Raw genomic sequence first — 72,089 nt, 5'->3', positions numbered from 1 at the left:
GCCAGGCGGCTTGGACTCTACGACGGCCACTATCCATCCTCTTCCACCCTGCTTCACCGACATCTTATCCCACTACCGCCACGCTCGCCGAAAATATCCTCCGCCCCACCCTACCCTGTCCGTCGAAGAATCACGAATCTGGCGCAGACTACAAATTGGCACATACTATAACTCCACCATCCTCTCCCACATCTCCCCCTCACGCTTCGAGTACAACTGCCCGGGCTGTCAAGTTCCAGCCACCACTGCCCACCTCGTCTTCCTGTGCCCTCAACACCCTGTTCCTCTCCCTTCCCCTACCCCCGAGCAGTGGGAATGCGCGTTGACCAGCTCGGACCTGCAGGAGCAGCTCAGCCTGATCCAGCGGGCCACGCGAGCAGCGGCGGTGCGCGGCCTCCTGAACTGAGGACGCCACCCACCGTTTTTTTTTTTTCAATAAACGTTTTGCCTCCTCCTCCTCCTCATCTGGAGGAGGAGAATGAGTTCCAACTATTTTGGTTTCAAACATCAGGAAATGACGTATTCTTAGCGGCTGGATGCGCTGCCATTATTCAGTATAAAGGTAAACGATAATGCAGCTTTTTGCAGTGTTTCAGCTTGGACGCAATTCTTGTATGTATAGGGCGCATGGAAACCTTGCAGTTCTTGTTAGGGACGCGAGATATCGAAATTATCGGGGGAAACTTTTTGGTCCACCAGAAAACAGGGATCATTAGGTAATTGTACAGAGCCAGCGCAATCTTCGGGCATTGGTCGATGCTCAAAATGAGGCAGCGTTTCGTCCCCGCTGTGCACAAAGAAAACTTGCATGGCCCAGCATACCTAAATGCTACAAACTACAGTATTTCAGCAGGTTAGATTTGTTTTACAGCGACCGTGATGTTCAAACTGAAGGGTATAGTTTCAGGCTACTATACTATAGACATGCGAGGTTGGCTAAACGTTGGAAAGTTGTTTGCGGTGATAATTCCTCGGTCATTTTCGTTGCTGAGGTAATGCTGACGATCGGTCAGATTCCTTCATGTGACACAGAAAACATTTTAGACGAAACCCGCCGACTCGCATGACAGCAGCGAAGGGCATTCTCGAACAGGTGACGCAGCTGGGCCGCGTCACCAATATCTGTCGTCTGCTGTTATTTTGTTTCAGCTTAGGCTGTCCATGACTGTACCACCAATTTCTGTACCAGATAAGCGCGGTCGGCCACGCAAATGTGCCGACAAGGCCGAAGCACAAAAGACGACAATGTAATGAAGTTTGCATAAGTCAATATCGCACGTTTAATGAAGCTGTGGTGTGGTAACCAAAAAAGGCGAATAAAGGAACGCAAACAAGATGTTCTTTGATAAGTACCGCCAGCGGGAGCTATACTGATATTGCATTCCAGCCAGGTAAGCAGACTTAAGTGCCCCGAGGAATTTTGTTTACGTTTGCTCTCCAGGATCGACTACAAGCCGCTCTTCCATATCTTGCCGGATCCAACTTTCTTCAGTCCCGCTGGCTCAAAAGAAAACCCATCAGGCTACTTCGATGAAAGCTCCACGGGACGGATCATCCTATCACCAAAGTTTCCAAGCTGTTGCCAACTGGCCTATGTGACGAATGGGCCGGCATAATCCAATGAAAATGGTAGTGATATCTGGAGTGCAATGGCCCGTACGTACTCAGGGGGATTGGCAAGAAAGAGGGCACCCAACGAGAGGAGCGTGAATTTTGAAAATAAAATGATATGATTGAAAGTAGACTGATGGAAACAAAATCAAGGGTAAAAAAAAATTAGTAATCAAACTGCAAGGCAAATATGAGATACGACAGGAGAAAGAGACGCCTCTTTTTGTTCTCTTCCAAGGTAATGTTTGAATAATGCGCTACCAGCACAAGGGCTCGAGCTCGCGACCTGTCCTGTAACGAGTTGTGACGGACCAGGTGCTCGGCAGCGGACAGCACGATGGAGCAGGCGCCGCAGCATCCGTCAAAAGCCGGTCCGGCCGGCATCCCTGGAGCGTCCAGTGCAGCGTCCGCTGTGTCTCAGCTAAAGCAAGCAGGAGCTGCCGTCACCAAGGAGCGAAGTCGAAGACGAGTGCGCGTGCGAAGGGCCCCCAGAGCAAAACCTGACCTCAAGCGGATAGGTTCGAGTAACAATCGACTATCATTCAGCTGGCACCGCCGTAGAGGGCCCGCAAGCCACTACCACGCGAGGCCCGCGTACCCTAATCTGGACCTTCTCTAGCCTGCCAACCATGCAAAACCCAAGAGACCCAAGGGCGCACATGATGCTCCAAGGGCGCACATGATGCTCGGCACCGAGGCCATCAAGCGTGGCAAAATTAAGAACCCTTCGAAGCTTATGAACAACCGCGGCCTCACTTTGAACACTTTGGAGTAAAAAGGTTCTCCGCCCTCACTAGAACTCTAGAACTTTCGCAAATGGCCGCCCCTCACGGACTGTGGGACCCGACCAGTTTTCCAATTATGTCGACGTGCACCACACGGCTAAGATACCGGCTCGTGGCCGAGCCTTCCTGCTGTCGCCTCGAGAGCCACAATTACAGCACAATGAGATGAAGATGAAGTGATTAAAAGAGCCTCCAAGTTCGTTTGGCGAATAGATGATAACCGTCGGCGCGAAATGAAAAACTCGTATATCATACGCAGAGATAGAGCTGAGGGGCCAATCCAAGCCGAAAAAAATTCTTTTGGCAGTCCGACTGGACCCGTCCAAAATAACATTGGGCCATTTGGAACGAACTGCACTGCCAATTCTTTCTCCCACTCTGCTATACACTCAACGCCTGTGAAGTCGGCTTCACTATCAATTGCACGAAAATGCATTGCTGGGAAGACCTGGACAATGTGAACACTCTTATTCAAAGTATGGCGGCCGTATTTGAAGTCGGCTTCACCACTATACAGGAATGAGTTCCTAGAGGATCGTGCCACGCAACCAAGAACTTAAACAGCTGTTTAAGCTCTTGGTTGCGCCGTCCATAAGCAGAAGAAAATACCAAGAAACTACCGAGCGCACGTGAGCTTGTGTCTTGTGAGGAGCGCCCGGCGTCGTCCAGGCTTGTGCGTGGGCTTGCGCCACATGAGGGGCTCTCAAAAATATATCGAGCGCACGTGCCAGTCAGCGTTTGAGCAAACAGCGTCACCGACGCGACTGTCGTGCGTCCGCTCCTGACGCCACTCTCTCCGCGTTGCTAGGGGCAACCACATATCTATCTATCTATCTATCTATCTATCTATCTATCTATCTATCTATCTATCTATCTATCTATCTATCTATCTATCTATCTATCTATCTATCTATCTGTCTGTCTGTCTGTCTGTCTGTCTGCCTGCCTATACTGTTGATTATCCGACCGTCCGTAATCCTTCTGTCCAGCTACCCATCCATCCATCCTTCCATCCATCCATTCATCCATCAATCCCCGCTGCTAAATGAGTCGGTCGTCTCTCGCGTGAGTACAGAACAGTGGGGCTCTTCGATTTACAGTCTCGGACTCACCGCGGATAGTCCGCGGGTAGTCCGAGGATTCCCCGAAGCCTTAGGGATACATGGGAAAATCGAATGCCGGACTGCTTCTCGGGGAGTCCGCGGTGAGTCCGAGAGTGTAAATCGAAGAGCCCCAGTTTCTGCATTTCCTACATTGAAAATTTTTCGTCCATATAAATGTTTCGTTAACATTTCAAGGAACACAGACAGACAGACAGACATGCGGGCAGGCAGGCAGACCAAGTTTCGCGTTTTGTTTCGTCACACCCGCACAGAGTCGTAACGTTCAACGGGCGGGTAAAGCAGGGATAACAAAAGCCTCGCTGAAGCTGCTGAGAAATTTAGACATCCTTACGCTCCTCGCCCCTAACCCTCAGAATTTGGAATATGTATTCAAAACAACCGTGTGTAATAAATACCTTTAGCAAAGCTGTCGGTGTACACAGACACCTCCCAGCATCGATGGCAGCAATACGTACCATCATCGTGGCTACCACCAAAACCAACCTCCTTGTGTTTGCCTCACTCAAGACACAAGACATGACGGCAGCACAAGAGGCAGCCATCACCTTAGCTCTACTCAACCAAAGGTTCGAAAGGCAGTCACCGATTCCCAAGAAGCCTATTGTAATCGCCAGACGTGGTGGGTGTCCCGAGCTGCACTGCGTGTGTTAAAAGGTCACTCACTAATCGGTTCCATCCAAGCAGCTCATCTGGACTCCCGCTACGCTTCCATGGAGGGCAACGAATACGCCTTAGGTCCCTCGATCGGTAAAGCAGATGAAGGGACTTTAAATACGCCCACCAACAAGCCTGCGCTTTTACCTCCCAGGATTTGGAGCTTCACGAGGACCCGCTTGTCGCGTTCAGGGACATAGCCCAGCATTATCGCCTTCAGACGGACCCTACCCTTGCCTCACCCTTATTTATCTAGGCAGTGAACAACGAACTATCCTACGGCACACACAATCCGGCTCCTTCCCACACCCGACGCGTCTTCACTTAATGCACCCGAATCGCTACGACGCTCATAGGCGTGCGCAGGGTTCTCGATTAGGGGGGGGGGGGAGTCTTACCGCTGCGCCCCCCACCCGCCGCCTTCGAGACACTCCCGACCTCTTCCCACTGAAGGCCTAGTGGTCCGAACGCAGTGCAAAGAGGGGTGGTTATAAAATTTTTATTTCAGTGCGATGGAATTACAACACCTACAAAATATTTCTGAGCACGAGTTTCTACTTTCATGTGTTACATCGGCAAGGTATGGGGCAAATTTGGCGCCCCCCTTCAGATTGTGGGATACGTGTGAGGTTCCTCGGGGGCCTTGCCAGCACTCAGGGGTAGGCCCCCACGCTAGCTCCCGGCGTGTCAACCACGTGGGCTCCCATGCCTACGGCAGCCCAGCGAGGTTCGCCGATACGAGAACACAGTAGACAGTAGTGCCGAAGCACAGCCGTTTATTTGAGGAATCCCAAAGCATGCGAGCACAAGGCTCGACGGCGTTCACGAATCACGTCGTCCGGGTCGTGACCGCGAACGGGAGGCAGGCACTCACGGCGCGCGACGAACAAAGCTCCCACCTGAGATGCATGTATCCATCACCGCCGCGTTCCGCCGATCTCGCCCCAACCGGGTCCCCGACGAGACTCTCCCGACTCCCGTGCGCGCACGCTCGCGCCGCCCGCGCCCGCGCGCCTATCCCCGCACACATCGGTGGCGCCATCTCTCGGGGGACGCCGACGAACCAGCGGAGCGCCGGACCGGTTGCAGCGCACAAGCGTCTCTCCCGAAGCGCGCGCTGGCTCGGGATCGCAGGTCGCGGTTCCCCCACCCCGTGCGCACGGCTATGACGACGCTGAATGTACATTTTGCTCAGAACTAGGAACACTCCGCCACATAATCGGGGTGTGCGACTTCATCCCTGAGCACCCTCCTCTCTTCCCGTCAACTATATACCCAGCAAGAGCAATGGGAGGTCCTCCTGTCCAGCCCTTCTCTGCCTACCCAACTTCAGCTGGTGGACAGAGCTCGGGTGGCGCGGACTGCATATGGGCTCCGGCGAAGAAGGAACCACTCCCCTGGGCCGCCCTCTGGACCGTTCAGAATCCTCAATAAAAGTATTTTCTCCTCCCATTACGACAATTTCATCAGGAGCCCGTATTTGTCATTTTCTTCGTCCTTTCCAGCAGCTCTTTCCGCAAATTTATGCTTATCCAGCAGCTTTTTCCGCAAAGTGACAAAAGGCCTGTATTGTCGCGTAGCACCAATATAGCGATGCAATGCCGTTGGAATTATTGATCTACATTCAGTATTAGCTGCGCCAGAAGCAATGAAATGCACCTCTCCCCACTTGCCGATCGACTCCTCCTCCCTCTCTGCTTCCTTCAAAGCAGCTGGAAACACTGGGAATAGCCATGTGATATCGCGACGCTTCCGTTCTGCGCTAGCTACATTCCTGCGCCTAGGCACGCGTCAATCGCTGCGGACCCGCCTTTGCCGCCTTTGCCTCGGGATCGCGCAGGAAGGAGGAAGAGCAGCCGGAAGCCAATGGCAGTGACGCCGCAGGCGGCCGACCTCGCCGGCGATTGGGCGAATCAGGGGGAACCTTCGCCGTTGCGTCAGCCGCGATCGCCGTTGCGTCAGCCGCGGTCGGCTCGCTGCGGCGTCGCGCTCATCGGCTGAGAAAGGCGATCTTAAAAAATTGTTTACAAATTATCCGTACAACACATGGGGCTCACACTTGGCTCGAAAATCTCCCGTTATGTGTTCTACCACCACCTTCACAAAGCTTTTCGGAGTCCCTTTAAATTTTAAGTTTTACTCAACCCTATTTTATTTTTTGCAAAGAGACGCTGGCCTCAATATTTTGTAAATGTCGCCATACCATTATTGCAGTGAATTAGAACTTTCGCGTGGTTCAAACGGGCCCGATAAAGTGAGGCGAAAATGGTGTCAAACCATTTAGGGGCGCTGCGATCGTTACCCCTGCTTGCTGTGGAGGGACATGGACTGAACTCTCGCTCCCCAAATAAAGACCTGGTTTCGAAACACGGTGACAGTACAATTTTTTACTTTCTTTTTATTCTTTTATGATGTTTAGCACTTTTAACCATATTATTTTATAGCGGTCTACGCAAACAACACGACAAGGGGCGCTCCAAGGGCGCAGTGCACGCCTCGCGCGCGCAGTCGCTGGTCGTGCCACGAGCACCCAGCGCGAGATGGAACCAGCTGCTAGTTTCAGCCGCCATCAAGACAGAATCTTGCGTGATTCTGCGCCGATTTAGAGGCTTTATCATTGTCGATGCACTAATATCCTACCGGTCCACGACGTGCCACCCATGTCGAAGCGGAGCGGCTGCTCGAGCAACTCTGCGGTGAAATTTGTGAAGGGGCGAGTGCAGTCGAACCAGGGCATCTCGCTCCAGGAGCTGAACGACCACTTGTCCCGTCTGCCGTCTCGCATGATGACAAAGTGCGGCAACCCCGCCGAGTCCCTCAGGAAGTTCCTGCGGCAGTTCCCCAAAGTGTTCGTCGTAGGCAAACAGGGCAAGGTGTACGTGCGGCGCAGAAAACGCAGGGCGACTTCGACGCTCAACGACACAGGCTTCGTGGCCACCACGTCGCACAGCTGCACGGACGAGGATGACGTCCCCTGCCTGACCGACGTCACGGGCAAGGTATATTGCATATTCAGCGTCTACGGTTTCATCTCCGTCAAGTATCCGATCAGTACGAGCGTTTACTTCGACGTGAAGGTCTTTGAGAGGCGACTGCGTAACCCTCGGTGCCAAGGTGGGGCCCAAGGAGTGCGAAGCCCGCTTCCGAGCCAGCCAGGTCACCCGGGCCACCGTGACCACGCCCTCGTCGGCACCTTGTCCCTCACTCCACGGCGACAATAACGGAGGACAGCGCAACATCATAACACGCACTGTCGACCAGTACAGTGTGGTAGAAATGGTCAAGCCCAGATATGGCTTCATAAAATTCGGCCGCAGTCACAGGGAGCGGGCCATCTTCCACGCGGGCACCGTGGACACGCTACTCGGCTCTCGTCGAGCAACAATCTCGAAAACGTGTTCACCGTTGGAGATAAGGTCCCCTTTAACGCCAAGCGCATCAAGACGACGTCCGGCAAGGTCAGGTGGGAGGCCACAACAGTGCACTTCTGCCGCAGCGACGACCGTAGTTGTGCCGGCGACTCTGAAGGTCAGCCGAGCGGCAACGAGGTTTTCAAGTCCGGTGAAGAATGCGACATACAGGACGTCCTTCAGGCCAAGCTCGATGGATATGAGAGCCGAGAAGCATACCTTGAGGAGCCTCCTGCTGGATGCGCAGAATGGGATGCAAACTCAGTTAACGCGGACTCTAGCATCTCCTCGGTAAAGGGAAAAAGGATCGAGTGCGAGGCACACGTTGTCTGAGGGGGAAGGCAGGAAGCTGGCCGGGGAGCGCGGATTCTTCTACCCCGTGTCCGATTCTGTCGGTACGGTAAAGTTCGGACCCAGGCGTGGCTTAAAGGCGACCGCGGCCGTCGAGGTCACGTACCGCGGCATGAAGGTAATCGACAACCTTCTCTGGGAAGTGGCGGATGGCCAGGAAGTACGCTTCGATGGCGTACAAGCGGAAGACGAGAAATGGATCGCTACGCTCGTGCGGATCGGGCAGAGGCCCCAGAAACCACTTGCCGGCGATTGCGAGGGCATTTTTAACAGAATGCCAAACAAGATCTTTGGAAGTGAGAAATCATTGTCAAGAGCCGAACCGGGACCAAGCGGTGTTAAGCGGAGAAAAAACCACCCAAAATGTGGTTCCGGGATCTCCACCTGCCCAGCTTTCTATCTCCATTTACAAAGGTACGAAGGGGACCATCGTTAAGACCAGGGAGTGCTCCAGGACTTGCGAGGTTCGGGAGCGCACAGCCACGAGAAAGATCGAGTTCACAAGCGGGTGTTTCTACAAGAACGGCACCATGTTCAAGGACGACCTCAACAAAGGGATTCGTGCGGGCGACACGGTGTGCCTCGACTACATGGTTGGCCTCACAAGAATGAGGGAAGAAATGCCCTGCGGCCTCGTCTGGCATGGCAGGAGACCAAGAGGTGTATGGCGGATGAGTGCTGCAGAATTTGGGCTCCGGCTTCAGATTGACACGCAGGATGCGGAGAACTTGCTCTCCTTTGAAGACCTCGAGACAGAGATAGAAAGAACTGGTGAGGCGTCCCGTGGTCCGTTCCGTGTACCCTCGGACATTGAACAACCAGTGGACACGTTGCCCAGTATGGGAATTGTGAAGCGAGCAGCTCGGCCTCTGTGGCTGGCCTACTTGCCACTCTGCCAGCGCCAGCGTGCACTCTTGCCCACAGGCGGTCCCCTGAAGCTCACAAAGGGCCGCCAGCATGTGGCAGGACTCCGGAGCTGTCCTTCTTTTCTTCTGGTGCAGACGGCCATGTGTTCCTTCAACTGGCCAGAATGGAGGCGGTGGAGTTCGTAGCGCAGAAAGAGAGTCTGCGAGTCGCCCTCCGCGACGGTGTCCAGAACGCTCACGAAGGGCCATCTTCCAGGCAAGACAGCAAGCTTCTTGTATATGCCTTCGTGAACGCCAGCACACAGACCGTCTCGACAGTAGAAATCAAGTCGAAAGAACTGTTCATCAACTGATGGCCATCGAGGCTTCTGCTTGGACAACTTACTTGGCGCTATTTCAGATTGCTCCTGTCATTTCTTTTTTTCACTGTGCCTGACAGAAATTCTATTCAGAAAACGGTTATAAGGATGGGGCTGGTCTTAAAAAGCGAAGTGTCTCATCCTGCAGTCATTTGAATGCCGTGCACGTGGCAGCATTTTTTTTAGAAATCTCGCTTTCCAACTGCGCTCCCCGAACTTAGGCTGCAATCTTTCTGGGTGTTCACTCTCTCTTCAATCAGCTCTGCGCTCGCGCAAAGTACTTTGTAACGAGAAGCATGTCGATCGCCTCTGCTTTAATTATATAAAGGCCAGGGGCTGATCCGTAATAAAGTATGGGCGGTGTTCACAAAGCCTGAAAAATGCAGTGCTTTGGTGCTTGGAGACCGCCCAGCACTACGGTAGTCCAGAAGCAGCTTGCCACTTTTCTCCTTAACAGACACTGAAGTCGATATACAAGTTGCTCTAAATATATGCCCTGCGGCGGCCACTTTTCTGATGGAGGCGAAAAGCAAAAACGCCCATGTGTTCGAGATTTCGGCGCACGTTAAAGATCTCGAGGTGGTCAAAATTAATCCGGAGCCCTCCACTACGGCGCGCCTCATCGACTGCGTTGCGTCCATACTTAATCACAGCGCGAAGGACGGGACAGACAGAAGACTAACCACTGGACAGGCGCTGACTCTCAACTAAATTTATTGAAAACCCGCCACAAACATTTATACTGAAGGCAAACAACGCCGCACGTGTCAAAGTAGTATACAAAAACAAACAAAACCAGATAAAATGACAAAAGGGAACATGACTTTTGTCGTTATCCATGAACTGGACCTCTTTATCAGTAAGCACCACTGAAGGGTGGCTCACACATTTTTCGCCCCTCTTGCTAATGTGATAGGCTTCAACTATCTCGCGGTGTAGCTGCTTCGGGTGCTTGGTAACAATATCAGTTTCCTGAAACACCGGGTGGCAGCCGCACGTGTGGCAGTGTGAGGGCAAAGGCGGTCGCGGACGTTTGTCAAAGGAGAGCGCATGTTCTCGCAATCTAACATTAGCACACCTACCAGTCTGCCCTGTATGACGCGCCACACGAGAGAGGGACTTGGTACACGACGCCGGTTTGGCAGTCCACATACCTGTGCTCATGGTTTCTGCCACACCGTGATTTCGCGGCCCTTTGTGAAGCACACCCTGATTTCGCGGCCCTCTGTGTGAAGCACCGAGCTTCACACAGAGTTGCAACCGTCGATGTGCATTTAGGTAGACCCAGGCAGGTGCGCATAGCTTTGTCCAGCACTGAGTCTTACCTTCAGGCTTGTAGGCGATATCTGATGAAGGGCCGGCAGGCTGTAACGCAAAAGGCCGACAAAAAGGGCTTTATATAGGCAAAAGAGAGAGGATACAGGGCATCCCGACGAATTTCCACCGAGCATACGCAGAATGCGCACAAAAGACAAAAGCCGCTCCTTCAGTCATCGATATGTGGGGCCCATGACATTTAACGGTCAAACTTTACACCGAGAAACTTGTGGGACTTGACATAAGGTACTGGAGTACCTTCTACGGTGAGTGTATAACGTAAAACATCGCGCCGCGTGAATGCTATCGCAGCACACTTGTCAGGGAAAAATATGAGACCACAGCATCTGAGATATTTTCTCATCTTCAGAATTGCCTTCTGGAGTGTGGCGCGAATGTTTCGACGGTTCCTGCCTGAAGCTCAGATACAGATGTCGTCTGCGTAAAGTGAAATGTTGACACCTTTGGGCAGGACTGTTGGGAGGCGTATGAGACACATGCTAAAAGGCGTCGGGCTCAAGACGCCGCCTTGAGGAACTCCTTGCGTGAAGGGATGTTTGGCCGTTTCGCCATCACTGGTGGCCATGTAGACGTACCGGTCTTGCAAGTAATCACATAGCCACTGGAACATGCGTCCTCGAAGCCCTATGCATGTCATCTCTCTTCGGATGGCTTCGTGCGTGACGCTGTCGAATGCCGCTTTGATGTCAAAGAAGACAGTAATAGTGATGTTTCCGGCTGATTTCTGCCGGGTAATATCTGACACCAAGGAGAGGATTTTGTCTACGCTGCTACATCCTCTCCTGAACCCACACATTTGCAATGGATAAATGTCTCGATTCTCCAGGTCCCAAACAAGCCGTTCCAGCACCATCTTCTCTATTACCTTGCCAATACAACTTAGTAGTGCAATTGGCCGATAAGAGTCTATATCTGTTGTCGGTTTGCCTGGTTTCAGAATCGCCACGATCCTTGCAATCTTCCAGGAGGCCTGAATACGCCCGATCTGCCAGGACTGGTTGTAGAGGGACAGCAACTGCTGGAGAGCCTTAAGACCCAAGTGGAGTAAAGCTAGATACATGATTCCATCAGCGCCAGGAGAGGAAGACAAGTTGAGATTTCCCAACACCGTGGTAAGCTCTTCAATGGTGAAGGGTTCATCCATCAGCGTTGCGTTCACGGTAGAGTAGCAGAACGGGGACACCTCCGAAATTACCACGTTGCTGACCGGAGTGGTGATTTTAGTGCAGAATTTCTCGGCAACGTTCACTTCACTGACGCCCTTCTGGAGAGCCACGGCTGAGAACGGGTGAAGTGGGCTTGGTGGAGTTCTCAAGGTGCGAAACGTTTGCCAGATACGCGTGAGTGGTTTGCGTGGATCCAATCAAGAGTAGAACTGACTCCAGCGCTGTTTAGCGAGCTTGCAAATGTGTTTTTGGACGTGTTTCTGCGCCCGTCTAGCGTCTCGGATATCATCCGGAGACGCCGTTTTTCGTGCTCACCGCTCTGCTCTCCTGCGCATTGCGCGAAGTCGCTCGTACTCGATGTCTACTGCTGATGCCTCCTGGGGGAGCAAACAGTGTCTTTCAGATGCAGCTCTCGCGCTCGAAACAGCGTCAGCAAACTTCTCGTGCGTGTTAAGAGTGGCACTGCTGTCCTCCAAAAAATCTCTGAACTTCTGCCAATTTGTGCCGTGCACCGCGAGTTTTTGTGGACCTCCACAGACTCCCTTGATGATCGTATATGTGGGCAAGTGGTCACTTCCAAAGCTTTCTACGTCAGCAAACCACGACGCAGATAACAGCAAGGATGTAGATACCAGCGTCACATCCAAGACACTCGATGTTTTTCCACGAACAAATGTGGCGCTACCCGTATTTATGACGTGTAATCCAGCGTTGGTAGCGATGTTTAGAAGGCGGTTTCCTCGAGATGATGTGCTTCGGCTGCCCCAAGCCGGGTGATGCGCATTGAAGTCACCCGTCAGCACATGCGGGGATGGCGTGTTGGCAAGAATTGAATGCAGACACTTGGTGTCGAATCGCGCTCGAGGAGGTATGTAGCCATTGATGACGGTGAATTTTACGGCCTTGTGTTGCGCCGTAGCCGCGACGTACTCATTAGAAGAGTCTTGGGGTACACTGTGGACAACAAATGAGAGTTCATTGCGAATTGCTAGTAGGACCCTGCTTCGGTTCATGTCGGTTGTGGACTCCAAGAGCGAATAGCCAGAAATTCTAACCTTGGAGCGCAGGTTAGATTCCGAAATGGCGATTATAGGGAAACGGTGCTTGCTGACGAATTGCCGGAGGTCAGATAAGCGTGGGTGAAGCCCACAGGCATTCCACTGAAGTATGGTCGCCTGATTCCGGATATTTTGTAGGCGCAATGTCGTGCCGGTGCTCAATGCCAGTGATGTATGAGGGGAGCAACGACATCGAGTAATGTTATGATCGCACGGTCCACGGGAGGCGTGAAAGGAGCCAGAAACGACCGCACAGCGTCTTGTAGCACTTGCCATGAAGAGCTTGAGGTATGAGTGGGCAGCTGTTGCTGCTGGCTCGCTTGGGCTCGGCGAGGACCTCTCCACGTCATTCGTGGTGGTGTTGAGGCCGGCGAAGCAGGATCTGAACTAGAGGCAGATGATGTGATTGCGTCTCCACTGGTGTCAGGTAGCTGAAATGGAAGCGATGGGAAGTCGGAAAAGTCATCAACTGTAGCCACCTTAGGTGTTTGATCCTGTTTCTTCACCAGGGCCTTCTTGGTGCCATGGTGCGTGGAACTTTTGCTAGGAACGACAGCCGCCTTTGCCGCCTTGTAATCAACTTTGTTTAGGTTTTTGTACCTATATGTTCTTCTCTTGACGGAGAGTCGGGCAAGAGACGTAAGCAGCCTCATGCGTCTGTCAACAGTTGGGGCATCGAAGTTCTTCAGCCTTGCAATCAGCGCGATCGTGATCACCTCCGCAGCGAGCGCAGCGGACTTTCCGGTTGCATGTTCCAGCGATGTGCCCGAACCGCTGTCATCGAGAACATTGTTTTGGTTTTTCTGTGTAGTCGTACACCGTGTACCGGGTATAGCCAAGGATCACATGCTGAGGCTTTGTGTCGGTGTTGAAGACGATGAGGATGGCTTGCGATGTTTTTCCCAGACGATGTACAGTTTTCACGGGCGTTCTCTGAAGTAGGTTCTCTCTTATTTCAGCGTCGGAAATCTCCACTGGCACCCCTCTTATGACACCAACGGCGCAGTTGTCCGGACGCGGCTCATAGGCCTCAACAGGGATGCCCATAATAGTGGTGATTTTCAACAGGCATGCTGTAGCGTCAACATTTCTGGTGTCGACCGCCAGAAGATTCAGCCTATAGTTCGGCCGCAGCTGCAACACGCCATCAGGGGCTACGAGTTCAAAGGAGGCCTTTAGCGATAGTGGATTGAAGCGTGTGATGATCTTGGCGGGATCCTTGGGTTTTGGAATCACAGTAAGGCCGTGTCTCGGCACGTTCACTTGGGTGTTGTCGTCCGCGGTTGACAAAGAACCTTTCGACGCTCGTCGACGTCGCTTACCTTTCACGAGCTGAAATTTACCATCCCCGTCAGCTTCCATTGCCTCGCCTTCAGCGTATGAATAAATAATGGTCCCAGAAGTGTCAGAGCAGAGTGACTCAGAGTGAATCATAGGATCCATCCATCCATCCATCCATCCATCCATCCATCCATCCATCCATCCATCCATCCATCCATATAGACAATCAGCCATGCAGCCATCCATTCGTCCCGTCACGCCAACCATCCATCCATTCATTCAATCATCCGTCCATCCATCCATCCATCCATCCATACATCCGGCCGTCACGTCCCGCCCGGCCATCCGTCCGTCCATTCATCTATCAATCCACCTGACCGTCCATGCATCCAGCCACCCTTCCGTTTCACCCGTCCATTCATTCATCCGTTCCGTCCGTTCGTCCACTCATCCGTCCCGTCCGCCTGTCCATTCATCCGTTCATCTGTCCCACTCGTCCGTTTATCCATCCATCTCTTCATCCATCCGCCCCGTTTATCCGTCCGTCCATCCATTAATCCGTTGACCTACTTGTCCGTCCATTTATCCATCCATCGTCCCGCCCATCCATTAATACATCCAACGACCAATCTATTCACCTGTCCCATCCGCCCGTCCGCCTATTCATCTATCCATCCGTTCCGTCCCGCCATCTGTCCGTCGATTCCTCCATCCATCCATCCATCCGTCCGTTCATATATACATCCGTCCGGTCCGCCCGAACATCCTTCCCTCCACCCATCCTTCCCGTCCGGCCATCCGTCCGTCCATTCATCTATTCCATCCATTTGTCTAACCATCCGTCCCGTCCATCCACCCATACATTCCTTAATCTGTAGTGGTGGTATCCTCATTTGCTCGCAGCGTCACCATCATCATCAACTACATCCTATCATCATCATTAGTGGGGAATGGCCTCGAGATTAAGTGGTGACACGCGACACATGACACAGATGAACAGGACCGCACGCTTGGGCGGTCGCTTGTCATCGCCGCTCCCTAGTTCCATGCTCGTCGTGTCCTTTGTGCTCCCCGAAACATCGCATGTTGCCTGAAGCGGCGAGGAGGCGGGTTTCAACACCCGCCCCTGGACTATCAAAGGACTTACCCACTCACCCACCTGTTTTCCTGTGTGTGTGTGTGTGTGTGTGTGTGTGTGTGTGTGTGTGTGTGTGTGTGTGTGTGGTGTGTGTGTGTGTGTGTGCGTGTGCGCGCGTGCGTGCGTGCGTACGTGTGTGCGTGCGTGCGTACGTGCGTGCTCACGTGTGTGTGTGTGTGCGTGTGTGCATGCGTGCGCGTGTGTGCGTGTGGGTGTTTGGGTGCGTGTGTGCCTGTGGGTGTGTGTGTTTGTTTGTGTGTGTGTGCGCGCGCGTGTGCGTGTGGGTGTGTGTACGTTTGTGTGTGTGTGCGTGCGTGTGCGTGTGTGTTGGCGGGTGGGTGGGTGGGTGTGCATGTGCGCGTGCGTGTGCGTGCGTGCGGGTGTGTGTGTGTGCGTGCGTGTGTGTGGGTGTGTGTGCGCGCGTGTGTGGGTGGGTGTGTGTGTGAGTTTGTGTGTGTGCGTGTGTGTTTGTGTGTGCGTGTGTGCGTGCGTGTGCGCGTGTGCATGCGTGCGTACGTGCGTGCTCGCGCGTGTGTGCGTGTGGGTGTTTAGGTGCGTGTGTGCCTGTGGGTGTGTGTGTTTGTGTGTGTGTGCGTGCGCGTGTGTGTGTGGGTGTGTGTACGTTTGTGTGTGTGTGCGTGCGTGTGCGTGTGTGTGTTGGCGGGTGGGTTGGTGGGTGGGTGGGTGTGCATGTGCGCGTGCGTGTGCGTGCGTGCGGGTGTGTGTGTATGCGTGCGTGCGTGTGTGTGGGTGTGTGTGTGTGTGCGCGTGTGTGGGTGGGTGTGTGTGTGAGTTTGTGTGTGCGTGTGTGTTTGTGTGTGCGTGTGTGCGTATGGGTGTGTGTGCGTGTGTGCGTGCGTGCGCGTATGCGCGCGTGCGCGTGTGCATGCGTGTGTGGGTGTGTGCGTGTGTGTATGTGCGTGTGCATGTGTGTGGGTGTGTGCGTGTGCATGCGTGCGTCAGTGTGCGTGTGTGCGTGTGTGTGTGGGCGTGCGTGTGCGTGTGCGCGCGTGTGTGCGTGTGTGTGTGCGTGTGTGTGCGCGTGCGTGCATGTGCGTGTGTGTGTGTGTGTGCGTGCGTTGCGTGTGTAGCCTGTTCATCGCCTCTTATTTCATTGCCCTTTCCCTGCCCTTCCTTTCATTGCTCTTCCCTCCTCCGGCGAGACCTATCCCCTCTGTTGAGAGGCAAAACTTTGCGATGTAAATATTACTTGTTCAATAAACACTTTCTCTCACTCTCGACATGGATGACCCTTACTACTTTACCCTCCTTTTTGACGGCGACTACTTTCTAGCTTTCATCGTAATGGTTCCTCTCTTGCGCAGTGTTTCCCTTCACCACAATGTTAAAATGGGGAACTGCCGCTTTTCGCTGCCTTTCCTCAACTTGGGTTCCATTTCAAGTTCTTCTGAAGGGAGTGGATCTTGCATCCTTGCTCCCCAACACGAATCGGAAATTACGCCTCCGCTTTGGACATTGGGATGGCCCCGCAACCTGGTTCCATGCTCGCGTACCTACTAGCTCATACAAACTTGCCGCAACGATAATCCCGGATCTATCTTCAGTACAAATAAGTTTACTTCGCCGTTTTTAATGGTCCCATGCGGACATTTTAAATCGTAAGTATTTTTGGTGATTACCCACCGCAAAAACGTGGCGCCTTAACTCTACAAAATTTATACATAATTGGTCAAGTTAACAATGTCATGGTTGTAATTGTTAAAATGTAGATGACTAGTACCTTCAGATTAAGTAAGGATGAATTGAAAAATAACAAAAATCTTGTGCTTCAATCCACGCTGTGAAGGGTGCCATTGACAGAAAAGCTGTAAGCATCATGATTACATGCCTGTGGGCATTATTCAATTCACTACACCAAATGACTGCTTAAAGACAGTAAATGAAGTATGTTTACACATTAAGATGTTTTTCAGAATTTCTGTACATTTTTTTTAAATAGGTGATCGAATAAGGCATTTTTCACATAGGTTTTGTTCGGCGTTCTTCGCCCTAATTGGCCTTGCGCCACTAAATACCAAACAACATCATCGGGCTTGGGGCTAAACTCCAGCTGTGGCGCATCGCATAAATGCAGGTGGCACCAATGCCTGTTTTTATTTCTCAGTGCAGCCACGCCCGAAGAATTCGCTCACCGATGAGAGTGATCAGTTCGTCCAGGTTGAAGTGACATCCTTAAAAAAATGGCGCATGCAGCTTGCACTAGTGATGCAAGGCTGGAGAAACAGCAAAGCTGGGGTCGACATATGTCTCCCCACACTGTCAGCGGCTCCCAGGAGAGAGGGAGCGGCCGAATCCCAGCAGTGCAAAGCCGTTTTGGACGGCCCTGTAAACCAAAGACCATTAAAGTAGGTACAGTGTTTGATTCAGTAGCAATCGTCGTCACTCCTTTCGTTGTCGTCTTCCGACGGCACAGCCGCGTAGGCCAAATCCTCTTGTAGCCCGTCCTCTCCCCAGTTGGGTGGATATAAATAATAATGTCCGAGCTGCACCCTATCACGACATTCTGCGTGTTGCGGTCGTCGGCACGCCAGAAGCAGCAGCGGTGCGGGAGAGGTGGCGCGCCCCTGCGCAAAAGAATGGGCTGCGGCATAGAGAAGCCACTTCTATTAAATACAGGGTGTTACGACGATAATTGAAACAAAAATTTTTCCTGGGCGAACCGCTGCTCGCTTCACGCTCAAACTTCACATAAAGGTCGCGTTTTGTTGTCTATTTTGTTTGACACTGGGAATAACGACGGTACTTGCCTGTTTGTTTATTCTGAAAATAGATAAAAACCATTTTTGCCTATGGTAAAATAGCAGCCGGCTTGGACGTGCGAGCCAGTGCAAGCTGATCTTGGAACGACCGCGCCACCTGGGATGTGCAGAGCGAAACGGATGATGGGAATTCACGGTAGGAAGGAGCGAAATGAGGCAGCAGGCGATCAGAAAATCGCTTTCGTTCCTAGTTTGCGATGATCACATATAGTTACATAACAGCTGATACCAAGCATAATAAAATATTTCCACGGTTCGTCGTTGCCAATTAGCATTGTATTTGTTTCCTCACCTGCTTTCACATTTTGGGATCGTCTGCTACACAATTTGGCCCTTTCCTGCCGTGGTGGTGGTGGTAACACGCATTTATTTTATGTACAAGGGATACAAAGACGCCATGTTACGCTTTAGCGAATTTTGGTGTCTAGGGGAGAGGGATTAGGTAATGGGAGTTGGGGAAAAAGTAGGATACATCCAATGGTACATCAAATTGGGTGTGGAATTAAAGGAAATGGTGAAGACCAGAGTTCTCAACGAAGTTTCGTAGAGCGGCGAGCAGGCGCCGTCCTTCGCTCTGATTGGAACTGCCTGGATAAAGCCAATCATTAAGGTTCGGTGGGATTGCCAATCCTACAGTTTTGAAGGCTTGTTCGTGACAGTCGGCAAAACGAGGACAGTCCCATAGGATGTGTGCAATGTCATTATTGGCTGAGCACCGCGAACACTCAGGGTCATCTAGGCTGCCGTATCTTGTAGCCCAAAAGTGCGCTGTTCTTGCCGATCCAGTTCTAATCCTGTGGATGATAGAGTGCCATTTCCTGGGCCAATGCTGAGGAATGTCTGGACGCTTCACTCCTAGAGCCGCTCGTAGTTGCAACTTCCTTTCCACCTTGCGGCGGGTGTAAAATTCCGAGCTCGAAGTAGGTGAAGGTTCCTCCGCTATGTTTTCAAAGTTCTCATCCGTCTGCTCATCCTGAGGTGCAGATGATGGCACTATGACCGAAGCAAGCTCAGGAGGAGCATGAATCCCTATCGTCCTTTTCACTCTGCATACCCCAGGTGGCGCCGCGTTTCTAGATCATGTTGCACGGGCTCGCATGTCCAAATCGGCCGCCATTTTCACATAGGCGGAAATCGTTTTTATTTATTTTCAGAACAAATAGGTAAGTACCGTCGTTGTTCCCGGTGTCAAACAAAGTAGATCACAAAATGCAACCTTCGTGGGAAGTTTGAGCGCGAACGGGCAGCGGTTCGCTCTGGAAAAAAATATTAAAATGTTCCAATTATCGTCGTAACACCGTGTAAATGAAACTCGAGAAAAAAAACTACGGCGTATATAGCGACCTGTGACGCTGAAAATAGCAGCACTAGGAGTGATGGTGTTCAGATTGAGTTGTTTTTCTGAGTTACTTAGTTTCGTAAACGCGAAATATAATAAAATATGCGTATGTCTGCAGCCGTCAGTTATAATTTTTAAGATATTCATTTTTGGGAAGTGTTTTATGAGAACAAGATCGTAGTTATTGCGTATGGCAATGTAGACGTAGATACACAACATGTAGAACCAACTACATTGTTTGTTCATATTTTTTTTGAAGTAATTACCCAAATGTGTTTTACAGCAATAATCATAATCACTCGATTCATTGGACATCTATTTTCTCAGAATAATGTATTAGTAACTAAAGATCAGAAATGTATTTGAATAACTCAGTTCGCTGACGTTGCGATGGCCGCAATTTAGTATTACAGGTATTAGGAACGGAAATGATCACCATATACCACGACATGTTTGCGGCCGAGGCCTGAATTTGAATCCCCGTCGTTTCCAGCGCCGCCGTCGTCACTGGCGTCGTCGCCGTCATCGTCGTTGCTGGAATCGTTGTCGCTGCCGGTGTCATCGCCATCGTTTTGTGGTAGTTGATGTCGTCGTCGCTGCCGTAGTAGTCGTCGCCATCTCTGTGAAAGTCGTCGTAACTGCCGGAGTCGTCGTCACCGTTCTGCCAGAGCCGTCATCGTCGCTTCTGGAGTCTTTTGTTGTCGCTGCGGTGGTCATCGTCATCGTTTTCGTAGTTACTGTCGTCGCCATCTGTCTAGGAGTCGCCGTCCTTGTTGTTGCTGCCTCACCGTGCCAGCGTCGTCGTCCTCGTCGCTGCTGGAGTCGTCTTCATCGTCTGGAGTCGCTGTCGTTGCCGCATGCTGGAGCCAGCGTTGTCGTTGTTGTCGTTATCGTCGCTGTAGTAATAGTCACTATCAGTGCCGGTGTCGTCGTCGTTGTAGTCGCTTCCAGAGTCGTCGCAATTATGACTGCCGGAATCGTTGTCATTGTCGCTGCTGGAGTCGTGGTGATTATAATATATGCTGAGCCATCACCATCGTCAATGCCGAATACTGTTGACGCTGCCGGAGTCATCGTTATTGTTGCTGTCGTAGCCATCGTCGTCATCATTGTTGTGAGACTTGTCATCGTCACTGACGGAGTCGTCGTCATCGCCGCTGTCGGAGTCGTCGTAGTGGGTGCCAGAATCATCGTCACCGTTGTCTTAGTTCTGGTTATCGTCATCACTGCAGGAGCTGCTGTCGTCATAGTCGCTTCGGGAGCCGTCATCATCGTCGCTGCAGAAGTCGTAGTCGCCATCGTTTTAGTCGTCGTCACTGTTCCGGCCACGATCGACGCCGTTGTGAACTTCAGGTTCATAGTCCACAAAGACGGGGAGGAATACATGTTGTGGCCCGAACGCCATTCCACCAAGTCGTCGCCAGTATCAGTATCATGGGGTCAGTGTCGGAAGATGACGAAATATAGTTTACGCCGGACACCGAAGTCATGATCAAGTCATTGCAAGGTAGCGGAAATACACATTATTGGCCTCGTACCCTGGCGTGTTTGCTTCATGTACCAGCGCTGACGTGCATGAATCGTCGTCGTCTCGTACTCGAACTTGTAACCGATTTGGTTGTTGTCGCAAGATTAGAGGTGGCCTGGCCGGGCTTTCTGCAAACGTAGGTCGCTTGAGGGTGGAGCCACGACCGTTTCCCTTATCAGTTATGATTCTCCAATCAAGAAAACATGTACGTGCCTGAACGTTGAGACAGCCAGGATGGTGAAGTCGACGTCAGTATCGGTGCGAAAATTCGGGCTGCTCTGTCCGGATTTCGGAGTCCAAACGAGAGAGAAGGATGTAAATTCCGGGCAGAAAATCAGGAGTGCCAGGTATTCGGTCTTAAAGAAGCGGTATACATGCAGCAGGAACGTAGCTATCCTTCCTTCAACGCCAGCTTGTTGTTGTTGTTGCTGTTGTTGCGCCTTTAGATATGGCACATACCCAGCTTGTTCGGTTCTACTTTTTCTTCATACTGCTCGCCTACCATCTCGCGCGTAAGCGCATGGCAGATTAGACTGTGAAAAGCAGAGTAAAATGAAAGAGTAAAAACAAGTTTAAAAGCAAAATCAAACAAAGAACAAATGCGATAAAATGATAGATGTGACATCAAGTTATAATGTGAAAAGTCTTACTACTATTATATTATTAAGGCGTCCACCTTGACTTATTGTTGGCTTGTTGGCATTGTCGACGCGGAATCTTGGATGAACAATCATTGCAAGTAAGTTTTATTTGACCATGGCAGACTGGTCGAATGATATTGTTACAGGAAGAAGGCATAGAAATATATTTACAATGTTTTCGAGATGGTCATCAAGCTGTGGGAGTGGGCAACAATTAATGGCACCAGCGAAACTGACGCACACCCATCATCGTCTTCCTCCTCATTCTTGACCGACCAGAAACCCTTGTTGGATCATTGTTCATTGACGATACCACGCCAGTCTTGTTAAAAATGCGCCTCCTAGACATAATACTGATGACGTGAGATTTACTAAGTACAGCTTCTTTCGGCACTAATGGATAAACACGACGTCCTCATATACCGAGTGTCCAAAAGTAAGCTTTAAGGTTTTCTTAAGATTAGGCCCTGGGAGGCACGCGAACACCACCAGCGCAAATAAGTTATGTAACCAGGGGGACACAACGTGAGATGATAATTATCGCTGTCAGCATCCCAATTAACTAACATTGAATAATTACTTTTCAGTGACTGCAGTAAGTCGGTATGTATGTATTGAAAGGTTAGAGGCGGTCGCGTTTCGGCACAGTATCAGTTGGAAGAATTCTTCTAGCGCGTCTGTGCTCCGAGATATCCGACTCAAAATTTTTATTGTCGTTCGCATGATTGCGCATTCAAAAGAATTGGGATCGGCGCAAACCTCCTCCTTGATATGAAGCTGATGTGAAACGATCGCACAAGGCCCACTTTGAAAAGCCATGCCGTGGTCTTCGCTGAGCCCATGTGGATGCAGTACAGCAAAATTGCCTGTGATCTTGTTAGTCCCTTTGTGACGCAAGGCTGATGATAGGGATCTCCCAAGGACTTAAACAGGCCGACTACTGCTCGCCTGAAGTCGTTCCAGTGATCAATTCCGGTAAAGTTACTTGACATCAAAATACAGATATTACTAGGGACCATAATACCGATATCAGGAGCGCGAACAAAAAGCCAGCAGAAGCGGCTTGACGGGGTCCGTGCACCCAAATGTATTCATAAAACAAATGTGTATACTTACACAAGAGGAAAAACAAAAAATGCATACATAAATCAATGTAGTAAAAAATATTTCACAGTCCTTGGCAGCAAAATACGCAATTCATGCAAAAACCAAACTTATTAGCCCACTGCAACAACATGCTTGCACAGAGTCAATAAGGTGAACCACAGAAATGCGAAAAGCAATAATAAATACAAACACAACATTGTTCGTTGATTACGTGAATTTAACAGACATGGTAACATGTAGCAGAATAATTGCTTTCCGTAATTGGTACGCGGGCAGGGCACAAACCATGCTGCTGGATGTCGTGTGTTATAAATGTTATGATGTGTAGTCAGGTTCAACAGTTTTATAATAAAATTGCTATTTGTTTTTGTTTCACTGTTGTAGCTCTTAATAAGTTTTTCATCATGCAGACCTTGAACCGGACGAACCCCGGGGCTTTCAAAAATCGGTGGTGCGTGAGCATTAAAATGAGAATTAGAGCTGGCTCGCACTGCTTTCTTTTGTGGTAGAGGTAGTTTAATAATATTAGCGGCGGTACGTCTCCTGACTAAAAGGCAGTAATTAAGGTGAGAAAAAAACGAGAATGGTAAATTAACAATTTTATTTTCTGCGGTAGAAAGAACCGTTACCTCGTGGGGACAACAACGACGCGTGCAAGTTTGCTTGAAATATTATCGACATGTTTATTCAACGCTAAGTGTTCCTCGAAAAAAAACGCCAAGGCCTTTCACACAAGGGAAAATTTCGGGGCTGGAAGCACCAATGCATAGGTTGTTGCTAACACCTGCTTTAGAACTTATTGGTTTGAAGAGCACTGCTTTCGTTTTGGAAGTGTTTATCGTTAATCAATGAACTGTGCTCCAACTATCCAGTTTGTCCAGCACACCGTCTGCATCATGCAATAATTTAGCAGTATCTTTACCAGAAAGAAGTAAGGTGGTGTCGTCTGCATAAATAACAAATCTGTGCGAGTCATCGATATTTGCCAAGTCATTAATATAAAGTAAGAATAATAATGGCCCGAGGGTGCTCCCCTGGGGTACTCCTAATTTAACTGCCTTATAATCAGATATTTTATTGACTATCACCACAGCCTGACATCGGAATTTTAGGTAGCTTTATAGAAAAGTGAGATACTCACCTCTAAACCCATAATTCTCGAGTTTTTTTTTTTAGTAATATGGCATGTTTCATTCGATCGAACGCTTTAGAAAAATCTACACAGACTCCTAATGTTACCAGTTTATTCTCAATTGCCTGCAGAATTATTTCTTTTTGTGTTAGAAGAGCAGATTCGGTTGAAAGATGTTTTCGAAATCCGAACTATGAATTAATTTAAAAGATGTTTCTCACAAAAAGCGGACGTTCTTTCACTAATTAGTTTTTCCAAGTTGTTTTGAAAACACGGGAAGGATTGATATTGGTCTATAGTTAGATAGTTCATTTCTATCACCACCTTTGAATATAACGCTCACTTTAGCCATTTGCATGCGTGTTGTAAAAATGCCTTTTTCGAAAGCGAGGTTGTACACGTGCCACAGTATAGGGCAGGTGATATTCAACGTGTACCTATTTGGTCGGATTTGAATGTCATCGGCATCACATGCCTTACTGTTAGGAAAGGTTGAGAACGTGCGGAAGGTTTCATTGGCATCGTTTGGGAATAGAAACGCGCTACTACAGTTACGGGGTGGCAAGTAGTCCGAAATAAATCGTTAAATGCGTTTGCCAACTGCGCACCAGACGTGGGTGCTCCACTCAGAATTAGGTCAGTACCCTGCGCATATTTCGGCTGTCGGCCAAGTACATTGTTAAGTCTTTTCCACAAAACACCAGTTTTTATTTTATTTTTATGTTTATTTGTACATGTTGCCAGTCCAATGAGGATTATCGCAGAAGGGCAATACAGTCAAGTACATACATCTGTTTGTCAAACAAAAGAAACTGAATTGAGTATTGTTACAGGACGCACTTACGTTGTTTACACGAGTGCATGCAGAATTCGAACAGCAGGCGAACATTAACACACTTCCCATGAGGCAGCTGAGTTCAACAACAAAGTTTTGATAAAGACGTGTAAAAACATGTCAAATATCTAACAAGTGTAGAAAGCTCGCTACGGTAAGCTTAGGAAGCAGTTTAGAACAGATGCATCCAACTTGCTTATGTTTGGTTAAAGTGTGTTTCTGTATCACCGGAGCCTTTTAGACTGTCTGAAAGAAAACTTCCTGTTTACGCACATTTAGACACACTCGCCCCCACCGTTTTGTGCTGCAGAGCAAACTTTTGCAATTAAAAAAAAGCGTGTTTCTGCTAGTTCTAAGAATTTATGTAATGATGAACTGCTAGTGATCAATGAATCGTGGCTGTTCCACTCCATCACGGCACGAGGAAAAAATGAGTATTTGAAGCACTCGGCGTGAAATGGCAGACGGCTGTTTCTTACGACTAACAGTTTTTTTTTTTTTTTTTTTGGTGCGATAGAATGCCCGTTGGCATAAAAATAACTTATTTACAAATATACATGGGCCCGGGTCTCTCGAAGGAAGTCAAGAAGGGAGCGGTGGTGGGGTCCCCAGAGCCACCGCTGAAGGTCGGGGGGTCTTCCAGGATGGAGGCCTGTGCCTCTCAGGTGTCGCTTTCTGGCTGAGGCCAGTGAAGGACACGCCCATATGAGATGGTCCGCGTCAGCTTGTGCGGCCGGAGCTGTGCAGAAGGGGCAGGTGTCGTCGAACGGGGCATGGTAGCGTGGTGGCCACGCCCGGGTCACAGCAGGTCTAAGCGCCCCTCCAACGCGAAGTCTGCGCAGCAAAACCTCTTCCCAGCGAGCAAGTCTACTGGGGAGGTCCGTTCCACAAGGGGGGATGAGGGCACGTGTGGCGCGACGCAGATCGTCCTTCCGTTGGAGAAAGTTTTCTATCGGACCGGTTCTTAACATTGGCAGCGGCCGAGGAATATACGTCGGGTGACAAGCCATATCCACTGCAATGTGAGCGGGGAGCGAATTCCGCCTAACCCACACCAGCCTTAGAGGGCAGGGGTACGTGTCTAGTAGTGTGTGGATGTCCCTTGAAATGGTACAATTGTTCGATACTTGGCGTAAATCCCGTATCGCCGCGGTGGAGTCCGTATAAAGATGTAGGATAGAACCCACGGGGGCGCGCTGTAGGGCCGGCGTTAGTGCCTGAAGGCCATCCCGGATGGCTGTGAGCTCCGCCAGTAGAGAGGGCAGGGTGTGGATGGTTTGGTAGAGGCAAGTTTGTGAGGCGTCAGGATAAACGGGACACTGTATCGCCGTAGATAAAACGCCATCCTGGGCACCAGCGTCCACGAAGGCCTCTATCGCCTCGTACTGGGTCGCAGCCGTCAGTAGTGGTCCTCTCGCACATGCTTTTCCGGTAGTTCGAGTGTGCAGTCTAGTCAGTGGTCGGTTGTCGGTCACCTGGTGATACCGCCACGGAGGCCTGGTTACAGGGCGATCTGGTGAAGCAGGTAAGGAACAGCCCATATAGCTAGCCAAGGCCGCTGCTTCCGCAACAAAAGTACGTTTGTGTATGCGGGCTGAGCGACGTTGTTCGACGAGTTCGTCAAGCGTGTTCAGCTGAGCCTCAGCTTGGAGCGATGGTATCGGGGTCATTGCAGGAAGGCAGGTGATGGTGCGCATAGCGGCTCTGTTGATAGCCTCAAGTCGGGCCCACTCCGTCTGAGTCATGTACTGGAATTGGGCCTGATAAACCAGTCGAGGCTGCAGTACTGACCTCACCAGGAGACGAGCCATCTTAGAGCAGGAACCACCAGACTTCTGTGAGATGCGCCGAATCAGGTGAAGCATCTGTCCTGCTTTTTGTCGGGCAGATCGAAGCCACATGGCAGCCGACCCAGACGCAGAGATTTCCAAACCTAGCACGCGAAGAGATGCGGCGGTGCGTACGGCTTGGCCGGAAAGTTGCAGTATGAGGGGTGAAATCGCTAGTTTGCGACGGCCCCACGCACTGGCCACAGGCAGAACGGCTGTTTTGTCCGCTGAAAGTGTCAGCCCAGCGTATTAACACCATGTCTGCGTGTCTCTCAAGGCCTGTTGAAGGCACACGTTTTGGCGGTGCAGGTCTGGGTGTACGGTCCATACCGTTATGTCGTCCGCGTAGACGAGGAAATGCAGGTCCGGTATGGAGCCCAGATGCCAGGCAAGCGGCAACATCATAATATTAAAGAGGAGGGGTGAAATAACTGACCCCTGAGGTACTCCTCGAACTGGTGTGAAGTGGCCGTAGCTTGCTCCGCCGATTCGTACAGAGAAGGATCTTCCAGTAAGAAAGGTCTCGATGAAATCGCACACCTTGTCTGGTACACAAAGACTTCGGAGAGTTTCCAGGATTGCCCCGTGGCTGACGTTGTCGTACGCCTTGTGGATGTCCATAGCAAGGACTGTCCGCACTTTGTGTGAACGACCTCCCAGTAGCACCATTGACGACAAATGGCCCACCCATCCTCTGTACCCAGACGAGGTCTAAACCCGATCTGGGCTGGGTGGTACCATTGGAAGGTGTCCAACCACCATTGAAGGCGGGCTGCCAGCATGCGCTCCAGAAGCTTGCAAAGCGTGGACGTCAAGACGATTGGGCGCAAGTTGGGAAGATGGTCGGGTGACTTCCCTGGCTTCGGTATAGGCACAATGTCTGCGTGAAGCCACGACTCTGGTATTTGGGCAGAGAGCCAAACCTCGTTGATGTAGTTGAGGAGATGGCTAAGCGCTGGCTCATCGAGGTTCTTGTACACCTCATATGTAATGCCGTCCGGTCCCGGAGTCGTCCGAAGTTTTGCGTGGTCAATCGCAGCTAGGAATTCAGCCATTGTAAAAGCAGATTGAATTCCATGAGCAGCGTCGTCAGAGGGCAGTGAACCAACCCGATGTGACAGAGGAAACGGGCACGGGCTACTGGCTGGAAGGATGTCATAGGCAGGGTACAAGGCGCGGGCAACATCGGTGGCGAATTGGTCGGGAGTCTTGCCCGATGCCAGACATGCACTGGCTGCCGCATCCGGAGTGCTGCTTCCACTTTCCATCGCCCGAAAGGTGCGCCAGATGGATGATGTAGTCGCCGATGGGCCGAGTGATTCACACCAGCTCAGCCATCGCTGCCTTGACAGACGTTTCTCATGACGCCTGGCAGCCGCAGTCAGGCGTTGCAAGCGTATTCGAGCCTCCACAGACGAGGGATCTCGTGAGGCAGCCACTTCAGCTTGCTTGCGCTGAGCCCATAGCTGCAAGAGTCGGAGGTCAGGTTTTGGCCGGGACTCCTCTACCCACGTTTTCTGAGAGGCGTCATTCAGAGCATGCCTAATAACAGCGATTGGATCTGGGCTGAGAGCCGTGAGGTTTGTGTTGGTTTTACCCCGAAAGTCATCCCAATTCACAACCGTGCAGCTACGCCGAAGGCGACGCGTCGAGCTCGGGGTAATGCCAATCGCAATGGGGTGATGGTCACTGCCCCAGCAGTCTGCTTCTCGCTGCCATGATACCGTATCACCCCCAAGCCACCATGTTAAGTCAGGTGAGTACGGTGGCATCCGAGGATGAATACATCGGCGCGTAGGGCACGAAATGTCATTAAGAAGCGTAAAGTTAGCATCACTGAAGTGTTCTAGTAGCACACGCCCGCGTTCACTTGAGGTGGGGTACCCCCAGTCACAATGAGGAGCATTGAAGTCCCCAGCCACAAGTATGGGACAGGCTGCGTTCGAACGGCGCAAAGAGGATAGCCAGCCCAATCGTAGCCGAGGTGCACGTCCGCTGTGTGGGCGCACATAGCACGACACAAGAATCACAGCGCACCGGGGCAGTTGCACCTTAACCGCCACCACTTCTTGCCATGCCGTGCACCACGTGTGTAAGGGGATCGGAGTTTGTGGCAAAGACGTAAGTACATAAATGGCAGCTTTGCCTGGCGGAGCCACAGCGACGGGGCCACAGCGACGATCAGGTATGGATGGATTAGCGTAAGCGGTGAATTTGGGAAGACGAGGCAGGCAATTGGTCTCTTGTAAGAGGAAAGCCCAAGCACTAAGTTTGCCCAGGCGAAGACGTTCCCGAAGCTCTCCAATTTTTGTTGTGAGCCCGCGACAGTTCCACTGCACTAAGTATTGTGGTTCAGGCATAATGGAGTTGGGCTGCTAACACCGACACCAATTGCTGTAGCTGCTGCACCACAAAGTGTAGTAGGTCTTGGTGGTTAAGGGCAGAGGAGACTGGCTTTGCCGTGGTCAGGCTGGAGGGCGAGAAACGGGTCTGATTGGAAAGACCTTGTTGTGGAGGCTGCTGGCGTTGCGGGCGACGAATTAGCCGAGCACGGCGCTGGGTGAGCTTCGTGACCTCAGCTTGCAGAAGGGCCAACTGATGGTCTACCTCAACCAGCTCGTCCATATCCCGATATTCCTTTAATACACACTTTTTTTCACGTTTAGCGCCATCTGCCAGTGTCTACACCATTCAGAAACTACGCTCAAGGCTATATTTAGCACTTTGTGATCTTCAGCTGAGTCTATCTCTCGATAAAGAATGCAGTCATCTGCAAATAGCCTGATGTTGGTTTTAATGTTTATGGGAAGGTCATCAATGAATATTAAAAACAAGACTGGAGGCAGAACGCAGCCTTGCGGGACACCAGACGTGACTTGAGTAGGCGGTGATATATCATTGTTGATTTGGGCGAATTGTGAGCGGTTACTCAGGTAATTTTGTATCCAATTGATAATAGGACTAGCTCCGATGTAAAATTCAAGTTTACTAATTTACTATGCGACACCTTGTCGAAAGTCTTCGAAAAGACTAGAAATATCAGATCTACTTGTTTTTGATTATCCATGCTTTTAGATATGTCATGAGCTAATTCTAAAAGTTGGGTAACCATTGACAGTCCTTTGCGGAAGCCATGCTGATAAGGTGATAAAATTGCTTCGTTCTCAAGGTAAGTAATTATATGTTTGAGCATTGTATGTTCAAAAAGTTTGCTTACTGTACAAGTTTACGAGATCGTTATGAAGTTTGTAACGACAGTTTTGCTTCCAGCTTTGTGTACGGGAATAATTTTTGCTAATTTCCATTCATTTGGTAATGTGTACAATGATAGCGAATAATTATAGATTATGCATAGATAACGAGCTAACACCTCTGCGTAACGATAAAGAAACATTGGGAATATTATCAGGTCCAGGTGATTTCTTCGTATCTAAATTTATAACAAGTTCTCTACACCACTTTCTGTTGCTACAAGTGGGCCAAGGGAACTGCCATACGACGGTTTAAGGGCAAGACATTGTTGTCATCAACTGTAAACACTGACTTGAAGTAGTTGTTGAATGTATCTGCAGAGATTAGGTTACTTTCGAGTGAAGGTTGATTTTTGCTATGCTTGTTGCTGCTTTGATAATTCCAAAACTTGCGTGGGGAATTTTGAAAAAACTTTGGTAGTATTTCGGAAAAATATTTGGCCGATTTTCTTCTTCTTCGCTGCCGCAACGACCTTTACTCCATCTTTGTTGCTATAAGGGCGAAGGAGAAGTAAACTGAAGAAGCCGAACGAATGAATGGAACGCGCACACTTAAACTAGGCGCCCACAGGTGCAGCATGTACCCTATAACGTGTTTTGTGTCCAGCAGGTGGCGTGATTGCTCTCCCCATAGTCACAGCCGAGCGAGTAAGCCGTTTGACTGTCGGGTACGAGCTCACGGTCGTATACCCGGGTGGGTAAGACGATTGACTCCAACTCCGTTGATCTACCAGACACAGCTGGTTCGAATCCTGCCACTGATTTCTTTGCTTTATACTGTTATACTGAACTTTTTGAAACGCCGGGATCAAGGAGTTGCTAAACAGCTTCGCTGTTAAAAGGGAGATTATATTTGAAAGGTCGGTGTATTGCACAAGTACGAAAACCTTAACATGCGCGAGAGGCAACTAACAACTAAGGCCGGGTTCAGACTGTTGTCGCAACTGTCGTAATATCTTTAAATAATGTCGTCATTTGACGTCTCAGACAACCGAACTGCGTGAGACGCCGTTTTTTCACATCCGTAGCGCACGATATGGCTGTTACGTGGGTAGTCTGAACATAGTCCGAACGCAGTCTGAACTAAAATTATCGCTTTACAAATCCTTAATACGCCCCAGGTTAGAATACGCAGCATCAGTATGGGATCCAAGCCATGAAAATCTAACCGCTTCTCTCGAGCTTGTTCAAAATAATTCCGTTCGCTTTATCCTATCAAACTATAACGGGACTGCCAGCATATCTTCAATGAAACGCAGCCTTTCCCTTCCCTCTTTATCATCACGCAGGAAACTTTTTCGGCTAACCATGCTGCACAAAATATATCATCATTCCACCCTGCGCAACGAACTCTTACCCCAACCACTATACATTTCCCATCGCATTGATCGCCGTCACAAGGTTGGCATTAACTATTATCATACAAAATCTGCCACTCAGTCATTCTTGCCCCGTTCATCCCGGGAATGGAACCACCTTCCTGCTGAAATTGCGTGTATCACTGATAGAGAATTGTTCCGAGCTGCCCTAGCCAATATTGTATATGCAGAAATATCTGATGTTTAATCTCTGTTTATGTGACCATATTGTTGCGATAATACTAATTTGTTTTGTCTTTTCTTTTCTTTTTTATGCACACCACGTTTTTGTAACCATGCTACCTCATTTTATGCCTTTTTTTTGTACCACTCCCCTCTGTAATGGCTCCGGCCCTGAGGGTATAATAAATAAATAAATAAATAAATAAATAAATAAATAAATAAATAAATAAATAAAGAGCATAAAACAATTACGAGCGAGGCGAACTTTACACAAACAGTACAAATTAGGAGAGCTAACGAACTGGAAAATGCAATGTACAGAAGTGAACAAAAGGAGAAACAATCCGACAAATATGTAAGATACCAAAGCCCCACAATATTCACCCACCGGACCTATGCATGCACCGCTGTCTCGGAGGAGAAAGTGGCCACCTTCGAACGGCTGCTTCCATGTTAGGCGAGGCCATCTGATGACGAACACAGCGATTCAAGAACACGGGAGCACGTTGGAGCCGTTACCGACGCTGGCCGTTAATGGCGGTGCACGATCACGTACGAACAAAAATTCAGAGCCCCTCCACTCCGAGGATGGAAGCCAGTGAAGCTGTAGCTAGGGTGTGTTTTGCTATGGCGGGGTTTGCTACAGTGAATTCGTACGTTATTGTTACTGGCTGGCGTCGAAGTTCCAAGCGGGCAAGCTGCTCTTCATCCGGTATGGATTCGCAACTACTCGACGAGGTGAAACTTGAGGGTGCAACGCCGGCGGTGGCACGTTCAGCGGCAGCGCCTTTCCGATGTTTTTGCGCCCATCGTTGTTTCAGCGCGCTTCTGTGCAGGCCGGCGCTCCTTAAAATGTCCGCTGTTGTTTCTCCGAGTGAACGGCAGGCGTCCGTCCCGTATAGAGAGTTAGAAACGCAACTGCTGAAAATGGTGCTGGCGCCGTAAGCAGCTGATTGCGCAACTTGTGAAAGAGATATCGGTTCTAGCGATTGTGAAGGAGGCGTCGGCGGGAGGGACAAAGGAAAAAGCGGCGCCGAGTGAATCGTCGCCTCTGGAAGAAAAGCCTGGAATCCTAGCCATATAGAGCTTCGATTTAAAATCACGGTGGCATCACGACATTCGATTCCTGGCCTCGGCAGGAGCACGCCTTTATATCTGCGCTAACGAGGAAGAAAAAGAACCCGCCGCGGTGGCTCAGAAGGCGTTGTGCTGCTGAGCACGAGGTCGCGGGTTCGATTCTCCGCCATGGCGGCTGCTTTTCTGATGGAGGCGAAAAGCAAAAACGCCGTGTACGAGGTTTCAGCGCACGTTAAACATCCCCAGGGGGTCAAAATTAATCCGGAGCCCTCCACTACGGCGCGCCTCATCGCCTGCGTTGCGTCGGCGCGTTAAACCCTACAATCAATCAATCAATCATTTTACGTGCGTCGCGTGGCCTGCCCATTTCGAAGTAACGTGCGGCCGGTGTTTCCCATCACCAAATTGATGCTGCTCCTCCGGCACCGCAGCCGCCCATCCTGTCGTTATCGCTTGATCTGGACGTCACGCAGTGGCTGGCTGCGCGCCCACTGTGCTAGCAGCGAGATAAACCCAGCCCCACTCTCACCCCTTACTTCTAACGCGAATGCTTATTGGGCTGCCAAGGAAGAATTTTCGGTGTACACAGGACCGAATTCACCTAGCCATAAAAAGCTTTGCTTTAGAAGAAAGCTCACGGAATGATAGACAGGCTTCCGTCGGTTTGCTCCTCTTTCCCCGACCTTTTAGAGAACTCCATTGCCAGAGCTCCAAACAGAGCTGGGGCTGTCGTATATTAGAAAGGAAGTAAAAAGAGATAAGCCACCTAACCGATACAAATGATACAAAAATCAGGCAGAAAATGCAACAAGAAAACTGCCATAACCTTACAAAACAAATCCTTGTCTCAACATACGTTCTCACCATTTATATAAAATACCATTTCTCCTCTTGTTAAGCAGCAGTTTTAAAGTAGTAGTTCCCAGTCGACACCAGCCAGCGTTTTCATTTCATGTTTCAATCATTTCGCGAGTGATCGAGAAGCCACTGACACACAGTTACGCGACCGCATCAAACGCCTTGATAAACCGGAACTGCACCGATCCAAAAACCGGAATGGAATCGATATTTCTGCCGGAAATGAACCCAAGCCCAAACCGTTATCTTTTACCTCGTTAAACCATAGGATTCGTAACCTTCCACGGACTTTTCTCCCTGAGATCAATGCCATGACAATATCAACGCCCTATTTGTGGTCACAACTCGAGGGAAAGAATGCGCCCCAACATTAAAAATGTATGTTGCTGCCTGTCCCGTGCAGATTTAATATCACACCCTCGGCTGCGGCAGGTGGTATGAAAGAAACATGGCGAAATTGCACCTGAGGCCAAAGCGCCCCCCCCCCCCCTCAAAAAAAAGGGTCATCTCCACTAGCGTGAAACCTGGGGAGGGCGAAGCATGCTGTGGTATATTCAAAGACGGTAAGTGTCTCTTTTGCCACACGGCGCGCACTGATTGGGCGCCGGAGAAGCGCCAGTGGGAGTCACTATAGATCCTGCGTAGCCTTCAAAGATAATCTGCAAACATAATCTTTACCAAAACCACATGGTTGGGGGCCCCATTGTTCACAGGCGCCTTATCATCCATAATGCGGTTTCGATGCTGAGCGCTCGGCGTCCTAGGCCTTGGCGCCTTGACGTGTTTTGCCCACGGATATGAAACCGTTGGGGTGTAGAGGTATGCAGCTTTGCTGTAAAAGTCTCGTGTCTGTGAAGCACGAAGCGTTCTAGCCGGAGGCGTTGGAAAACGAGTGCCCCGGTGTTTTAGTACCATGACTACAGGAGACGACAAGAGACGCCGAAACCCTGAGCCCCGAAGATGCTTCGCCCCTAAAATTGTTAAATGGGCATTCGGTGTGTCGTGTTGGTTAAAGTACGTACGTGATGAGTATGGTATTTACTGAGTATTCTACATACGGGGGTAGAGAACCCTTGATCTAAAATCTGAAAGGGGTAATAGCGGTCGCTAAAGTTGACGATTATTGAGCCGTGACAGCGCATGGGACTTCAAGCAATGCTCAGGGAGTGACGATCCCTGAACACACAAATGAACGCCCGGCACCTTCCTCAATGCTGAGGGTGTCTATATTACGCGCCGTACGAGATGAGTTCTGAAAAAAAACTGGGCCATCTCCGCTAACGTTAAAATCTGGGGAGGAGCAAAGCATGCAGTGTATAAGTGTATTCCTAGCGCCTTGGTGTTTGTGCCCACAGAGACGAAACCGTTGGGTGGTAGAAGTATGCTGCTTTGCTGTAAAAGTGTCGTCTCTTTGAAGCACGAAGCGTTCTAACGCGAGGCGTTGGAAAACGATTCCCCGTTGTGTTCTTTTAGCACCGTTTTGGCCCACGGATATGAAACGTTCTAGCGCGAGGCGTTGGAAAACGAGTCTCCCGATCTTTTAGTACCGTGGCTACATGAAACACAACGATGACAGGAGACGCCGACAGCCCGAGCCCCTAAAATATGATATCTGCAAGATGAGTTAAAAGGTGACTGTTTGAGAACATTGTTTGTTCTGCTAAGAACAGTGTAGTATAGCATGTTGTGTAAATTTCAGGAAAGTGTTGTCTTCTGTTATTATCACCTGATGTACACTCCACTAACACGTGGAGTTCACAAAGCCGTTCCCTGCATCTCTCACAAATTGCTAGTAGTGTGCCATTTAAAAAGGTGCGAATATGCTCCGTGGGAGTGGCCTACTCGCAGTCTTCCCATGGATACTTCCGTAGGCGTTTCTTATTTGTCTGTGAAGCATTTACCTATGTGTGGTTATATTACAAGTAGTTTGTTCTGTGTTTGTTCGTCCCATTATTGCTGCCGAAGTCGGCGACGTCTATGTCGTATAAACGGCATCATAACCAATAGCGCCTCTGTATACCACTGCGAAGAGCGGCAGCAGCAGCATTCTGGTCACCAACTTTGTCGCCCCAAATGCCACCGTGTCTAGCCACCCAGCACACTATTATTTTCAATTTCAGAGCATAGGCAGACCTTATGGCCCTGGTCGACCTCGACTTCACAGTTCTACAAGCATTTAACATAAACACAAAACAAACCTTACATAACAAAAGAAACAATTTTCGATAATTATCTTGGGTAATATTTTGTTTCTGCATAGTTAAAAACCCGGAATTTTAAGATTCAATTTTTGTTACCCTGATGCACCTTAATGACTACTTGTTGCTTTTTATAATTCACGGGGCACAGAGGGAGATATGGGGTTCTCGTACTCCTGTATAAGTCTACTTACATTATCACTTTCAGTGAAGTGTCACTAGTGCACTTGTGTACAGCGGGGAAGACAACTCTGAAGGGTTGATCAGTATACTATATGCGAGCGCTGGAAAGTGTTCCCGTGGCACGTGCGATACTTTCCATGCGAAGGCCCCCGGGGCGAGCCTTAAAGCTTGTGTAGGTGCCGGCTCACTCGAAGGTGAAAGGAAACTAACTCGCCCACCACCATGCCCGAGAGTTTTTCGTCCGGGCCGAGGTCGAGCCGCCGCTGCTGCGCCCCGCCACGAGCTACAGAGAAATAACCGAAATCAGGTGAGGCTTCAACCGGAGTTGAGCCGCAAATAGCAGACCGTTATCCGAAGGATACAGGTGTGGTCGCTAGCGCATCCCGCACTCCTAAACAAGATGTACCCGGGCAGGTACGAGAGTACTTGCCCGTTCTGCTAGGACAGAGAAGGCACTCTGGCACACGTCCTGGCCGAGTGCGAGTCTCTTGAGATCCGCCCGCCCCGCACCCCTATTCCCACACCCGACCCCGAGAGCGATGGGAGACCTTGTTGTCTAAGCCCCGGCCTGACGACCCAGCTCGCGCTGGAAGCCAGGCGCCAGGAGCTGCTAGACGCATATGGGACCCTAGAAGAGGGTTCCACCCCGTCCAGGTGCCTGCATGCACTAGCCAATACCTTTATTGGGCTCAATAAACATTGTCATGTTCGAACCTCTCAGTCACTCACACACATCCAACCCACACAGATTCCACCGAACGACTCCTTTATTCCGTCCGCCTCTCCCGGGCTCTCCCCACACTCTCCTCCCCTCTCTTCTCTTCCCTCAGTTCAGATGATGATGATGGCGCAGTCGCGTAGCGCCCTCTCTCGGTGTCCACTGGCACCACCCTCACAACATTTATTATCTCTCTCTGTCTCTCCTTGGAGGGCGTTGCACTGGACCGCTTACATCACCTCAATAATCAGCCAATAGCATGAATTGCATTTTTGAAGCGCTTGAACTCCGCCTCGAAATATTATCCTCTGGCGTCGCCAGAGCTCGTGTCTCTCGAGTTCCGCTCAATCTCGGGCCTTCTAGAATAGCACCCCTGGTTTCAATTCGACGCCATTTTTCAGGCAACTAAGACATGCGGTGCCACCATCCGAGAAAAAACACAACGCAACTGAATACGGCCGTGTGCATATACCACAAAATGCGCAATTATAGCATGTTAAACATTCATCCAACCACTATGACACTCATAATTTAAACTTATAAAATGACAAAGATTAATCTATTGAAGTAAGTCAGGAATATCGCTTTCCCTCCCCATCGGGGTTCTCATTATCATCGTCATCACTCGCGCTCGGCCACGCGCGCTCCAGGCTGCGTTTTAGCTGACCAAAACCTCCCCTGTGCGGTAAATGCCTAAGTCGAAGCAAAAGAGCCATGCGAAGAAAGCGAGCCGATCCCAGAATCAGGCGAGAGAGCACCCCCAAGACCAAACCGCGCCACTGAACCATGGAGTGGCAGGCCAAGCTGTCGGCCGACAGGGTGGTGATGAACCGCCCAGCCACAGCCACCGTACCGCCACCGAACAGCAGGGTGCTGCAGGTCACCTGCTTCCGGGAATCCACGCGGAGACCTCTCGTTCAGGCGCCATTCACGCTGCGCAAAACGGCCACGAAGAACGATCAGTCTGCGAGTCGACTGCCCTTGCCCAGCCTGCTTATGGTCCCGCCAAGTCCGCGCAGCACGTCGCCAATATCCTGACCCATGTAGTTGACGAATTCGTCATACAGGAGTCAGCTGAACCTTTTCCCGTGGACTATCGATCCCCCGTCGTGGGACATGTTTCCCGAGTTCTTCAACTGGAGACGGACGAAAATCTTGACAGTATCACAGCAGCCGACAACGAAGCCACGGCAGCAACTGATGCGGCTCCCACGCCAGCGTCTGGCGCAAACACACGTTCTCCGGCGAGTGCAGCGAACCCTGCTGTCCTGACCCAAGTCATGGGAGGCAGCCCAATCCAACCTCAACTTTTTTCCGCCGGCAACCAATCGCCCGACGTCGGGCATGTCTCCCGATTGCTGCCCGTGCGTGGTCCACCTCCTCCAACCGGGCCACCTCTTCCACCAAGTCCCGCTGCAGAGAGAGACGTTGGCGTGAGCAGGACGGCAGAGAACTTCGCGCAACTCGAACGGCCGCCGCTCACTCTTCCCTGCCCTTCCCGAAAGGAAGCTGGAACCAACACGTCTGACCCGCCAGAACCAACGGCAAAGAGAAATCCAAGGACATGGACAGCACTCGAGGTGACAAAATGGGTAATGAAGATCCCAGGCTGCGCGGCTTTCGCGGGGAAGTTCAGATGGCACGAGATAGACGGGCAATCCCTATTTTTACTCACTCTGGATCACCTCAGAACAATTATGGACATCAAACTGGGCCCTGCTCTGAAGATTTTGGGAGAAATTAATACGCTGCGAGAGGAACTGTGACGCGCTTTCATTAGGCCACCCACGGTGAGCCTTCGGGCTATAACGTTTCTTCGGCTCGTAAGCGAAGTCGTATTGAAGGAGTCTGGGAGATGTCTGCGCTCCACAGATCTAACTTATACGTCCCTTCAGCTGACGGCGAGGAAGTAAATAAAGTTTATTGGTACACCTGGAAGTTCCTGCGCTTGTCTTGAAAATTGGTGGTCCTTTTTTATGGCGGTAGATTTAAGAAATTATAATACCACTGGGTAGCAGTGATTAGGTAGCAAATATTACTGAATCAATTAGCTATAGCAATGCTTATAAAAGGGGGACGAGGAATGAAAAATAAAGTGAACAACTCCTGAGCAATAAAACTACACCAACGGATCAATAAATAAAGAGAAGTTATCGGTGTTGAAACTGCAGAGCAACAAATATATATGCTGGGTTGAATTGTACGTCTCTGGTTGTGTCAATTTACCGCGAATTCAGATCAAGTTATCAGCGTATTGCAAGCCAAATATAAGAAAAAACAGCGATCTCCTGCCATGACATGGAAAATCATATCTTGAAGGCTGTAAATATGCTATCAATAGGCTGCATTCGTGCGGTATGTGAGAATCGCGGACGTGAAGTACTACATTTATCATTTTTTCTTCTGCCTTGTTAACAGTGATCGTGGATGCACGGACTCGTCCCACTTCTTAGCAAACTCGCACGTGTATGTCACTCATAGTCGCGAACGCGTGCATATTGAAACTGTCGTGTATAGTGAACACGTTCTAACTTATACGTTCTAAGGAAGCTGCGTCTGTTAGGGCAACTGGGGATTAAACGAGAGGGGGAGGAAGTGAATATACTTCGCAGAGGAGCAGTACAGTCAAACCCGATTATAGCGAACTCCAATATGCGCCACGATTAGTTCGATATATCCAATAGTTGGAAATAGCCGAACCCGCCTGTAACGAATTTTCGTTACGAGTTCGCAATACGCGACCGCCCCCCCCCCCCTCCTCCTGCCGTCCCCGCATGCAGAAACGAACATAATAAAGTATGCCCTTACCATACACAAAACTATCCATTTATTGCAAGCAATAAAGCTACTTTCCGCTGTAACTAACTACTTTCCCAAAAAGCGGTGACCCTTGTTTTTGTAGCGTAAGCTACACTGGCCGAGGTTGAGCAGTTTCGCGCGGACCTTGAAGTGCCGTGCTGCGCACGCGCGAGGAGCATTGGATTGGATTGGATTTGGATTTGGATTGGATTGGATTGGATTGGAAGTCTAATCCAATTGGAGTACGGGTGTGTAGAGAATTGCGTCTGCACATTCGCCGGTTTGCGCATTCCAGAGGAATGACGTCATAGCAGCGGCAGACACACTGGTGCCGGCGCGAGCCCAGCTGTGCGCCTCCATTGCGCGGAGAGAGAGAGAGAAAATGACTTTATTGAATGTTCCTGCGGAGGGAGTGGGCTACGGCCACGCAGCGCCGGCCTCTCCTCGACGAGGGTTAGGTCGTCCCCGAAGCAATGCCTCGCGGGCGTCGGCGCGTTCGGCGCGCGTTGGGTTAACGTTGCGTTGGGTGTGCGGGTGTTGACCCGTCGACCCTCCGACGACGCTTCCCTACGCTTCTGCCCTGCAAGAGCAGCCTCGAGCCGCTGGATAGTCCGTATTTGTATCTCGTGCTCACTCGAGTTCATGGCGAGAGTGGTGTCCTCGGGCATACGCCTTGCGTCGTCTGCCTCTATTAAATGTCTTTCACAGCCCCACATCAGGTGGGCTAGCGTTGCATTTGTTCTCTTGCACATACTGCACAACACGTTTTCGTAGATGTCGGGGCACACGTTGCGCGCGATTACCGTGGTGAGCACTGAGTTCGTCTGTAGTTGCCTGTAAAGCACTGCTTCGGCGCGGTTGAGCTTCGGATGAGGGGGCGGTTTGGTCCGCCTCCCAAGCCGGTACCATTGTAGTATCTCCCCATATGATGCAAGGGGTTCTGGTTCGATGTCGTGGGACCCGTCCGCCGGTGAGGAGCGGGGGGGCGTCTCGCGGTTCGAAAGATCGCGCGCGGCGGCATCCGCTTCCTCGTTGCGGTTGGGGTGGGCGCCGGCTCCGATGCTTGTGTGCGCCGGGAACCAGCGGAGATGGGTGACTTGTGCGGTTGGTGCTCCTCTGGCTGGGCACTGCACTGAGTTCACAACGCTCGCACTCAATAGGTTCACTGCACTTGCACTCACTGTGTTTTTGGCGTAGTTTGCGATAGCCGAGCGTGAATCACTGAGCACTGTAGTACATTGCGGGTGTGACAGCGCGAGCGCGATGGCAACCTCCTCTGCCTGCGTGGCAGAAGGAGCACGAACACTGCACGCACTGTACACTTCCCCTGTTGTAGACTTCACCGCCACGGCCACATAGGTGTTCGGAAGGTTTGGGTACCTTGCTGCGTCCACGTAGAGGGCTCCCGTGTCATTCGCGTGCGCCTCGGTGAGGGCCTTGGCCCTGGCCTCTCGGCGACCTGGATTATGGTCGGGATGCACGTTGCGGGGCAGCGGTAGTATCTTGATGCGTTGGAGTATCTCTCTTGGGAGGCTCTGTGTGTTTGGCGGATCCTTCCCCTTGCTGTCGCGGCCGTAACCGATTCGCTCGAGGATGCTTCTGCCGGCCCTCGTGGTTGAAGGCGTTCGAGTTGTGTTGTTCTTTGGGCCTCACTGATCTCTTCCAGAGTGTTGTGGAGTCCCAATTCCAGAAGTCGCTCCGTGCTGGTGCTGTTGAGTAGCCCCAGCGCGGCTTTGTAAGTCCTGCGGATGGCCGCATTGATCTTGTCCCTTTCGTGTTGCTTCCATGGGTGGAAGGCCCCCAAGTAGGCCACGTGGCTCATCGCAAAGGATTGTTCTAGTCTTAGGAGGCTGTGTTCCTTCATGCCCTGACGTCTTGTGGATATGCGTTTGATGAGGCGGGTGGTGATGCCCAGCTTCGTGATGACTCGGTCGACCGTGGCGCTGTTACCCCGGCTAGCTTCGAGGAGCATGCCGAGGACGCGGAGGGTTTGCACTCTTGGGATGACGCTGCCGTCGCTCGTGTGCAATGTAATTGTGACGGAGTCTTCTTCTGCCTTCCTGCGGTACCGCCCCGGTGGTGGGAGGATGAGCAGCTCGGACTTTTGCGGGGAGCATCGCAGCCCGGTGCCCGCCAAGTGCTCTTGGATGGCGTCTACCGCCTCTTGTAGTGTAGACTCGATGTGGCCGTCGCTCCCTCCGGGGACCCACAAGGTAATGTCATCTGCGTAGACGGTGTAGCGAACCTGCGGGATCCCCGAAAGTCGCTCGGCCACGCCGACCATCACGAGGTTGAATAGCACTGGCGATATCACCGAGCCTTGGGGTGTGCCCACACTGCCCAGCTCGCGTTCCGGTAGCTGTAGGTCTCCCGCTTGCAGTTCCACGGTGCGGTGCGACAGGAAGTCGCGAATGTAGTTGTATGTCCTCTCCCCCAGGCCCCGGCGCGAGACTTGTGCCAGGATGGCGGAATGGCGTACCTTGTCGAAGGCGCTCTGGAGATCCAGGCCCAGCACTGCCCTGTTATCTTGGGTGGGAACTGATGCATTGAGGATGTCGTGCTGTATCAGGATCATCGCGTCCTGGGTGCTGAGCCTTTCACGAAACCCCAACATGGTGTCGGGGTAGAGGCCTTCGTCTTCGAGGTGGCGTTTCCATCGGCTGTTGAGGACGTGCTCGAGAACCTTGCCCACGCATGATGTGAGGGAGATGGGGCGAAGGTTCCCGATGTCAGGTGGTTTGCCGGGCTTGGGGATGAGGATTGTCCGTGCCGCCTTCCACTGTTTGGGGAGGGCTCCCGCGCGCCAACACTTGCAGTATCTTGTGAGGGCTTCGATGGCTCCGTCACTGAGGTTGCGGAGTGCCTTGTTGGTGACCCTGTCCGGGCCCGCTGCCGACTTGCAGTTTAGGTGTTGTAGTGCCGCGCGTACTTCCCACTCCTCTATGTCGCGGTCTAGTGTGGGGTTGGGGGTCCCGCTGTAGTCTTCGTGTTCTTCGGTGGGTGTGCTTGGTAGGTACCGCTCGTTGATCCGTTTGCATGTTTCGTCTTTGCCAAGTTTCTTGATGGTGGTGTGCATGATTTGCGCTAGGCGGTGACGTTGGTATCCCTTGCTCTTTGTTTCGTCGAGGAGGTGACGAAGGAGCTGCAAGGTCCTGCCCTGATGTAGTGGTCCGTCGGCTTCGTTGCAGATGGCGTGCCACTGTTGCGTGCACAGTTCGCGGCTGTATTTTAAGTGCGAATGCACTTTATAAGCGACCCCAAACCATCCACCGCCGGCGGCGGCGGCGGCGTCGGCGGCGGCGTCCGCAGTGCTCCTCTATATTTAAAAAAGAAACAGCATCCGGCGCCAGGTTTCGATCCGAGGACTTTGCGGCCGCAGCGCGACGCTCTACCGACCAAGCCACGGACGCGACGCTGATATCAGTGTTAGTGACGCGCATTATATCTTTAACGCATTCAAACTACGTCGTCAGCGGCGTGCGTTGGCGACTCAGCGGCGTTATAGGGGCTTGATAACTGCGTGGTGTACACGTGATACTACAAACCCGATGGAAGAGATGGAAGAGAAGGCGGCGAGGCGGTGGGCTGCGGGGGCCGAGCGCAAGCGCCGCAAGCGGGCCGACAACCGTGCATTCGCACTTTCACATTCTCCCCCTCGGGGAAATTCGGGAGAATTTTTTTCGATGGCGCGACCGAGCTCGGCCACCCGTTTACGCAACTTGCGATTCTGTCGTTGGCGCCGCCATCTTCGTTGTAGTGGCTGCCTGGCCTCGATCATGTGAGCTAGGCGGCTATCGACTTGCCCGACGTCGTCGTCCGTTTCCACTTCCGTGGTTGCGGATGCGGTGGCTTGTACGACGGCCGCCGACCACTGTTCGATGTTCGTGATCTCACTTTGCGATTCTGGGCATCCATTTCTGAAGCGGGTCCAGTCGGTAGTCTTGTGTTTGCGGCGACAGTTGTGTTGGCCGACCGCGGATGTCGGGAGTGTCAGCTCGATGATGAAATGGTCACTTCCTAAGTTATGGCCGGTGTTCCTCCATTCCACGCCTCCCCTTGTTGTGGCGCTCGTGCGGACGAATGCCAGGTCGGGGTTGGTGTCGCGTGTCACCGATGTACCGATGCGTGTGGGCGCCGCTGTGTCGGTGTGGAGGGTGAATCCGGCATCTGCCGCCGCGTCGAGTAGGTCTTTGCCCTTGGCGGTGGTCCGATGATATCCGAGCTCCTTGTGTGATGCGTTGAAATCCCCACAGATGGCGATGGTATCGGTCGATGCCGTGCGTAATGCCTTGTGGAGGAGTGTCTTGAATTTCTGGTGCCTGTGTGTGGGATTGCTATATATGTTTATGAGGAGGAGGGACTCCTTCTTCTTCTTGCCGATCACCACCTTGGTCGCGCAGTGCTCGATGGTGCTGCGGCCGAGGAAGTGTTTGTGCTTGACGAAGGTGAGTCCCTTGCGAATGAAGGTGCACAACCCTGTGCCGCACCTTTGCCACAGTCTCTGGCACTCGGGGGGCTTGCGTGCGTACGGTATCCGGGGAGAGTCGGCGCGTTTTCTGCGTGCGTTTCCTGAACCATGATGACGTCGGGGGGGCGTCTCGATGCTCTGCAGGTGTTGCTGTAATACCGCCTTTCGGCACTGGAACCCGTTGGCGTTCCAGTGCCAGACCTTTAAGCACGATCTTGTTATTGGTTGAGCTGCCATGGCGTGGTTGGTGGTTGGGCGAGGTGGCTGCGGTCTTTAGGCGCGTCTTCGTCGCGCCCCAGTTTCCTGTATAGGAATTCCTGCAGAGCGTCGAACCGTCGCTCCATTGCTGTGAATCGGGCGTTTACTCGGTGTTCAAATGCGTCCATTCCCTTTTCTAGACGGTCGATCCTCCCAGTGCACCGTCTAAGGCGGACCGCTACGCTAATTCCCCCCTGTGTACGGGGTTCTTGATCTTCGTCCCTCGCGAGCGATGGGTCTTCTTCGTGTTCTTCCTCCATGGCCGTTTCGGCGGGCGAAGTCGTCGTGGCGTTTTCGTTCTGGCTGGACAGTTTCGCCGCTTTCTTGGGCGGTGGCATCGGCTGTGATGTGCGTGCGGTGGTCGGTGTCGGTGATGACGTTTGCGCGCCTTGCTGGTGGCGCGGTGTGAGTGAGAGCGGGAGGGGTACGTGGCCCTGTTCCCACTGTTGCTGCTTGACCGACTGCGGTGGCGAGTTCTTGCTTCTCGTTGCTTGTGGGCACGGAGCAAGATATGCTTGTGGGTTTTTCAGAAGCCGCAGGGCTTCGTCGAGGCGCCGGTTGAGCCGCGCATTTTCTTCTTTGAGCGTTGTTATCTCGTCTCGGAGGCTCAGCATCTTGTCGTCATGCTGCGTCGACTGCGCGCGGCGTGCTTGTGGGGTTTTCGATCTTTGTCGCTTCGCGGGTGTGTTGGTAACCTCCGCCCACGTCACGCGCTCACGTGATAGTGACACGTTGCCGCTCCGCCGGCTGCTACTCTTCTCCCGGCCGCCCCGGCTTGCGGAGCGGCTGGCCGGGCGTTGCCCTCGCTTGCCGCTGCGGCTGCGGCCGCGTGGCTGCTGCTGAAGTGGCGGGAATTCGCGGTCGTCTTTTCTAGAAGGTCGTGCTTCTGGTGTCACCGCGGCTTGCTTGCCGATCCGTTGCCTCCGCTTCACCATATACGGTGTTTTGAATTTGTTCACGCACCCGGCGGTGCCGGTGGGGTGAGGTCCCCCGCATAGTTTGCAGTGGGGCTTGTATTCCGACTCGTGGTTCTCGTCCGGGTTCGACTTTCCGCACGCGAAGCAAACTCGTACATTTGGCTGCGGGCAGACGTCCTGTCGGTGTCCGATTTTGCCGCACGTCTTGCATACTTCGTGGTGTTGTCTGTATAGGTCGCACCTCACGAGCACTGCTCCGTATTTGACCGTTGCTGGCACTTTGCTGCCTTGGAAGAGCACGATCACTGTGGTTGAGCTACCGATGCGGTGCGCGTCGATCGCCATGGGATTGTAGTCGTTGACTATGTTTTCTCGAATTTTCTCTGGGGTGTCTTGGGCTGAAATGTTCCTGATGACGCCCTTGGTCGTATTGTCCGGTGCCGCGTGATATGCATACACCTCGTGGGTTTGGTCTCCGAGTGTTAGAGCTCTGAGTTTGGCGTACCGGACCACGCGCGTTTCACTTGGGGTGCTCAGTACAATGATGTTTTGCGCGACGTTGGGACATATGGTGTCCTGCATCGTTTCTTCTTTTGGCGTTTCCGTCACCGTCATTATGGCGGCCATCAGTTCAGTCGCGTTGACTCGGCCCGTGTGTAGGCCGCCTCGTGGTCTGATGATAATCTTGAACTCGCTGCGGGGTAACTTGCCGGGCATGCGTGCAGCTCTCGTTAAGGATGCATTGACTTTCCTGGCGTATTGCGCCCTCGTAGGCGGAGACTTACTTGCCTTGGTGGCAGGCTTACCGGGGGTTGCTGAGGTCTGCGAGGCCTCTCCTCGGTGAGGTGGCGTTCGTCGGCGCTGGATGGTCCAACCCGCGTGGTCGTCCGACGAGAGATCTTCCCCCGGTACGGTGACTGTCGTTCAGCCGGCTTGTCGGTCGACGTGAGCTTGTGGTTGAATTTCGTGCACAGGGCTCGTATCCATTGTGGTGTCCATCTCGTTCGTCGCCGGGGTGGTGTCGGTGGTCGAAGGCATTATAGGCCTAGCAGCCGCCGCGGCGGCGTGGCCGGGAGCCGTCCTCGAGCTAGCCCTAGGTTAGGCTTACAGGGCCGCACCGCCTCGGAACATAAAATGTTCGTAGAATCCGGAAAAATGCTCGGACTCGCCAAAAAGTGGTATCGGTGGGTTCCGGAGATGAAGCCTAAAACATTCGTATAATTCGGGACTCGCTGGAGCTGATTGGTCCGCCGAAAATGCACATATTCCACGGAGCCGATGTGAGGCACGTCTGATCTCGTCGGCTGCTCGCAGCGCCCCCAGCCAAGTCTGACGCTGCGCCGGAGCCGCTTGATGGCCGTTTCGCGTGGCTCCTTGAGAGCCGTGCTGCGCATGCGCGAGGAGCAGTGACTGGACTGGACCAGACTGGACCGGACCGGACCGGACCGGACTGGACTGGACTGAACTGAACTGGATTAGATTGGATTGGATTGATTGCATTGCATTGTATTAGATTGGATCGGTTTGGATCGGAAATCGTTTTAGCAGCAGTAAGCGCGATAATAAGCTAATCCAGACAACCAGGAAACCTAATAATAACCAGCTGAACCTTAGCTCACTCTACGTATATCCTGGCATAGCCGAGCTAAGCCACTGCTACTAAGCCACTTTTGTTTTTGCGGCGTCAACTAGCACAGCATTCTCTGCGTGAGACATCATTTGTATCAGTTGCAGTCCGTGTCCTTCAATATCGAAGAAATATTGCTAGACCACAATGACTGCCAAAAACGCTTCATTAAGCATCGGACGGCTTTCACTCGCGACATCCTCCGCCTCTTCGGTGCCTCCAGCAGCCATCCAGCAGCCATGACATCGGCGACGGTGTCGGCGTCCGAGGGGCTCACAGTGAAGGCAACGTTGTTGTCGACACTCAGGCAATCCTCGAAGGGCACTCCTTTCAGCACAACATCGGGAACGTTGGCAAGCTCTTCTCACAGTTCATCGATGCTTCAATCTTCGTTCGGACTCGCTGACTGGGAGGGTTTAATCGTGAGTCAGGCGCGTCGGAAAGAGTTACGGAACGTACCGGGAGTCACGTCGCTCCATGGGAGGCTCAACATCTCCATCGAAGCCAATCAACATATGAATCGGCGTTCCGAGACCATGCATTTTGGTGGCAACTCTAGGCGCGCCGAGTTCGATATATCAGATGTGAACTTCGTTATAAGGAATATGTTTCGCGTGTATTTTCGTAACTGATCTTTCTTTGTTCCATATATATCACAATTCGCTCTATCGGGGTTCGTTATAATCGGGTTTGACTAGTAGCTCAGCAATTGAGCTGAGCTTGGTGTACGCCGCATGCGAGATTCCGTTCCAGTTAGGGTGATCACAGTTAGGGTGAACACGGGAGCGCGTGTCATTCCGTGCGCGGGAGCCGCCTGTCGGCGTTCCGGGTAACTTAGCACGCATGCGCAGTTCAGAACAGGTCGTGCGAGGCAGCGCACAAAGTTAAACAGCAAACAAATTGCGGTTATAGCCAAAAGCATAGAGGCTGACATAGAAAGAAATCCTGGAGAATAGTAGGAATATGAAAGGCTCATCAAAACTATGCAGGAAAAAATAGTCAAGGCAGAGGGGGCCAATCAATGGAGAGGAAAGAAAACACCCAAAAGCTGGTGGAACAAAGAAATCAAGGAGGCGATAGAGAGGCGTAAACAGGCGTCTAGAGAGCACAGACAGGCCAAGAGGATGGGGGGACATCAGGAGGAGGTGGACCTAAAATGGGAGCAATATAAGCAAATGAAACAGGAAGTGCAGCAATTAGTATAGTGCAGGTGAAAGTAAAGGGGGACAGCGAGCGATGGGTAGCGCAAATACGAGGGAGGGGTAGAAACGCGCCGAAAAGGTTTTGCAACCGTGTGCAGGCATAAGGGAAACAGACGAGTCCCACAGAAGGCGGTACTATAGAAAACGAGCAGGGGCAGATGCTCAAGGGAGAGGAAGCATTGGCATACCTACACAAAATCATCACGGAGAAGTTCGGTAAGGTGGATGAAGAGGCCCTGCAGCGACACAGAGATGTCGCGACGGGTAGGCCGAATGTCTGGAGCTAGAGGGAGACAAGCTGCAATGGAAAAGAGCAGAGGAAAAGGTCCCCAAAAATACCGCGGCAGGTACGGATGGGATACCAATGGAGTTGATTAACCAGTTACGACCAAGAGCAAGGGAAAGCTACTAAAAGCCATCAGAACAAGGATAGAAGAAAACGCAATGCCGGCCGCGTGGCAAATAAGCAGGATGAACATAGTGTACAAGGGCAAAGGAGTCAGGACAAACCCGAGCTCGTACAGGCCAGTAACCGTCACGTCAGTGCTGTACAGGTTAGCAATGCAGGCAGTGAAGTTCGAACTAGAGAAGTGGGTGGAAGAAAATAGGATATTAGGGGAACTTCAAAATGGTTTCGAAAGGACAGACGACTAGACGACAACTTATTTGTAGTAAGCCAATGCATAGAGGTGGCGAAAATGCAAAACCGACCTTTGCGGTTAGCCTTTCTGGACATTAAAGCGGTGTATGATAATGTAGACAGGGAGCGGCTATGGAGTATCCTGGAGGACGAGGGAGTGGGGGCAGAATTCATTACTTACTCAGGGAGCTATACCGGGAGAACCAAGTTCAAATAGTGTGGGAGGGGATAACATACAATAGGCCGGTATACACCTACAAGGGTTTGAAGCAAGGATGTCCTCTCTCTCCGCTGCTGTTCATGATCTACATGGCACGGTTAGAGAGGAAGCTAGAAGTCAGTACGCTGGGGTTCGACTTATCAAACATGAAAAACGGGCAGGTGGTAGAACAACGGTTCCAGGACTAATGTATGCAGACGACATATTGTTGATGGTGGACAATCGAATAAGTACGCAGGGCTTGATGGATATATGCGGTGAAGAAGCGACACACCTAGGGCTATCCTTTAGCTGAGAAAAATCGGGGATCATGGTCTTCAACGACGGCGCGGAGCACAAAACAGTATCAGCGCAGCAAATAGAAATACCATTGGTGCAAAGAGTATAAATATTTAGGAGTACGGCTGAACGACAGCGAAGATTACACGCACGCACATGAGGTTCACCTTAAGACGAAAGGAAGACGGAACGCAGCTATAATGAAGCTTATAGAGCCCTCTGGGGGTATACAGCAAATACGAGGTGGTAAGGGGAGTCTGGAAAGGGGTCATGGTACCAGGATTAACTTTAGCAAATTCGGTTCTGTGCATGAAGCCAGAGACCCAAGCGGGCCCGGAGGTAAATCAAAGGGCAGTAGGCAGATTGGACCTAGGGCGCACAGCAAAACTACAAATGAGGCGGTGCAGGGGGGATATGGGCAGGTCGTCTTTCGAGGCGAGGGAGGCGCAGAGCAAGATAAAGTTTGACGAACGACTTCGTGACATGGAGGATGAAAAATGGGCCGCGAGGGTGTTTAATTACTTCTATATGAGGAGCGTGGACACGCGGGGGAGACGGAGGACCAGACAGCTGACTAAGCGGTACGGAAAGTCGGTTTGATTTACACAAACAGTTCAAAAGCAGGTAAAGGCAGCAGAGACGACAAAGTGGGCACAGAGAATGGAAGGGAAAAAAAACCCTGGAGACTTATAGGGCAGAGAAACGGGAAATTGAGAAGGAGGGATTCTATGGCAATACGAGAAGCAGTGCTTTGCTCTTCGAGGCACGGGCTGGGTGCCTGAGAACCCGGGCATACACGGGTAGCTACAGGCAGCAGGACGAAACATGTGCGTGCTGCGGCAGTGATCGGGAAACTATAGACCATATTGTCAGGGGCTGCACAGAGGTACGACCACCGCGGGGTGAGGGGGAAACGACGCTGGCGGAGGCTTTGGGATTTGGGCGAGGGGGAACCGCAACTTCAAGGCCATAGAGGTGACGAAGAGGCGACTGGAGGGGTGGTGGAGGAAAAGTAGGGAAGGGATGGGCATGCAGGTGGAGTAATCATACGGAGGAGAATTTAGAACAGCGAGGGGAGAAAAAAAAAAGGGGGGGAGCGATGAGTTTGAAACAGGGAAGAGGGGGAGACAGGAGGGAGGAAGCAAATCTATTAGGTTAGCAGGGAGTAGGGCAAGTAAGCATAGTAAAACAAGCAAGTCGACTGCTGACAACCGACGCCCGATTCAAAGGGAGAGCCACTAATCATCATCATCATCATCATGCGCTCCATGTTCACCCTAACTGTGATCAAGATAGTACAAGCCAGCACTTCCTGTACGCGCTTTGCGCCATCTACTGGTTCGCTTGGAACACTCCTCTGTTCTTTGAGCACCTTTTAAGGCAACTACGCCCTTCGTTGTCATTAGCTCAGTGGTAGAATCGCTGGTTTTGGAGCGAATGGCCTGGGCGCAAACCACAGGAAGGCTTAATTCTTCTCGGAACCTAAGTGTTTTTTTTTTTTAGTGTGAAAGGTTTTTTACCCTAATTCTACGCACTCTTTTCGTAAATAAGGGTGGCTTGGTATCTTTAGGTTGGCTTAGCGATGGAGCGCGGCATATCAACATGTCTAATTAATGTTCTCCATAGAATCGAAAGTGCCTGCTTGTACGTATCAGCAGAGCCCCTGGTATCAGGGAACGGGATATCGCAAGCCGCATTTCAAAAGGTAATTCTGAGAGGAATCGCAGACAGGTTCTGCGGCAATTCAAGCGCAACGGCAGCTGTCGGGGCCGCGACTGCCAGCCTATTCGCATCTTCTTGATGCTTTGGAGGGGTTCGTCGCGAACCTACAGACCTAGCCGGCCCCCGGCACGCTCGCATGCTCGTCGGTCGGCAAACGAACACCTATAGAAAGGGACGGTCATGTTGTTTAGCGGTAGGGATGCGAAGTGGACACGGGTCAGGTACGCTCCTTGCGGGCATGGCAGAAGAGGCACCAAAAATCGCAAAAAAAGTCGGCCTGTCGACTAGAGGACCGCAAAAAACTCCCCCTTTCTCCCCCCCCCCCCCACCCCCCCCCCTTACGTCTCATGCTCTTCCCCTCCTTTTTGATCGTCCCACGATAAACACGAAAGAGGTTTGCTAAAGTCAATGCAATTTTCCCGTGTTCCACTGCTCGCTTCATTTACTGGAACCGTTTGTTACTGTTGGACTTCTTGCAATGCCGCCACGAGGGTCGAGGCTCGGGCGCGAGTGATTTTTCTATTTTTGGGTCGAAACATTGTTCTCAATGCGTGTTTTTTATTTGCTGTCACAAATATCAAGCACGCTTTATTTTCAATTAAAAGAACACTGCGAGCACCTGTTGTGCATTGATGTTTCGCCTCAAATATGCCTGACGTTTTCTTTTTGTTCAGCAATGCTGGCAAGGAAGTGTGTCTCCACATTTAGTTATTCGGAAAGGTTTTGGCTATATAAACCTCTGGTTAAAGTATTCTTTTATCTTTTTGCCGGAGGGCTGAATTGAGAAAGACAGACGTACGAACAGACATACAGACCAAAATTTTTAAGTTCAATGCCGTTCCTCTCACGCAAGACCTATCTAATTAGTATTTTCGCCTTTCGTTTGTTTAGCCGGAACGTGTAAATATAGAGGTGTTAAATATTCCTCGTCATTGCAGTTCAGGAGTTCAAGGGGCTAAAGGCTGAATGTCCTTTTCTTATAAACGAAAGACCACGCCTTTTTAGAGGGAAACCGAAGGCAACCAGCAAGTTGGTTTCAAACGAAATTAAGACGGCTGAATGCACATGCGTCTGACACGTGACAAAACAGTGCCATCCCTAACATTCAAGTATGGCTGACGATACATAGGTACAGGGATCAAGTTTTCCAGTAATACACGGGTTATCTGCTTCCTGGAGAGGTCAAACAAGTATTCCAATGAGAAACGTACCTTTAAAAAATCGAGTGTCTCCACTACTTTAAGAAATCGCCAGGGGGCCCTAGCCACCGTTGGTCCTACAGGAGCAAATATATACGGCAAATCCGCACCCAAGCGACGTTGAAGCACTGCCCTAAGGGACGGGTGGTTTCTATTTCTGAAGAACCGAGAGCGGAAAATCAGTTGGTGTACAAAAAATGGGGTTGAGTCCAAGACCCCCAGATTCTCAGCGAAGGAACAAATTATTTCTGCGCATGGGCTCAATGCGTGAACACCCCACAAAGGCAGCGAGGACCGTATGCAGGGCTTGCAGTTCATTCTTAGCACAGTGGAGGACTTGCAGGACGTAGACAAGCTTGGCAGAAAGAAAAACGTTGCACGCTTGAGCGTGGGCATAAATGGATAATTTTCTCCCCATGTATGATTCAAAATTCTCGAAAGCGCTGACTCCCAATGAGGTCCACTGTCACGAATGCGGCTAGGAGGAGCTCCGAGGTACTGGAGTCCCTCGTACTGGAGTCCCCCGCTTCGTACGCTTTTGTGAAGACTGTTAGCAGAACAGGCGCAAGGACCGTATACAGTTTTTGCTACAATTAAGCACTAAGGCCGTCTGAACCTGGGTTTGCAGTGCCTTTATAGCGGCCTCTACTTCGCTTAGCGTGATTGGCTGTTCAACAAGAGCCCGCTCCTCCTTACTAAGCTTGGTTAAAGGATCAAGAAACGACCTAAAATCGTTGCTCACTTCAGCGCTGCAGCCAAAAAGTTTTGAATAATGATCATGAAATGCCCGAAGAATTTTGGAGTTATCATTTAAGGTATTTCCATTGTATTCAATCTCTAGCATTTCTTTCACAAGTACATATTGCCGCTCGTGACCCAATGAAGTCTTTGTTGGTTGGCCTTCAATTACGTAAACTTATTCTAGCCTCATTTCAGATGGAAATTTTCAACGCAGTGTTTCTGTTTGCCTGCATAGGCGTCGGCAGGGTGGTGAAAAGTTGGCACTTGAGTACCAATCGCCAGCACAGCACAATTGCCCCGCCTTCTCGCCCTCTCCCTCTTCCCCCTCAATACAATGGGTTTGCCCCCCTCAAGACAAAATCCTGCCGGCGCCCATGTTTTCCGGCCCACTACTTTGGAACGCACTGATCTGTAGATTATTCAAAAGTGGGATCTCTTCAAGCAAGAAAACAACTTCGCGGTAGAGGCATCGGCTCGGGCGGCGCTTTTGAAACGTCATCACTTTGACGAACTGGAACGAATTTCAACAAGGCCGCACGAATTTGAAAGGAATGTATGTCGATGAGATTAAAAATGTCAAAGGACAGCAGTACATACAGAAAAAATACTGGGGGGCTTTATTTCGGTCGCGTACACACCGCCTCAAGGTTTTTCTTTGTAACGATAACTTTTCTATACATAAATATACGAAGTACGTAGAAGGTTACACCGTATTCAGTAGTAGCAGAGTCCTTCAATGCTACTCTGGTAGTAGCTAGGACAGCAGACGTGATCGGTTGCAATTTTTGCTAGTAAGATGACAATAAACACACAACGACGAAAATGAGCATAATTCAAGGAACCGTCGAACAACAACAAAGGCTATATATGACATGACAAAATCAATTTCATGGGCCTCATAAGCCGGCGCCAATCTCACATATGTGCAATCGATAAGAGGAAATGATCACGCAAAGCAGAGATGCGCTGATCCGTTAAGCTCTCGACATTTTGCATGGGCCTACAGATTTACGTGTCTGCGCCTCTCCTCGTTCATCTTGTATTTCCAAAGTTCGTAGCTGCCTCGGGCGGGCGTTCTTCGCAGTTCCGTGTAAAAGCTTGGTGTTCCGAGTGGGCTAATCATCCATTCTACTTTCCGAAAAAAAAAACGCCGCTATGCGGGTTGTGGGTGGATGGTGCACTCTACCGCATCTACCGTAGCTTTTTAGAGGGAGTGGAGGCCTTTGGCGAGAATACAGTCACAAAAAAAACGTAATGTTCCGCCACCGCGCATAGAAACTTGAGCCGCCCGATCAGGTGACACGCCACGAGGTTCGAAAGAACTATTGGATTTCATCCCAAAGATATATTTCCGTGTTGCAGTCAAGAAAAACGTGTTCGGCAATCTCCCGCTTGCACCAGGGAAGAAAGAAGCCCCGCTCCTGCTGATGGGCCCATGACTGGCAACGCTGCCGCGTGGAAGCGGAAAAAAAAATGGCTGCGGCTTAGCTCCGCTAACCTTGGATATGCAAAGCAATAGATTGGCTTTGTCTGGTTGAGTCTTGGTTTCGCTTGGTTAACTTTTGATTTAGCTGTATTGCCGACCACGTCTCAAATGCGATCGGTTCAGTGCAATGCTCATAGGAGGAGGACGGGCGAACGTGGCGTTCATTCATGGCGAACGCACCGTTCCTCTTCGCCGAGCGCGAGACGAGTCACGTTGCCCGAAACGACACAGTGCCGCTTACATGGGAGGCTGCGGGGGTGGTTGGCTGCCTCGGCCGCAGCGGCGGTGGCGACCGCTGTCGGCGCCCGCAGGCGCCAACAGCGGGCCCGGCGAATCACGCGATGCGCTTCGATGGGTGTGTCACCGGGGGTGTGTCTCCAGTCAAAAGGTCGTTTGCGCATCCGTCACGAAATCGTTGGACGAAAGTAGTAAAGCTTTGCTTTAAAAGTCTTTGGTCCCGCCTGGACTGGGCGATTGCGTAACTCTCTTGGGTACGTCGTCTGTATTCTGAGGGGCAACAGGCTGACGGTGTGCTGGCAGTGTATGGGCTACCAAGTGCCAGTGTAGCTTTCCCGGCTTTGACGGCAAGCAGGCACTACCACGAAAACAGCATCTGCAGTGAAGCCACCAAGCTGGCGAGCTCCTTGTAGATACCGGTGATGCGGGAGCCGTACTCAACAGAAATTGACGTGGCAAGCCACGGCAGCAAGTGAAAGGAGCTCGAACATTAAATGGACGCTTGAAGGATCGGATCAGCCTGTTGGCGGAAATATAAGAAGCACTGGACTATGAGCTTCAGTTCTGTGTTTATAAATCCAATACCTCTAACCTCCACGCTCCAGAAGAGATTTGTGCGGCGCGTGGGCTCGTATGGGAGCGACAAACAAATATACTGCCCACGACCGGTGTAGACTCAGTACCGAGCCGGCATCGATGGCGGTATACTGCGTACGGGATCGCGGGGAAGCCACCATGCTGCACAAAAGGAACCTTGTGTAAATGGACATGTTCCTGTTCCTCCATCGGTGTATCTTCCATTCTTCCGCGTCAACTTTTGGTTTCTATCCAGGCGCCACAGTCTGGCCCACGCCGATCTTTACCCCTGGATATGATTCAACTCGGTCCGACCAGCGAATGTTGAAGCAGTTTCGTGGTTTTCTTTCCCAGCTGCCCAGCCAGGCTTCCTCTGATTTTCTAGGTTCAGCTCGGCACCGGAGAAACGGCAGAACTGGTGCACCAGTCTGAGTACTTCTCCAGCTTGGGTAGCTTTTCAGTAGACAAAGGCAACGTCGTCGGCACATGCGAGTACTCAGGGCTCCCGTCCGCCCTATAACGAGACCTTCGATTCTGTTGGAAGCGGCTACCATACGGCACAGTGGCCCCATATAAAGATCAGTGGAGACATGGGACAGCCTACTTGCCCTTCTAAGATTATGCTAGTCGTGATTTGACTGTAGCATATCTGAACCCACTCCATCATGCTCAGTGCCTTAGAAGTGTGAACAGAAAAGGTCGTTGTACCCTGTTGAATGCCTTCCTAAATCGATTTGAATCACGGCCAGCGGAGCTACACTCTTAGTCGCGTCCCGTATGGCGTTCTATTTATATGCGGTGGGCAGTCTCAATACCGTGATATAAGAGGCCCTGACAGGCTTCTTTTCCGTGACAAAACCTCAGGTGGTTGCAGCACGCTTATCTGCTGCGCCAACGGCCCGCGTCACGGCTATAAACTAGCAGACAGCCTGACGGCAGGAATAAAATAAAAAAGGGGGGCAATCGTGAAGCTCCCAGCGATATGTGTGGCTTGCGGCGCATGCGCGTATTCCTCCTCACACAATGGCCCGCGAGCTTCCGTTGCGGTGGCCGACGACGCGGCGAAAGCCGAAAACATTTTTTAAAAATCTGGCGTGCACATGCGCAGTAGGAGTGGAAAAAAGTTCGCGCGCGGCAAGTTGTGGTCCGGTGATTTGTCTCTATCGCACACGTGCGAGGAATTTCGGCGCGGAGCAAGTTGGGGTCCCGCGCTTTGACTGTTGCTTTGTGTAGTTCATACTTAGTTCCGTGCGTTCACACTTTCTTGACCACGTTCGCTTCCGCTGACATCAAATGTGTGCTTCGAGGTCGGTGTAACAGTCGAAACAACTGCGAATGCGATGGGTTTATTAGGGCCACCGGGAACGCAAGCCAAGCAGCGACGTCATTTCAAGCCGGCTGGTGTGTGTATTGCGGGCATAGCCCGGGTGAGCACGAAAGGATAGGTAAATCCCTAGGTTTCTTGTTTTTTTTTTTTTTTTTTTGTTCGAGGGATGGGGGACGCAGACTGTAAGAATTAGTGTTTGCAGACAACTAGTAAGGGCCCCGAAATTACGCCTTTTTCGTCGTCGTAAGAGGCGCGCGCCAAAACCGATCTCCGATAGCCGGGGCGGTACGGTAAATTTGACGTGAGTTATAGAGAGGATTCGGTTTCCCAGTGCAGCGGCCGTTTTGGTATACGGGCGAAAAATAAAAACGCTTGCACATGTGAAGTACTTCCGTTGCCGTAATGAGTACCATGGTGCCATAAAGAAATTGCATTTTTACACGCGTTTCATTGTCCAGGTCAAGGCACATAAAACCCAGTTTGAATTTTGTATTTTTCAATATTTCATGGGCACTGCTTGTCATTTTCGGTAGGCGTAGCAAAACGTTAGGTAACGTTTTTTTCGTAACGAGGTTTTCGCGTCGTCATTTCGGCTGGTGACTTTTCTGTCCCGTTGAGTAGTCTGGATTCTGTGACGATTTGTAAACTTCATTACGGTGCGTTTAAGTGGTAAAGTTTTCACATGAAGCAACATTCATGAGTAACACAAGCCCCCATCTTGTTGTGCTCGCCACGGCTGTCGTCTGTCTGGAGTGTCAACTCGCGGTTTGCAGAAACATGATAGTATTGGCAGCGCAAACGCGGCGCGTCGCCGGCATGGAGGTCGCTCGAAACGGTGGCTTCTAATGTCGTTACAGATGCGCTGCCAGTTGCTCGGTGCGCGCAGTTTATCTATGCTTTAGCAAAAGATATTGCTGGCCATTTTGTTCGATCTTGAATAAAATGTTTTGCGCCACACTATTGGTGGAAATTGTTTCATAAAAAGAAACTAGGGAACATTACCCTCCGCATGTAACAGCGAACAGAGTTTCTTTACGACGTACAATTGAGGTGTCGGCGTCAAATAAAATTATGGCAACGTTTTCTCGCACGTCTTTGCACTGAAGGAGTGCTCGGTCTTCCTATGTATATGAAGAAAATATCCTTTTGGAAAGCGTTTGAATCTACAAGCAGTAAGAAAGAAATAATTGCCTAAACTACAGCGATGCACTTGCCTGATTTATGATATTCTCACATCTGCTAACGCTTTGGTGATACTTCTGCTGCGCCCCTTCAGGCTATACTGTTATACCGCCGATAAATAACGACACCATTTTGTACCTGGTCACTTCACCTGCCGTTTCTTTTCTTCACGCAGGGCCAACACAACAGATTGCTACCCGTGACTCAACGTTTTTGAAATCTTTACAACGTGTTTACATTCCAGTGCGACGACATTCCAGAAGCAGCAGCTCCCGGGCCAAAGATTGCTTGGGGTGATTCTACAAAGGCCATCTACATCATCGGAAGTGGTGTGCCTGGACCATAATTGAAGCCCGGAGAATGTACTTTTTCTTTGCTTTGTAATATATTACATTAAGGACATTAGATACCCGTCAGCTTTAGGCCAAACGTTGGGCGTTATACAGTCAGTAGCCTGCAAAAAAGACGTTTCCTCCCTGTTTTGTAAGCAGCAAGCTGCTGAAAATTCCACGAATGAAAACAATACTTTTATCTTGACAGGTCGTTATTTGCTCTCCTACAAAAAAAAAAAAAGATTTTCATTTGTGTGTTCCACAAGGGTAATCTGCTAATATTTGTATTTGTTATTTCAGTATAAGTATTTTGTGTTCACATTTGTATCTTGGATATCAAATAAAAAGAAAACATCGTTCCTTTGACATGGTGTCATTTATGTAATTTTCATCTCACACTTGTGCATGCTCATGAATTCGAGAATGACAAAATACTTAACATTTATATACCCAACTCAGTTCTCTCTTCGTGTCGCAAGCTTGTATGAGCAGACTATCACTTCAAGATCCGGATATGTTTAAGGTATACAGATACTTGCTTTACAGCTTGGCTTGCAGCATGGCATTATGAATATAGGGAGTTTTTTTATTTCGTGGTATGTGCATTGAGGTCTCATAAATCAGGTGGAAGAAGACTCAGATTATAAAGGTGAAACATCATTGCATAAAAACTGAGGTCATGAAGATGTTCCAGAAGTGCACAAATTACAAATGTGTTAGTGCAATTGCAGCCATTGCAAACCGTTTATTTGTGACATTGTTTTATATGGTCTAAACTTCCGATGTGCAAGGGTGCGTTCATGCCCAAGTGCTATGGTTTTGGTGAACTGCCTTGAAAATGTTGAAAATGATGAACCGCGACCTTGCGCTTCCGTGTACAATATTATAACTCGTTAATAACAGAAGCGCGAATGAAACGAGACCACTTAAAAAAATTGCATAAATTCAGAGAATTGTCTACTAATGCGCAGCATTCTTATGCCGCTTCCCTTGAGTGTGAGTCTTTTAGAGTCAATTTTCTTGGTTTTTCTAAGTCCTGTCCGTCCAATTATCTTCACTCACCCTATTATAACGATCACAGGTGTTACTTGCGCCAAATCTGCATTTTTTTTGTAAATGAAGGGCGTTACAAGGCTCAGCATTTTTCGTATTTTTATATTTTTCTTGTTCTTTAGTTTTTCGAAATTTTGTTCGACCAATTATCTCCATCTACGCTATGATAACGATTACAAGTGGAATTTCTGCTCAATCTACATTTTTGTGGAAATGCAGGGCGTTATACTGTTCGCCATTTTCCGTGATTTTTTGTATATTTTTTTTAATTTTTAGTTTCTCAAAATTTCGTTTGACCAATGATCTTCATTTACGATATTATAACGATTAAAAGTGGAACTTCCGCGAAACGTGCATTTTTCTGGAAATGCAGGGCGTTACAAGTTACACGGCCGAGCGCTTATCCGGTCTCGCGATCCAAAAAAAAAAACGCAGTATCTAGAGGGCCGTCCGACGGCTCTTTACCTGTGCGTCAACGCAGCAATTCTGCAGGCGTCGCGACACAATGTTATGTAGAGTGAGGGATTTAATATTGGTTCATTACATTTCCAGATGCGTAATTTACAACCCCCCCCCCCCCCCCCCTATTACAAAAACAAAAAAGGTGAAGGCATGTAACCGCACCATCGGAAGAGCTACGACGATCAGAAAAAATTCAGAACACCATTTCATACTTGGTATACTTGCCACTCGTGACAAGACAGCTGTTATTTTCAGTACGACAGTGCGCCTTACGTGTTAGTTCTTTGCAAGCATTTTCATAGGGGCACTTTCCGCCAATGTCAAAGAATACTTTTGGTAACAAGGCAGAAGAACTGTTATCAATTCCGTTTGCATCGATGGAACAAATCCTCGCATGGCGCATCATACTGTTGGAACGGGCACACAGCATGACAAAAGGTTACCGCTCGTACCAATGTACTTAAATTCCCGCAAACCATTGTATTATGCCTCTTTGGTAGGGCGATCGAAAAACCGTGGTCTAAAGAAAGCCACTCGCCGCCGAATGTGTTATTTAAGACTCCTGCTTGACGCGCAACAACAAGCAGAATACCTATAAGCCCATGTTTGCACTCCCCAGCAGCCCGTGGGTCGTGGAGCAGTGGGGAGTGCAAACATGTTTGCACTCCCCAGCAGCCCGTGGGTCGTGGAGCAGGGCCAGGACAAGATGTGTGTCAGCGTGTGAAAAAAATGACTGTACCGCCTTATGTAAAGTCTTTTTTCTTTAAATTACACGTGGGAGTATTACCCGTTAAAACTTGGATGATTGAAAAAGGTATGTTTGTTCCCTGGGGGCCTGACTGTTTGGTTTGTAAAAAACCAGAAACAGTAGAGCACGCATTCATAGACTGTTGGGACGGGGTGTTCCTGTGGGACGTTTTGCAGAGAACACTAAAAAAGGATTTCCCGTTGGATAGCCATGGAATCAGGTTCTTGGCCGTTGAAAACTACGGCGGCGTCCCGTATGATCTTTTGATGTTGCTGGCCCTGCATAGTATATGGAAAGCTCGAATGGCAGTTCGTCATAATGATGTAGATGTGAAACCAAGCAGAGAGTTGTTCTGCCAGAGTGTGCGGGAGATCTTAGAAGTGTATAAAGCCCAACCATCTCCACCTGACTGGTTAAATGTGTTGGAAAGTGTGGCATGGCTTCGGCCTTTTTAACAAGCGCGCACTAGCAAGTGACGTGCTGATGTCTTTTCGCGCTTTGTAATTCTTTTGTTTTGTTTCGCGCCTTGTAATTCTTTTGTTCTTATTGTGTATACCGAAGACAGGCAATAAAGAGAAAAAAAAAAAAAAAAAAAAAAAAAAGGGTCGTGGAGCAGTGGTTATGATATCGGCCTCTTGATGTGTTGTAGTCGACCCAGGTTCGATCCTCCGTAGGGTTCTTGCATGATGTAACTTGTGTTAGAGCATTCGCCACGGGGTGCTGGCGGTGGCCTGGCAATGCGAGCGAAAAAAAAACGGATAAAATCGATTCGGACCGATTGGCTTTCTTTTTTCTTTTTTTAGTGAAAAGCAACAAGGCCGCTTATTTGAGGGGCCGTATGATTTGGGGGCCGCTTCGTAAGCGGGAATAGATTAGCGTAACGGGCCGCGTAGAAAAATTACGGCCAGCGGCCCGCTGAATACATGGCCCGGGGTTTAGGTGGCCCTCGAGTTAGGCGGCCCTCAAGAGGGCCGCTTAAACGTTGGTCCGCGTGTTCGGTGGGCCGCGTGTTTGGCGGGCCGGTTGCACTCGAGGCCGCCTGAACCGCCGCTTTATAAGAGGCTTTAAATTGACACGGCGGCCCGCCTGTATGCGGTTCGTATAACCAGGAATTGACTAAGAGTGTAGCACTAGCTCGTCCGCCTCAAAAGTGATCCTTAATCAGTGCAAGTTGGAGTTTATTGTTCCGCCTTTAAAACCGCAAGTTTCGTGTGGGTAGTAGCAGTAGTATGAAACTTTAATGAGCCATAAAGTAGGAGTGGTTCCTATAGTCCTTGAATCCAAGTGATGACCGAGTGACAGATGCACTATATGCCAGAAGTTGCTGGACGTCCAAGTGGTCGCTGATAATCAGGTTCTCTCACAGCTCATGGAGGGTGAGGGGGGAAGGTAATGGTGGGATGTCGGGGTTATGTGCACACTCTAATAGAACGTGGACTAATGTGGCAGTCTTACTGCAAAAAGTGCATTCGGCGGGAAATTGAGAGGGAAACATGTGGTTTAACCGAATTGGATGGATGAAGGTATTCGTTTGGATGCGACAGAGCGTTGTTTCTTTTGATTTGGACCGCTTGGAGTGAGATTGAGGGAAATACTGAAATACTGTCGGTCGTGTCGATAATATGGTGTAATGTCCTGAAATGTTACCAACGGCATGGAGTGCGCCTGTTCTTCAGGGGCCTGGGAGGATAGAACGCAGGCTTGCTGATGGGCAAATTACTGCCCGCCAGTGTACAGTGGGCGGGTGTTCAGACGAGGGCCACGTTTCTCTGCGGCTGATGTTGCGAGAGAAGGCGGAAAGTTTGTGGGGCCACCTTTCGCGCCAAGAAGCTCCGACAGGCTGGAAAGTCAGTTAAGATGACCGAGCTCTGTGTGTGAATGACTGCGGGTGCAATCGCCAGTTCCTCAGCAATCTGCGTGGATGTTGTATTAATTGAAGCTCAAATTATAAGGACTGAGTTGGTGGTGATGGTTGCAACTTTGTACTGCCCGCCTGGATACGAGTTTAGCGTCTGTATACGCAACGTCCGGACGGTTCCCATAGATGTTCTCGTGGGCTTGATTCCGTGCTTGTCTTCTCCCCGGGTGGAGATCAGTGTGCATGTTCTTTGGTATTGTGCGAACCCGCACAGGAGACCTCCAAGTCTCTGGGAGGACAAGTAGAGCAGTGGGAGACGCTGGGCGCGGGAGTCGTAGGTGTTTGAGTAAGGCAAGGCCCGCAGGTGCTTGAGTGAGCCGCACACGTTGGCTGGCATGGTGGCCTTCAATTAATTCTGAAGCTGTATTATTAAGCCCCACTTGAAGGAGCCGCTGAGTAGAGGTGTTCATAGGGCAGGCCCAATGCTTGTTTGAATGCCTTGCGTATGAGCTTTTCAAGGGAGTCCAAGTCTCCTTTGGTGAGGCAGAGGTATGGAGCAACATAGGTAACTCTATAAATTACAAGTACCCGAATCAGTCGTAATATACCTTGTTCTTTCAGGCCTCGATGGCGGTAAGGGATGCGTCGGAGCATGCGCGCGACTTGAATGAGTGTCTTGGCTAGTTTGAGTAAGGTGCATCGTTCCGTGTATTTGCTTGTATGGCTTACCACCGTACTGAGGGCTGCCTCGAGTCGTTGAGCCAGTATCCGAGCCAGTATTTTGTAGTCCGACGAAGGAACGGAAGTCGTGCGGAAATCGGAGGTGTTCAGGGTTGGACCAGATTGTGGTGTTTTCTGCAGTAGGACCAGGTGCGTATTCCGCATGAAAAGAGAGAGTAGCTTTTTTTTTTTTTTTTTTTTGCAGTGCGTCCTCGAAGACTGTAGCGAGGATCGGGCTTAAAACTTTTTGAATAGCCTGATAAAATTCAGAGACAATCCCGTCTGGACCTGGGGACATGTTTCTGGGGAGCCGTATAATTACAGATTCCGCCTCAGCTGCAGCTATTGGAAAGTCGATTAATTTTCTCAAATCATCAGAAATCCTTGAGAACTCGCAAAGAACGTCCTCGGGAAAGGGGTCTAATCCGGTCTGTAGGTTTAAAAGGCGGGGGTATATTCTTCAAAAGCGCTTGCCACTTACCGCGGTACCCCGTGATGGTGGACTTCAGTGATGTTTTCCCGGCTAGCTTCCTCTTTCTCGAGCATGCGGAAAATTTTAGAGAACTGTGCCTCATACTCAACTCTCTGCTCCCTACTGCGGGCCAGTGGCGATGTTTTTTTTTTCCTTAAGCAGCTCTTTCTTTGCTACTATGATATGATCCCGGAATTGCAGGCCTCTCTTTATTCGCCTCGACGAGATCTCGAAGCGCTGACATGAGGCGGTTTTGGGTCGCCCTACCCCGCGCAGCCTCTCACCTGCCTGTTGTGGTTGCAACTCTCGTCCGCCTCAAGTTACGGCGTCTTCGGGCAAAATGAAGCATGTCCCTTCTTTTCCTTTTTCTCAATAAACTTTGTTCAGCCGGTCAGTCGGTCAGAATGTCAAACTATAGGCCATCAATACATACGGCTTGCTGCTTCTAGTTTTCGTCGTATTTGAGAGGCCCTCGCACACAACTGGTCGTCACGCGCCGATCTTGCAGGCGGGCCCCATATATATTGCAGTTAATACAAGTACTGCATGCGTGGATCGCCTGTGTTTGACCTAATAAAAGCTATCGTACGTGCTTATCTTGGCGACACAAGCCACGCAGTTGGTTCGGGACCGCGTTTCGCTTGCGGCTTGAGCTATTAGAATCGCGCGAACTTCACTCGTTGCAACCTCATTTTCCCCAAATGATCTCGGGTTTGCAATCCGTTTTTCTTTTTTGATCGAGTAGGCGCGAGCCAAGCGTACTTGTATCATACTCTTTTGCTTTCAAAGGCTTCCAAAGCGGCCATCCGCCAGCGGTCTGTACACGCCATGGTCTGGTTGGCTCCTCTGGTTTGCCGCTTTGCTATAGCCTAGAAATTTGGGTAGTCTGCCGTATGGGACAGTTTTGCATTACGACGGTGTGTTGCCGCAGGGATGAAAGCGCAAAAAACCGCACACCGGTCGACCATCACGCCCTCTCAGTGCACCATGCAGCGCACTCGCCGCGTTTTCCATTAAGGCATATTTTTAAGAATCAAATTCCCACTCCAATAATTTTTTATTGTAAAATTATTTGTTTGCTTACTTTTTCTTGCCTTGATTATTTTTAAGCAATTAAAAGTGAAATATTAGCGCCATCTGCTTGCACGCCGCTTTTAGCTGTGGTCGTCCACACTCTGTGGTAAGCAGACTATCAGAGGCGTCGACAGCATAGATTTTCTCTCTAGCTTACATATGAGAAGCTCTGTGGTTGACAGTACTTTTAGCAGTTTAAAAATTCCTAATAAATTTATGCAGACCCAAAAAAGGATTCAAAAATAATGTTGTCAGAAAAAGTTATAGAAACAACAATTTAGTTTTTAGAAAATTGTCTTACAACGTAGTATTAACTCTATGGGCCCTATTCAATTCAATTCAATTCAATTCAATACTTTATTTTCCTTTGAGAGGAAGGGGCTGGAGCTATAAGCTGTGAGTCCAGCTTGACAAAGGCTCCAGCCCCGTATTATCAGTCCTTCGTCCACTCCATTTGCTCCCTCCACTCGGCTGAGGGGAGTAATCCGCAATATTTATGCATGGGGAAATCGATTTCAAGGATCTCCTCCATGCACTGGAGGCTCGAGAGGAGGGAGGATTCAGAATACCAGGGTACATGCCTCATAAGTAAAAAGGGCCAGTATAGTGAGAGGGCGCTGCAGTCGATCGGTGGGCCGTATGCCCTAGGCTTTCTTCACCAAAAGGACCCGCCGAAGGCCTCGGACAGCTGGCTAACCAAATTTCCAGGGACTGTAGCTTTGCCGCCGTTTCGCCGCCGCTTCGTCGCCGACGAACTTTTCTGGCCTAGCTATAGATCGGCGGTGGACGACGTTTTTTTCCGCCACCGCGCGTCGGGCGGGCGCCCCTGGGCGTTGTTCGTCGACTTTTCGTGGCATATATTCGCTCCATGTATTCTGGCCTTTAGTTTGGAGAAGGCGCGACGCCACTGCCTGCCATCTGGACAGGGTCCTGTCTCCTGAAGGGTGTTTCGCGCTTCCCAACCTGTAGTGGTATAAAACGTCCCGGTAGGTTACCAGCCCGTCCCTGTCCGACCGGCGGAACGAGAGTGCGTAGAAGGTGTCGGTGACGTCGGCGCGGTCGGTGAAGCATCGAGCCGCGTCATGCGTTTTATCGTTTCCCAGGAGGCCAGAGTGCGCTGGCGCGCATATGATTTGGATTCCCCGGATTCGACTCCAAAGGAAACCGGCCCCCTGGATTTTGAGTGCGTTAGACGAATAAGTTCCTCGAGTAATTTATAGACATTTACGGTGAATCTTGTTAGGGAGGACGAAATCATTTGCTGGTGCAATGGCCCCCTCTTCCCCGACCTCCGGTGATGTTGTGGGAACCGTGCCTGAGGTGACTGAATGGCCCTGTTGGCCAACTACCGATATGGCCATGGAGTTCCAACTGCTATAGTCTTCGGCGACCACGTAAACCACGACCTCGAGGTGTGCGAACCTTTTGTGTATTGCCCGAGTGAAGGTTGGCGTCGAACCAACCGCTCATGCGCAGTGCCCGCACGCTTCCTCGCATAGCGGCACCACTGCAAGCGTGGACGAGTAGCGCCATCCAACGCAGTCAGAGAAGACATGGCATAGACTTGAAAATACTGACTTTAGCCAGGGTAAGTATTCCCGCGTTTCTTTTAGCGCAGTAAAAGCACGCAGAGGGTCGTTATAAAAGCGGATATGCACACAGTACGACACAAGGGTCACTCAATTATCTGGCCGAGTATTGCGCTAGGTATTGCACGGAGACCAAAACGAGCTCTTTGGCGTTTGAGGACGCCGCGCGATCTACCTGTTGGGCTTCAATGATAATGTTTTTGGCTTTCTTTTTGTCTTCGACGTTCAAACATAGCACTACAAAAGCTTCCAGTTAAATTTTTATAAAGTTGTGAAGGCGTATTGTTAGAATATTTGTCACGCAATTTAAACCTCTTCCGGTGCAAGTTGCGCGGTAGACGGTGGCGGCGATACCGCGCAACCTACGCTATTCGCTATTCCAGTTTTCGCTATTTTCTACCTTATTTTAGAAAAGCTACGCGTAACAGTATATATATATTCGTGTTCTCGGTGAGGGAATTTACTCATCTAGAGCAACTTGTATTTTACCTTCAGTGTCCCTTTAAAGTGTTTTGGCTGTTCAAAGCAAAGCTTTATTAATCTCGTTGAGCGGTTTCGCCGTCGCGGTAAATTTTACCTCCATTTGACCGCAGCTGCACTGTACCCACGGCAACGCATAACGTGACTCGCCGGTCCAAGTTCTAGGCGACGACCGCGTTCGCCGCTTCCGCCGGTGCCGCCGGTTTCGCGCATGCGCTCTCCGCAGCCAGTTAGCGCCTGACCACGTGACTCGCCGCGTGCATGGGAGCTTGGCCATGATTGAGAGCGAGATCGCGATGTCTTCTCTGAGCGTTGCACGGAAGCTGATACTTTGCACCGTTCTCGGCAAGCGCCGTCTGACCACCCCGCGGATATCGCCCTGCGAGCCGCTCAGCTCAGAAAACGCAGGAAGCGGGACCACAACCCTATACAAAGGCAGGCTTCGGAAGAATAGTATTACAGCAAACGCAAAGGTTAACCAAGTGAAACCAAGACTTTAACAGGCTAAGCCAAGCTTTCGCGTTGTATATCCAGGGTTATAGCTGAGCTACGCTGCAGCCATTTTTGTTTGGCGGCAGACGATGGTTCAGAAATGAATAACTAAAGCTGAGCCCTCCCTTCCCATTTCCCTCTCTTGTTTTCTCTTCTATTTTTGTCAAGGAGATGAGAAGAAACAAAGGTGCTTCCGCCTAGGGCAAGGAGTAGAAAATACCTGCGCGATTTCCCAGCATGGCGCCTGATGGCCGAACAAGTTGCGCAGCCGATTGCACCACGAATCTAAGATTGTTGCCTCTGGTTTTCGTATAAATAGTATTCACTGAAGAGTTTAGCTGTCAATTTCTTCGCTTGGCAATACTGGAAACGGCCACGGACATGGCCGGAGCGCCACGGACATGGCGCGGCTTGTGCCACTGCACCCGCACGCCGAAGAAGAGAACACCGGCGTGCGTCGCCTGCTCCGTTTCAACCCGATTCTCAACGGTGGTGTCAACAAAGATGCTATTATTCGCACTCACATTGAAGTCGAGGCGTTTCTTTGCGTTCGGTGGGGTAGAGTTTGGAACGTCCAATACACATCATGTGCTTAGCAAGACAAGTACCTCCATCCCGCGGAGCCCGACGTAACCGGTGACGGTGCACTAACAAGGTTGCCTGCATGCGTGCCTCGCCAGTGAACATAACCTATATATATTGACACGTACAGTAAGAAGGCGCCGTCTCTCTTGCGTTCACACTCAATGATGAGCTCACTGTACTTATACGGCAAGGCAAAACATTCGAGCGACATCGACTCTGAAACAAATATAGCCTGCTTAATAATATTTACGATCCGTAGGCTTACTTAAGAAGATGAGCTTGGTAGAATTTGCCGCATACATTTACTTTTACTTTAGATTTATCTCCCTAATTGCCTGTTTCGGAAAACGCTTGGACAAGCTCCGCCAGTCTCGCTTTGCCAATCACAATTTGGGATGTCATCATATTGCGTGAGAAAGTGTGAGGTGGCGATACCTGCTTCCGCGCTTTCGGCGCTGCTGCCGGTAGAGGTCATTTGTATTCCCGACACTGTAATGTACCGACAGAGGTCAGCTTGTTTCTATACTTTGGTGTCCCTTCCATGTTTACGTAGCTGATATCAGCGTGACGCACTCCAGGTGCCCACATTTAGTGGTGACAGACTGCTGGCGCGGTTACAACCGCGGATCAACACTCACTTTGCTGAACCTGACGTGGTTAATTGCTCCGAATTCCAGCCATCACAAAGAATGCAATCGATCGTATTTACGATGATCCGTGCCTGCTAATAACGGCGAGTGGTAAAATACAATGCGGAGACCACCACCAAAATACACGTTGTAACCGACGAACTGGGTATGCGACGTCACGCATCGGGGTGTCCCACTGCAGGAATTCATTCGCCGCACCCACCGTCGTCATTTCGGGCCGGTCACACTCTCGCCCAGTGTAAGAGCGCCTTTTAGTTCCCTTCCTGTGCACGCTGCCCGCAAATAATAGAGACGAAGTATATCTTCAAGCGAGACTGCAATCCTGACGTGCACGCCACTTCACATCCCAGCCATTCGCCCTCACCTCTACTGACACACTGTTTCAGTGCCGCCTCGCACTTGGCGAACAAAAACCAACCCGAATTACGGAAGAAGCTCTCCGTGTGAACACCCCCCCCCCCATCCCACCCCCTTTAAATCTATCCCCTTTCGCTTTCAGCCAACAAAATGTCCAATTATGGAAGGGAGCTTAGTTGGTTCTGCAGCGCTAGCAAGCGCCTATTTGTTCTCGGATGGGACTAATTTCCCCAATTTTCTTTCCAAGGGTGTCACAGAGTTTATCAAGCATCACAAATGTCCTGCACATTACCTGAGTGAAAAGCACCGCACCCACCTTTCTTTCTACGTGCCCCATATGAGGCAGGAAAGTCATCGCCTTCTGCAGGGGACGGCGTCACTGGACGCGGAATTTTATCATTGTTTCAACAGCGCAAATTGTTCCAAATAACTGCCCTTTTGCCACTTGGTCATCCTTACAAGCGGCGATAGTGTCTTTGAAATGGTCAGTGGCGCGATACCCTAAACTGCAAAAACACCCCATTCAGCTGGAAATTGCGATTGCATGAATGAGAGAGCCGGGCAGACTTACAAACTACACATCTCACACCACTTATCAATGCCAATACCAACTCGATCACAGAGGTAAGCACAGAAATTTGAAGGAACGCCCAAGCGGGACCTATCAAATAAAAGCTTATTAAGCCATTCTGCTACACACCGAGCTCTCTCAAGGTCGCCTTTACTACTAGGCACATATGTATTGCTGAGGAGACGTTTGTTTTTTAGGCGCCATATTCTCAGTTTGATACAGATGAAGGAAAGCCATAGGGTCTTTTATAAATACTCCCATGAGACCCCATGTATACCTATGAAGCCCTATGTATCGATCTCCTTTAGAGTTTGCTTTACAAATACATGTATATCTAAACTTTGCTGGGCAGAAATTTGTTCAGGGGAAGTACAGGAGATCGAAATTTATGAAGGCCCTGGGCGTAATAAATAACGCCCCGACCCTTTTAGAGTCGACTTAATTCCTCTGCACAAATTCATAGCTAGGGAGGCATTGTTTTAGTGGCAATGTAAGGAGTCTGATGTCAAAGTATGTCGGCCTAAGAGCATTTTATTAACTACAGCCCTGAGACCCCTTGTATCCCTATAAAGCGCTATATACACCGAACACCTTCAAGGTGGGCTTCCCTATTATACCTAAAAGCGTTGCTACGAACCCATTTTTTTTTTCGAAAGATAATATAAGGAGTGTGATGCCAAAGTATGAAGGCTTTACCGACGGTTATTGTAGATATTTCGTACGCGGCTAAAATATGGCACCTCAAGGGTTACAGATGGCCAGACGGTTCTCCTCGTTGGGTCCATATAGAAATGCTTACGAGTTTAAAGGACAAGTACAAGTCTTAAGAGCGAAAGTCAGTCGAGAGTTGCGCTTCAGGGGGAAAGCTCAACAGACATATGCAGCGCGCGCTCCGTGAACTTTATATTTTACACTTTAACGGCTCACAGTTGTATTCCATCGTATACATAGTTGTATTTTACGGTCCACTCACGCATCGTGTGCACGACAGCTGATGGCTTATATTTCTTCCAAATCATCTCGGGTACAAGCAAGTGATCGTTGACAGCGCGTGAGCATTGCACGAGGTGGCGCTACAAACGCCTTGGTATGCGTTTCAGTGGTTCCAGAGCCCCATGACGTCTTCTGTGTTCTGTGTTCATGTATTCGGTGTATACCTTCGGGAAAGTTCTCAATGTGACAGTGAATGCGTGGGTCCCGCGCAGAACGTCGTGTGGTATCCAGTGGCGCGGGAGCGACGTCTTCAAATATATTTGGGTGGGTGGCCAACAGTGCAGCATTGTGGTGCGCTTCGATTGTGCTATTCGCTAACGAAAAAAGCCATATTCTGCCATATGTGTCCTCGGGAGCGCAACACAAGTTTGTTTTCCATGTTTGAAACGTGTATTGGGCCTTTTTTAAACTTTCTTAGATTCGATGTTTCCATAATTTGAAAGCGAAGCGGCTAGTGCAACAAAGCAGTCAGAAGCGTTCTACGAGTGTTTTCTGGTGTCGTGGGAGAGCTCGAGGACATACCTAGTTTACATTTACAGGCTCTGGTGGTAATGCCAGGGTGATGGCTGCGAAAATACGGGACGTGTAGACTGAATTATTAGGCTCCTCGACTAAAATTACCAAATGTGTGTTTTCGCCCAAGTTAGAGGCGTTGTGCGAAGCGCGTGGAATTTTTGCCCTGTGTTGCGAGGAAACTAAAGCTCAAGAGCTCAAATGGCTGTTGGGCAGTCATAGCTTAGAGTGCGTGCATTAAGTAGGAGTTTTGGTGAAAATATTACGGGTACGTAAGCTTTTTTTTTTTTGTTGTCAGAATGCGTGGTAATCACTTCTCGTTGAGTTGTTAAAGCTTATGTGTCGGTAATGGGTGAGTTGATGCCGCTGGTGAATCCGCCATGAGCCTTTTACGACTGCTATAACCGTCACCCTCCAGTCTCCCTGAGTATAGCTTGCGATAATTGTGGATTGCTATGTTGACGTCGCAGCCCTATTGCAATAGGAGGAGCAGGGATATTTTATTAATAGAAAAGGCTCTAGGTCCATTTGCAGAGGGTGATGGATAGGGTGCGAATGAGGTTCTGTGCATGGTGACTTGAAAAACATGATCTGGATATGTGGCCCTGAGGAGAAAGGGAAAAAAAAAAGGGGGGGGGGGGGGTAGGGGGCTATACGGGTGTGCTTCGTTGGCGTAGGAGCAGACTCAGATCGCTCGACATGCTCGTGCGAGACCGCTACCTGGAAGAATTGTTGACTATCCGCTTAACGGTATGGTTGCAAGGGTCGGTAAAGGAAATAACGAAAGACCAAGATTCGAACAAGGGTTTGACTAAGCAAATTCGTGCGCATAGAATGACCTTGGCATACTCAAGATAGAAGAAGATGGAAACTCTGGCAGGGCTTTGTCCTGCAGTGGACACAAACAGGCGATGATGACGATGTGCAGTCAGTAAGGGTAGGGATGTTCACAATATGAAGACTTATGCAGGTTGATGAGTCGTTTGTAGGGCGTGTGAATGCGCGGTAGCACGTGAATTTAGGGCAGAACCAGATGTGGTGGTGCGCACTGATGAACTGGCTGCTTACATCTTCACTGGCCGGACAACCCCCGTGGGTGTGTTATTAGGCCTATTTCGCTGTTAACTTTAGGTGACCTTGGCTGAGCCTAACAATGTGCTAAGAAACGTCATACAAACTGTACGTCAAGCTACGGGCACCCATGAACATCGGTAGACCTCGAAGCGTAACGTTCTACCTAACGTCATGAAAATCCATTGGAACCGTTGGACAATACACATCTACGGGTATGTGCTACTCGGTGCACATGTAGCGCTTCGAGTTCTTGCGCGCATAGGGACGGCGAGAAATATTCCAACCAAACAGGCTAACAGCTTCACTGTGAAAGAATGTCAAGCTTGCTGCATGAATGTCCTATACCGCAAAGAAATGCCCCGGCGACTGACGAAAGACAACAAAAAAGAAGCGAAAAACGTATTGCCAGCCCAAGCAGCCCGCAGCAGGCGATCATCATTATCATTTGGCCCTGTTGGCATGTTTTCAGGCCCCGAGAAGGCGGCCAGACACGAAAGCGTTCGAATCTTGCGTGCTGCCCTCCGCCAGCTGCTTGTGTGCAGCGCCAAAGGACGATATAGTTTGTCTAGTCCTGAAGCAAGATGAGCGAGAAGGCTGTTGGCCGCCTTCACCACCGCTTGGACGTGCTAGACCTGTGCGTCAAAATTTCGGAGCTTCCAACCGAAGACGCCCCCGTATTGAAGGCTGCCCAGGACACGCTCGAGGAGGCTCTCCAGGCGAAGCGGGAATTCGACGACCTCATCCAGCGCTACGAACAACTGAAAAAGGAAGGGGATGCCCTGGTCTCCCAAGTCGAGCTGCGCCTGGGACTCGCTGAACTCGTGAAGGCCTTTCTGGATGGGCTGCCGCCGTCGACTCCCGGGAGCGTAGCTGAAGGCGAATCCACTGATGGACCTGCGGACCTCCCCAGGGTGGATGCCAAGGGCCCCCAGGACATCAAGCACATCGCGTTCCTGACATCGGAAGAATTCACGCGCGTGCCGAAATACGTGAGTGGCCGCTTCACGATCAGCGAGCTCGACGAGCTC

This window comes from Haemaphysalis longicornis, unplaced genomic scaffold (assembly GCF_048455015.1).
Source record: "Haemaphysalis longicornis isolate Haplotype H1 unplaced genomic scaffold, Haemaphysalis longicornis Haplotype H1 scaffold_1, whole genome shotgun sequence".
Classification (NCBI taxonomy): domain Eukaryota; kingdom Metazoa; phylum Arthropoda; class Arachnida; order Ixodida; family Ixodidae; genus Haemaphysalis; species Haemaphysalis longicornis.
This window is presented reverse-complemented; position numbering follows the sequence as displayed.